General features: G+C 40.1%; 1 protein-coding gene and 1 long non-coding RNA gene across 13 annotated transcripts; both read right to left on the reverse strand.

The window, feature by feature from the left end:
- Positions 1-12888: 12888 nt before the first annotated feature.
- On the reverse strand, positions 12889-40012 carry spag9a (sperm associated antigen 9a). Of its 11 annotated transcripts, none has more exons than XM_046029363.1 (32): positions 39498-40012; positions 35952-36072; positions 31926-31996; positions 31742-31830; positions 30979-31129; positions 28396-28482; positions 26985-27120; positions 26663-26756; positions 26438-26559; positions 25259-25270; positions 24776-24790; positions 24435-24492; positions 24155-24307; positions 23993-24044; positions 23624-23754; positions 23129-23185; positions 21698-21862; positions 21277-21415; positions 20287-20376; positions 20047-20163; positions 19696-19882; positions 19360-19575; positions 18587-18797; positions 18291-18407; positions 17931-18011; positions 17748-17815; positions 17456-17607; positions 17107-17281; positions 16660-16773; positions 15981-16157; positions 15553-15690; positions 12889-15169 (listed from the first exon to the last, which is right to left on the reverse strand). In XM_046029363.1, the coding sequence occupies exons 1-32, from the start codon at positions 39795-39797 to the stop codon at positions 15051-15053; spliced, it is 3915 nt and encodes a 1304-aa protein (XP_045885319.1). In that variant the 5' UTR covers positions 39798-40012; the 3' UTR covers positions 12889-15050. The 11 variants fall into 11 exon arrangements, with proteins under 11 accessions (XP_045885319.1, XP_045885333.1, XP_045885312.1 ...); XM_046029377.1 differs by having other exon boundaries at positions 17456-17604; positions 28396-28485; XM_046029356.1 differs by having other exon boundaries at positions 28396-28485.
- A 794-nt stretch (positions 40013-40806) lies between these two features.
- LOC123956910 lies at positions 40807-44833 on the reverse strand. 2 transcript variants are annotated; one of them, XR_006821668.1, is made up of 3 exons: positions 44155-44778; positions 43607-43817; positions 40807-42649 (listed from the first exon to the last, which is right to left on the reverse strand). It is a non-coding gene; the product is annotated as an uncharacterized LOC123956910 (long non-coding RNA). The 2 variants fall into 2 exon arrangements; XR_006821667.1 differs by lacking the exon at positions 40807-42649 and adding an exon at positions 44786-44833 and having other exon boundaries at positions 43349-43817; positions 44155-44681.
- Between the last annotated feature and the right edge of the window lie 19084 nt (positions 44834-63917).

Below are 63917 nucleotides of genomic sequence, written 5' to 3' on the forward strand. Positions count from 1 at the left end.
CTTTAGGATCCATAAGGATAACACCTGAGTGACATCAAAACAGACCTCTCCATATGTAATATGTACACACACACACACACACACACACACACACACACACACTTCTGTAGATCAAGGACAAAGCGAGGGTAAAAAAAAAATGGCAGTATAAACAAAGACATAAACACATTCACAACACTACAAGCCAACAAGGAACACATGAATGTACTTCAATCACACACACATACTGCACAGAGAAAGCTGTCAGCTGCTTTTGATGATAGGAAATGTCAATATTTCCTCTCTCCAGGGTTCTTCAGATGAGCGTGACATGGAAAGGCCCCTGGGAAAGGTCAGCACAGCTCAGAACCCCTGTGGGGGCCACATTAGATACAACACTGAAGGATCAAAAGCTAGGATGTAGCCCACCTGTGAGACCTCACAGTGGGGCTTCAAGAAGGACTGATCCTGGAGAGGTGGAGGAGATGGAGGATGAGGATGATAGGGAGATGAGAAAAAAGGGAGGGTGTGGTAGAAGAGCCTGAAAGAGAATGAAGAGGAGATGGGTGTGCGAGGGAGAATAGACGTGAAAGTCGTTCAGGAAGCAGCAGCCTTGCACTGGTAGGCACACTGTGAGTCACCGGTACGTCAGCAGCTTAATTATCTGGCCTAGTTTAGAACCATCATGTACCTCCTCTGTGTAGGCAAATTGTGTTTAACACAAGGTGAAGCAAAATCATAACCCGTGTTTGCCATTTCTATTTCACAGCAAATTCTCTGAAATGAATGTGTGTCGATTTCTCAGTGACCATTATTTGGAGATGATTAGATAATTGTGTGTCCAGTCAGAACTGATGCAGCTTCACTGAGGATGTTGTAATTACCACATGTGTGAAATTAACTCTGAAAGGTGTAGACTAAAGTTTCACACTATCTTATCCAAAGCTCAGACACATGCACTTGGAACTACTGAAGCTACACCAACATGTGCACACTAACTCACACACAGACACAGTTAGATTGTGATAGGTGATTACACTCAGGAAAAGACAGAGTTAAGTGTAATTTATACTTCTGTGTCGATTCGACAGCGTAGGTGACAGTGTAGACTATGGGGCTACGCAGAGGTTACGCCGTCACCTGACATGCACCTCCTCAAAAATGTAACTACACGTCGAGTCGACGCGGACCGTAAGCTCTGTGATTGGTCGGCTGGGTAGCCTTGCAAGGCTAACCTTTCCCAGGGGCCCTTCCATGTCACGTTCATCTGAAGAACCCTGGAGAGAGGAAATATTGACATTTCCTATCATCAAAAGCAGCTGACAGCTTTCTCTGTGCAGTATGTGTGTGTGATTGAAGTACATTCATGTGTTCCTTGTTGGCTTGTAGTGTTGTGAATGTGTTTATGTCTTTGTTTATACTGCCATTTTTTTTTACCCTCGCTTTGTCCTTGATCTACAGAAGTGTGTGTGTGTGTGTGTGTGTGTGTGTGTGTACATATTACATATGGAGAGGTCTGTTTTGATGTCACTCAGGTGTTATCCTTATGGATCCTAAAGGTCTCAACTCTGGTTGGTTCATCAGCTTTCAGGGTGGGAAGTCATATTGAATATTGTGACTAACCTATGTAGGGCTAAGTGTTCTAGGTGCCTCAGCTCACTTTTTCACCAGGATACAGCATGCAATGGTCTCCTTGAATCTATTAACCTCAGTACTTATACAGTCCATGTTTGTCCTGCTGATGAGAATTCAAATAACAATGTGCAAACTATCATCTCCTCCTTCTCCTTTGCACTCAGGCTTCTCTGTGCTGGACCATCAGCTGCCCTGGGACCTCTCTCTCTCCTGGCTGCTGATGCCTCATCCAGTCATTAAGCTGGATCTTCATCCCCCAGGAAATTCAGCCTCTCCCCTTCTCTCCCCCTCTCTCTATCTACTTTGCATGTTATCATGCCTCACTCTCCCTCTTTTGTGTTAGTTTGTTTCTCCTCTCTGTGGCTATGTAAATAAAATTGACTTGACATGACATGCAAAGTCAGTTCATACACACAGGAGAACTAGAAGAATCAATAAGCAATGCAAATGTTTGTAAGCCTATTTCATGTTCTCCAATAAACAGTGAATTCAAATCTAGTGTAAAAAAAACTGCACGCTCAGTCACTGATGGAAATAATTAAGTGAACATAAATGTGAAGATATACAATAGAATTTCCTCTTCTTCTATGAAATGTCATGCACGGGTGCTTCAATGAGCTCTTCTGTGCTATTTGTTAGACATCAGATCGCACGCAGGTGGTGGTGATACATAGGCATTACACTGATTAGTCAACAAGATACTTGAGGCATAACAACGATAAGACCAGGAAAACAAGATACTTTTTTTCCGCCCCTTTATTTAGGATACAACATACAAACAAATCAGGCATGTTATCACATCTATTCTTACATTGTTTACATCAGGTTAAGCAAAGAACAGAGCGGACATCAAATGATAAAGCAAATAATACAGTAAATAAATAACAGCTAAAAAAAATATATATATAATAATAATAAATAAATAAAATAAAGGTAGGGCTATCTCAAATTAACCTAAATCTGCTTAATAATGAAACCAATTTTAGTGCTTTCTTGTTTTTTACAAGTTTCAGTGACTTATACAAACCTTTTATCTCATTCTTCCAATGGTTCAAGAAGGGTTTAGTCTTAAGGAACCTACATTTATGTATAAAGGATTTCCCCAATAGCATCACAACGTTAAGGACAAAATCCAAATCCTTGTTTCCCACAAACAAACCAAATTTAACTAACTCTACTGTCAATGGTGAAAACACAATCTCCTTGGACTGTAGCCAGCTCCACATATCACACCAGAAGGACTGCACAAATTCACAATAAAAAAACAGGTGTTCCAAGCTCTCAATTTCCTTTTCGCAAAAAACACAGTTATTTACATCAAAATTAAATCTCACTCTCAAAAATTCGTTAGTTGGGTATATCTCATTTAAAAAGTTCACTTTTTTTACTTTGGGAGGAAGTGGAAATGAAATATAATATTTTCTTATTTTTTTTACCTCTTCAACTCTGAATTCCCTGAAGACATATGTCCTTCTTACTGGGTTGGGATAACATTCCTTAAGCAGAAGGTTTCTAATAACTGTGTTGGTACATTTATCAACACAAAAGTCAATTCCATCAAAACAAAGCTTCCTCAGCCCAGGAGGAGCGTTTGAGTACAGAAGACTTTCTTTAATCAGTAATCTGAAAGGGATTGGTATGGCTTTGATCACTCTATTGTAGTGTTTGGCAGAACACTGAAGTTGAAATTTTGTGCAAAACTCTTCATGCCTTAACACATTTCCATTGTCATCCATAAAATGAGCAATTGCCCAAACCCCTTTAGACCTCCATTCCTCAATGTACAGAGATTTTCTATTAACCAAAATGCATCTGTTATTCCACACTGGTGTGTTGTGGGGTGTAAAATTGTGTTTATATATTAACTTCCAGTAAAGGAGGACTTGCTGATGGAAAGCAGAGAGTTTAACGGGTATTGACCTGCAATCATAATCACACCGGAGAAAAAAATCGATTCCACCCATCTTTTGAAAAACGGCATTGGAGACAGTAAACCAAAACGACTGTCTATTTTCAAGGAAAGAGTTTAACCATTTCAATTTCAAAACACCATTCATAATATCAAAATCAATCACATTCATACCGCCATCTTCATAGCTTTTAACCGTGTCAGTTTTCCTTATATAATGGCATCTATTTCTCCATATGAAATTAAAATTAATTTTATTCACTGTTTTGATCCTACTCGCTGATATGGGTAAAGAAAAGGCAGGGTAAGTGAGCCTGGACATGCTATCCATTTTAGACAGTAGAACCCTTCCAAAGATTGTGATATCTCTCTGCAGCCACCTATTTAGAATTAACTTACATTTATCTATCTGATTCCACATATTCATATTGTCAGTTGTTGTTCTCTCTTTGGAGATAACAATTCCCAAGTATTTGTCAAAAAGATACTTGAGGAATAACAACGATAAGACCAGGAAAATCCCCTGGCAATGGCAGAGCAAAGAAATGAACAATCGATACTACAGTGACGTGCACCTCCTCAAAAATGTAACTACACGTCGAGTCAACACGGACCGTAAGCTCTGTGATTGGTCGGCTGGGTAGCCTTGCAATGCCTCCGAGCAGACCGGAAGTACCCCGCGCTTTGAAGTAACATTTACTAGTGGTCAAAATAGAGGCTGTAACACAGTGAATCAATATATTTGACCGTCGCAACCCGAGCAAAATGTCTCGTTTCGCTATCAGAATGTGATCCATTCGTTCGGTAACATTTGAAAAGGCTACACCAGCCGCATGTTTAAAAATTTTACCCCCATTTATGTTAGCGGAGCGCTAAACCGGAAGTTAGCCTGCTCGGCTGGCAAAAGTCAACACAGTGGACACTGTAGCGCTACTGCTGACTAGCATTTGGGGGTGTAATTGCAGAATGACAGTATAAAAAGTATAAATGCATGTATAAATGCATGGGTACGCACATAGACCCTATGCAGGAGTATAAATGGGCCTTTAGGCTAGCAGTCTTTGTGCTAAGCTAAGTTAACCGGCTCCTGGCTGAAGTGTCTATATATATTTGGGAATGGTAATATCCTTTTTCAGCTTTGAAGAAACATTTTGGGTAAAAAAAACCTTTGCGGAAAAGAGTCCACGGTCATGCCACAGTAGGCTAGTGGCTCTGGGAATCTGTAGGAACAATGCTGCTAAATGCTAACGTCGGCATGCTCACTAACAGTGCTACATGCTACATGCTGGTGTTTAGCAGGTATAATGATGTTGTATAATGTTCAGCCTCTTAGGTTAGCGGGTAAGCATGATAATGACAATGCTGATTAGAACTAAAAACTAAGTACAGAGAAATATTAGATAAAACTGATATTTTGACCGGATGATTGTTTTAGATGAAAAGTTAATGTATAATCAAAGTGATTACAATTCATGGACATAAATATGTGCATCCTATTTCATGGCAATCCCTCCAATAGTTGTTACATTTTAATTTGGAACAAAATAATGGACTGACCAACCAACATTGCTATCTTAGAGCCATGCTGCTAGCATGGCTAAGGGACCATCCACACTGCTACATTTTCATTTTAAAACAAAGTCATTTTGCTACATTTGCAACTCCTGTCCAGACCAAAATGGCGAAGATGAAGACCTAAAACGGAGAAGTTTGAAAATGATCCTGACCCCTTTTTTTTGGTTTTTAGCATTTTAGTGTGGACGGGCAAAAACTATTTTCTGCCGCCACAGTCGCTTTTAACTTACTTGCAGTGACAGTTCCAACTCATTGTTGGTCCTTACAAAATAAATATCTAGTGTGGTTCTTCGTCTGTAGTACTTTATTCTTTCGCCATTTCTTCTGCAGTTGCGGAGCAGACCATCTGCTTCATGTTTACACCGGCACGCACACGCCCAATGTACGTGAATAGCCACTCGATATGCGTTTTCAGTCGTTTTAATATAGACGCCAATCACTTCTGATATGCAGCTAAAACACTGGTGTGGATGGAGATCATATTCGTTTTTAAACAAAAACGTAGTAGTGTGGATGGGGGCTAAAACTACATTGAAGAAAAAAAGTCTAGTGGAACAAACGTACCAAATAAACCAGTACATTACTGAATCCTTAACAGGACCAGATTAACCCACAAATCCCATGCCAAGTCTGGTTGCTTTCCCCTGCGATGGACTGGCGACCTGTCCAGGGTGTACCCCGCCTTTCGCCCGATGTCAGCTGGGATTGGCTCCAGCCCCCCACAACCCTGTACGCAGGATAAGCGGTTGACAATGGATGGATGGATGGTTGCTTTCCTTTTGGTTTAGGTAATGCTCAGTTAAACTGTATGTGTGGTGACGTATTCTTTTTTAAATTTGAATTATGCTTTGTTAAATTAGCTAACATGGTATCAAAAGCAATCACAGCACGCGCATATTCCTACATAGCATTTAGGAATGAAAATCTTAAAATGCGTGATTCATGACACATACAGACATTTCAGACATACACAGCTCTCATATTTACATGTGTGCATGATTACAGAAGATATAAAGCTGAATCACATAAGTAGAATGATTGTCAGAAAGACTACAGAGCGCCTGACAGCTTAAAGTGCCTCTTCAGAGAGAAAACCACTGCCAGCTCCATGAATCATACAATACAAAAGGGAAAAGAGGTGACTCATAAGGCTAAAATCATCCAGTTGCCTGCCTGCATGCAAAACCAACAACAACAAAAAACGGGAGAAAGAGAGCGATAACAGCAGTATGTCTACGTCATCGATGAAAGACTAGCCAGACCCTTGGGGTGGAGGGGATAAATAAAGCAATCAGGAGTGTGGGTAGTATTACACACATCTCTCTGCCGCTTGTGGCCTTGTGGCCTGTCATGCTCTGCTGGGCAGTGATGTCACTCAGTTGGCAGAGACATACACAAACACACAAAGAGTATGCGCGCACACACACATACCGAAGATGCTTGATTAGTGAACACACCACATATATATTTTTACACACACAAACACACGATTCCTCATCGATATCTAGCCGATCAATAATTCAGAGCGCACTGCAACGACTGCCTTTCACTGCCCCCCTTGTATGTTTTGCTTCTAATATTGCATCTGGGGCTGCACTGTCATCCACAAATGCTGTGAACAATAACCTGTTTCTAACATTTAGACTTCAGCATGTACAGAAAGAGAAAGGGGGTAGCAGGGTGGAGACAAGACTCAGGTTTCTGGTTGATTTGTGTACTTCACAAAGCTCTCCCCAGATATGACAGGAGAGAGGAGAGAAAGAGTAAGAGGATCTGCCTGCATTGAATGCACCCATATATAGTGTGTGTGTGTGTGTGTGTGTGTGTGTGTGTGTGGGTGGGTGGGTGTTGTGTGTGTGTGTGTGTGTGTGTTAAAAAAAATATATATTAAAAATAAAATAAAACAGTAAGTGTGTGTGTGTGTGTGTGTGGCACTAGGTGGTGTCACTCCAAACTGTGTCCCTGCTTTCAACCCAAGTTCAGTCCCCTCAGCTCTTTAGTCATTTGCTATAAATAGGCGCACACGCACGCTCACACACACACACACACACACACACACACACACACACACACACACCACAGCCACCAGACCATTTTGTCTACTTTTATTATTTAGCTAAAGAGATTTCACCTGTGATGAGGCGGCCTCACTCATAGTCTTTGATTGTTGTGTTCATGGTGTGCACAGCGCGCTCTAAGAATGTTGTGTTGCTTTGGTGCTCTGGCTCAGAAAATGCTTAGCCAGCCCATCACAGTGAAATACTGCACACCTCCACAGGAGGCCTAAGGCACCCTCACCAGAGCCCAATGAGGTTTTTAAATCACATGCAATCATACAGCAGGTGCACACACACATAGGTCTACACACACACACAGGATGCAAGTAGACAGGGACAGAGAGAGGCACATACTGTTTGTGATTACTATTGTGTGAGTAAGGGAACACACACGGATCACTCTTCTTCAACAATATTAACAGTTCAGGACAGTATTCAAGGAAGCAGCTATCTTAAGACATATGGAAGGGTTTATTTCTTGAAGACTGAATCTTTTTTAAACTCCCCTTCTGCTTGTTTTCTCTCTCCATATCAAAGATTTTTATTGCCTGATATACTTCTGCGATTAAAAAACTTTGCTCTGTTGATGGAACAGTGGCTGTGTAGTGTTGAACCTGCTGTATCCACAACAAACAGCAGAGGGCTGCCTGGGAATGAACACACAGGAGAAAAAGCCTACTGTGATGAAAAAGTGTGTCAGTTTATGTGTGGGATGTGTGTGTTCTCATGTAGCCAACACATGAACAAGCAACCGCATGTGTATTTAGTAGTAGCATTTAGTAGTTCTCTCATTTTGTTGCTCGAGGTCTTTCCTCATCCTGTGAAGAACAGGTCCGTCAGGTCAGTTTCTACTGAGAGAATTTATCTGGCAGAGAGTAAGAGATTGATTTAACATTTCTGGCAGCAGCATCAGGTGTTGCTTGGAATGAACGGAAGAGGATCCTGTAGTTAAACCAACACGCGCTCAAATGCAAAATCCAGGCAGATGTCACAGCCCTGACGATAGTAGAGGAACCTCAAAGCATTGCCTGCTGATGATCAAATGTTTGAGTGCTGTCTCACTCCACAGAAAGAAATATGAAAAAACTCTCCCACACACACACTACAAGTGTTCTGATGCAGACACATACACACACATCTCATCTTGTTTATATAGCCTTTCAGTTGAACTCCGTACAGGGTGGGAGTGCTGATAGTGTGTAGCAGATGCATCGCTTCCCCTCTCTCCTCGCCACTGCCATATTTTTCCCTCCAGTGTCATCTGTTGAGCCTCTCCTCTTTCCTGTCTCTCTCTGTTGACTTCCTCCCTTCTCTCTCCCCTGATTTTATAGACTTCTTGGATTTCTCACCTTCCTCACTTTGCTTTCGCCTGGCCCTCTTCACCACAAGCCAAGAACGACTCTAATTTTGAAATGTCTCCCAAATAAATCAACACTCCGCTCCACCGCTATGTTGACATACCACAGGCACCTACAGCTATCACACCTATGGACTGCGCCTCAGGAAAGCTTTCATAAGGATGCATTTCATGAGGATACAACGTGTTATGAAGGTGTTACGCAGAGGAGAAAATTGTGTTTTAAAAGCAGTGACTTTGTCCATCTTCTCTTCCTTTCTTTCCGCTGAAAATGTTTCATGAATCTAAGGAAGAACACAAAAAGGGACCTCCTGGCTTTTGGTGAAGATTTTCAGAGATCACTGATAAATAACAGAGAACAAAGCACGTCAAGAGATGGCCTTGACGCGGTAATGACTTCCATTAGTCAGTCCCAGAGGAACCGATTACTCTATCCCACTGTCAATTAGCATATCAACAGCAAAATGAGCTATCTTGCTTTCTTGTAACCCCTCCCTGTGTGTTATTATGATAATCCAGCCAACATGTGAGCAACAAAGTTTAATTGTGTCCCATTCTACTTAATGGTAGAGGAGGCTATAAAGAGCTCTCTGAAAAGTTTATTAACGCAACCAGGTGTAAGGATTTATTGTTTCCTTAATAAATTTATACGGTTAGGTGAACCCAGGATGCTCAGTTACAATACCATTATCCTAAATGCATCTTAAAGGAAACTGACACCATACTACACAAATGACCTTGTTAAAAATGTTGCATTCCCACCAACATGCCCCCAGACACGCATGGCGCTCTACTGAGTGCACTCTTCTATCTGCTTAAGCCTGCCAGTTTCACCAAAAACCTGCCACGGATCAGTTGGATAACTGTTCAGTAATAAGCACTGATATATTTCTGAATTCTGATGTAATGCATTTTGTAACAATTTATTCTGGGCAAACCTAAATTCTACTCGTAAAAATCCATCATAAATCTTGAATGTAATTATTGACATCAAATATATCTTCATATTGAAATAGTCCTGGTTGTTGTGAAAAAGGAAATTTATAATACATCCATATTTTAAGCTAATAAGAGTCTTTGAGAGGCTGAGAAATGGATGTAGTACAAAAAAACAGTTTTTGCCTTGGGCAGAAAGAGTTTTTAATGTATTTTAACATTTTAAATGTTTGAAATGCAGTTGTAAAGCACGCTGACCTGCATTTTGTGTATGAAAAGTACTATAAAGGTAATGTTTTTCATTATAATTATTATTGTGCTCAATGAAGTTTATCCAGTGCAGTTTAGACAGCATTTAGCATTTTTTTTGTCACCATGAAATGAGTCAAAATCTCACTCAATGAGTCAAATCTCACTCAACATCATGACTAAACATTTATTTATCTGATTCTTGAGACTGTGACTTGATACAGCAGCTTTGACACAGACGGTTATCACTTTTGCAGCATTTTAGCTGTAATGCAGCACAAATCTGGCAAGTCACAGTCTCAAGAATCCCCTGTCTGGGCAACAATACACTCTGTGACGTCAGAAACCTCTCTGCATGTGTGTGCAGACCTCGCTGTCAGCCCCCTCATGGCTTATAGGGAAGAGGAGTGGATGAGGTGGGCACAGGGACAAAGAGAGAGATGGAGGTGGGCGGTGGGCTTTACGCTGTGATGTCATTTCATGGAAATCGTTATGTGTGGTGATGCTGCATCCTACAGAAGCATTGAACAGCACAGCCTACTACTGCCTAAATGAAAAGAGCACATGAACAAAAGCACAGATGAGTGTACCTGAGTAGGAAAACATGATGTTTTACCTCATCTTGAGGATATAATTTGAAAACTGAGTGGATCAACAGTTTTTCCATTCTATTTTGTTTGTTTGTTCTTCCGCCTAAAAATCACATGCGGAGTTGACATAAGCTGTGTGCAAGATGATGGAACAAAATGCAGTTTAATAAAAGCTCGGTCTTCAGTGTTGCCGCTGACACGATACAAGTCATCATGTCTTTTGTTACCGGAGATGAAAATCATATTTGAATATGACCGCTGTGGAGCTGAGAGGACACTTATTCTTCATTCTTCATCTTATTTTGGAAATTAAACACATAGCGACATCTGGTGGTAATATGGGTAAAATATTTTAAAGGACTCCATTTTGTGGACATTGAAATGTCATTAACTGCTTAATAAAACTTGAATTCCAAATGAAGTGTTTGTCATTTGACCTTGTTAATGGATGCAATAAGTAGTGGGCTGGATTATAATTTAGTGAATCACTGAAATATTCCTGCAGACAAGCACATGGAGGGCACATTCACGCAGTCAACAGTTACAGAAGATGTAATGAAAAAAGCAAAAGGATAAGTGTTGAAGTTTTGCTTCTTATGTCAGTGTTTGTATGTCAATATTTAAATTCACATTTCATCAGTTTAGGGTCACGGTCTTTGTCACCTAAAGGCCCTGAAAACTTTTATATTTATAGTTTTAATATTTATAGTTTTTTTTCTGAATTAAACAGTTATTCTAGAAAGTGCTATTTCAGTTTGCCAAACTGAATGTGTGTTCTCTGCTTTACACTTTGCAGTTTGTAATTTTATAACACACACTTTGCAAACCTTGAAACACAACTGACTGCTTTAAACAGTTTGCAATTCAATAACACACTTGTATCAAAACTATAAACATTACTATATTTTGCACCACTATGTTTCCAATTGGCATTCCACATTGACACATGTGAAAACACTTAATTATTAGTTTACATACCATTCAGAGCCTGAGCACTACACGTACTGTAAATAGGCCAGCGGTAAACATTTGGTTTGGGTAACAATGGAGGCTTTAGAGGGGTGAGAATAAGAGGAGGAAGAGGAGGACATAGACAAGGAGGTGAAGAAAGAACAGGAGGAGAGGATGAAATAAAGTGGGGGTAGAAGAAATGGACCAGGAAGAGGAAGAGGTAGGGGAGTCAGGAACATAACTGATGAAATGGTTATTTTGAAATGAGTACTGGGTTAGTAATATGTACTGTAATGACAAGGATCTGTCACCACTGAAAAAACAAACGTTTTTTTCACACAATTGCAAGAAAACCCGTATTTTGTGGAACAGGTCGATTGTTCACCCCAGAGCCGGAGACCCACATTGTAAATATGGTCATTGCATCATACTGGCAGATAACAGAAAACATCCAACAGAGTCTCTCTGCGTTGGATGAAGCCGGCAGCCACTGTACAGAGTCCATTTCAAAATAAACTTTATTTGTGTAAAACAAGTGAGGAACACACATCCATACTTCACACATTTGGACACCCATGTGTATGTGGGTTTTACTGTAGTACATGCATGACAAAACTTGAAACACACAGAAAACGCCACAAATGTTCATTCATACTATCAGTGCGTAGTTGCTGCTTCGTGTGTGTTAGGGTTTGTCAGTAGGACTCAGATGCAAGACTCAGCACACGGAGGCAGGAGAGATAAGGAGTAACTTAGTTTAATGACAAATACTTAAAGGTGCAGGGGAGAGGGCAAGGGGACTGTTCAGGGCAGGTCCAGTGAGGGGAAATCCAGTTGGGTGGGGGGAATCTAGAATCCAGACTGAGCAGGAGTGGAGTGAAGACGGGAGTCAGTTTCCAGCGGGCAGCCACAAAAACAGTGTTGGGCAAGGTTCAGTGACGGCCTGACGGCGCAGTTTTAGACTACAATCTGGCAATGAGTTGCAGGGATGACCGGGTATATATAGGTGGGCTAGATGAGATGATGAAGAGCAGCTGGGGCTCGACTCCTGTGCAACTGGCAATCAGACAGACACATACACACACAAGGAGGGGGGAAGAGAGACTCACAGGGCTGCAGACTTAACAGTGTGCTTACATTTGTGACATTTGTGTGTACTGCATTGATGCGAAAACACAACTCTTAAAAGACTTTGAAGACTTTTACAAGAATTGTTTGCTTTTGCAAGAGATGTGTGGATTGTTTTGGGGTTTTTTTGTTGTAAGGTTTTGTGGTTAGTGTGTAGTTTTGCAGAAATAGCCTATAGTTTAAAAAATAGAATGCTCACACAAGTATGTGACTGGATTGCATTTTCATTTTTACCTAAATAACACATACATTTGTGGTATGGTTTGTAATGTTATTGTAGAATTACATTTTCTTTTTCAAGTTTGCATGATAATTTGAAATTAGTCCTCTATACAGTTCCATAATCTTTAATGTGAAATAACCAAAACTGTTCTAACTTTGTCAAAAAATATCGTCTTCATGTAGTACCCCATTACTTATACTAATTTATACTACATTTTTGACATACTTTGCAGCATCCTTCAGTGGGGGAAAAAAAGCATAAATTAATTTAATAAAAATGACACACATGATAACAGAAACTTCTCCATGAAACTGAGTTTAATAGATTGTTAAAAATACTGTAAGGCTATGATGCCATTTTAGCAAACATTGACAAGGACGGACCACCGTCATGTGGTCCGGAGAAGCCCAGTACAACAGGTAAATGTCACTGGGTTATTACAGATGGACATACAGTGAGCACACATACACTGACATTTGCAAAATCAAACACACATTGACAAATGTGTCTTGTGTTCAAACTCTTACATTTACACATGTACTGTACACACAAACACACATATATGCATCCACCCCACCCAAAACGGTGGCAATAAACAGAGATTTAGCTGAAAACATAGCAGTGTTCTCTTAAAAAAACCATGCATAGCTTAGTACATGGATGTGTTGTTCAAAAACAAAGTTATTGTTTTGCACACTTTGATCTCATGGTTTGTCAAAAATCTCCAACATGATTACATCAAGTTCTTTTATTTAACCATTATTAACAATCATGTAAACTCATTGGACTATTTTGTTTTACAATAGCCTCCTATTATATTTTGCACATGTAGAAAGTTACATTCTGAACCAAGATAGGCTCCATAACAAAGGAAATAAATACTGAAATGGCAAAAACACAATATAAAGTTACTGTTTTGAAATGGACTGAAGGCCAGTCTTGGCCCAACTTTTCGGATATAAAAACAAATTAAAACACCTGCCTAATATTGGCATCCTGCTATCGTGTTGCAGTAATCACTGAAATACTTATTTCCTAATAAAAGTGTCTTACACATGAGTACAAAACACACACGATACTCAAAATAATAACATAAAAATGACAATAACTGCCTCCAAATGGATTTGTAACAATAAAACAAAGAATGATTTAGCCATTTAGTCAGATTCCCTTATTCAAGCTTATTTTCCAATAGGACAACACGCTGAAAACACATGCGTATAACCTCAAATGATTAGACTCACAAGACATTTAAAGTTGGAACATATGAAAATAACGAAATGGCCAGTTTCACGGTGCTTCTTCTTCTGTCCTTTGGTTACTGGGGTGACACCTTGCTAGAAATATCTTAACATTTTATTCCCTTCACGCAATTAGCACATAGTACTGCTGTGTACATTACCACGGGTGTTCTTCCAAACCTCAAGCGACTAACATGTAAAATTTTAAAGTGCCAATGAGCTGAAGCAAACAGGAAGCACAGGCAGACTCGCCTCACACAGCAGACAAGGGTTTAACTTTAAAATGTCCGAGCAGGCGCGAGTGCACGCACACACACACACACACACACACACACACACACACACACACACACACACACACACAGGGACGAGGATACAGAATTTCCCCATGCAGGCTAATGCTAACCTACACTACAGTAAGCAAATAGGGTTTGGTGTCATTAATATTAATCCAACCTTCTCGAGCAGTGTTTCATCCTACAGCTTTTCCTGAATAAAAGCACATTTGATTTACCACTAGTGCGTGCAAGCTGCTTTTCCAATAATCAGACAATACAGTGGAGTAATCAGCCTCAGAAACACATTCAAATAACTGAACTATTCTTTATACATTTTGACTTGTAGGTATTATATTTTGACACCTAGCTCCGGTGGTAAAGATAATGAAAATGACCAACACAGACTGCAGTGAATCCCCCCACACACCTGATGCTCACACACGTACAGACATGTGGTTTACAAATGTAAAAGTCTTATGTGTGTAATATAAAATATACTCCAGTTAAACTCAAAAATTCAATTTAATGCTTCAAGCACCTTTCCCTTTTATCTTTTACATCTAAACCCTTTTTAACATTTGGGAGACGTCTACGCACATTACCTGATCAAAATAACACTTTCAGTCGAGTTGACTTGGCCTTTTTCCTCTGCGCACCAGCTTTTCCAACATGCGACCCCGCAGAAGGGAACACTTGGACCCTTGGACGTAATTCTTTAAGTCAGCGTAAACCTCATCTTAACTATTTCAAAATTCATAAAGAATAAACTGTACAAAACATGGACTAAAAATAATTTTTTTTTTTTTTACAAAGTAGTCAACTACTCAGGCATTAAGAACAATCAGTAATATCAAATTAAAATCTTCCAGAATGGCATGCAAGGGCCAGTGGGCGGCCCTGAAGTTGACACAACAGTCTGTGGTGATTTTTTATTTATTTTTTTCAATCATGGGAGGTTGTGACCTGCCAGACGATGAGGTGGCTCTGCTCGCCCTTTGTAGGTGCAGACTGCTGGCTGCCTGTAGGCCCTGATAAACCGTCCAACTCACCGCCTTCATCACCTGGGGAGGAAGACAACGAGTCAACAAACAGCGTACCAGGTGGGTCACAGTGAAGACACTGGGCCTATTTGCACCAGTTTTTATAGTCAGACAGCATTATTATAGTAAAACAGATATTGCACAGAATCTTTATTGTCCACAAATGTAGAAATTATTCTTTGGCAACTTATTATATTTGGTATGAAAGACTTTTTGTAAATGTTCTTAGTTGCTGAGGCTGCTGTACAGCACCTTCCAGAGGGCTATTTAATAAATTCAATATATATAATTGCTTGTCACTAATGGAAAACTTGAACGCTACTTGTTGGCTCCGCCTTAGTGAATACATTTTGCATGACCTCTGTTTTTTTTTGTTAATGGTGCCAGTGTTGTGGTATACTCACCCATTCTGAAGTCAATGTAGCCTTCGCCACCACTCATGACCAGGTAGGTTTTGGGCTCAGAGGTCGCTGTGTCAGAGGATTCAGATGGTGGGTCATCTGAGCCTGAATCTGCACTGCCAGGAGGGGGCATTGCCTGACCTGTGACAAAAAATTTAATGACCAGACATGTTTTTGTTTACAAAGAAACCTTTCATCAACTTATAATTACAATTAATTGACATTCACAAAATGGACCATGGCATTTTTTTTCTAATAGAATAGTTGTTGTAGCTCTACTACTGTCATAAATATAAATGGTGCAGATGCCTGTTTGCTTGTGATATCTTCAGGTGTGAAATAATACTAACATGGATTGATAGCTTCTCATTTTATAGCACTCACTGTTTCTGACACCTGATACCACAGTTTTCCTGCATTTTGTCGCTTACCTGGCACGGTGACAAAGAACTTGACAGCATCTCGATGTCCGTGGAAACACAGCTGGGCGTGGGCCATTGAGCAGTATGGCACAAAGCTGCCTGGCATGGCGCCGTCTGAACTGTCATCACCGTAAACTCGTACAGCACTGCCGGGCCGATTTGGCACTGTTCCCGTTGTCTTGTTGGCTTCAGAATAAGACAGAACCTTTTTTTTTATAAAAGCTAATGTACTACTAATGTAAAAATATGGACATTGTCTTGGGTTTGAACACAAATGTCTCATTTCATTTGTCTATTTTGCTGTGCTGTTTTAAAGCAGGGAAGACAGAGACTTTAAAACAAGTATTGTGAGAAAAATTATCAAGAAAGAAGCAGATGAAAGAATAAGAGATGAGAAACAAACACATTTACAAAACAGGCCAGCTGTGGGTAAAGGAGACTGTAAACAAGTTTAACAAGCTGAGAGCAGGAAATGTATAAAAAAATCATTGTTAATGCTTGTTATTGTTTTTTAACCATCCAGAAAACTATACAAAGCAGGGTTATGAACAGAGACAACGTACACACAGTCTCCCAGACAAATGAGGGTTCTATGCATCCGACCATCAAGTAAAAAAACAAAATGAAATCAAAAGGGAATGTTCGGGAGATTGTTGCATGGGGTAAGCCTGACTGGGTTGTGTGATACCTTCAGACAGCGGGATGGAGATGATGACGCCGTTTCCTGTCCCCACCCACAGTCGGCTGCAGGACACCGTCAGAGCTGTAATTCTCACAAACGAGAAGCCCAGCTTACCCGTACCTGCAACACACACAGAACACACACACTTTAATACTGTTTCAATACATATGCGAAACATCTGGAAGAAGGAGTTCAGTATCTACCCAAAATATATAGATGCTGCTCTCAAAATGTCAGGCTCATGAACATATACATGTACAGAAGCTATACACTATAAATACTCTATGTATGTCACCTTAAACAGCATTTAATCTGCTTTTATACAGCAACTCTAGCTGGTACTCCTGATTATTTTCTAAAATGTAAAAATATTGTAGTCAGGTGAAAGTCAGAGAAGAGATAATGACTTCTGAGAGAAGTGGCTGGTTGGTATACAGAGGAAAGCATGTATACCCAACATCTTGCTGACGTAGGGCTCGATGTCCACATCCTGGAGGTGCTGGTAGGTGTGGGCGTGAAACAAGCGTAGAGTTGAATCCAGTCGGATGGACACCCAGATGCCGTCTCCGACCCAGGCCAGCTGCCGCACCTGACTCTCCTTGCGAGGATGAGCATCAAACGACTTCTGCTGAGACGCGACGAGTTGAGATCATGTGATGTTAGAGTATTGTGGAAATGTTAAATGTAGGATTTTCAAACGTTTGAGATAAAGGTACGGTTGTAGCATTATAACTGCATTCAAGTAAGGTTGAATAGGTTGTGGTTGACTGGAAAGGAAAAGTCATTTAGGAGACAGCTGTACCTCTATCCTCATGGCTTTAGGCTGGATGACGTAGATCTTGTTCCTGTAGCCGCACCACACCTTGTCATGCACTACAGTCATACAGCGGATAGAGTGGTGGGGCCGGCCCAGATCCAACAGGTGGTAGTTGGTTAAATCCCACTGACCGTCTGCTTTGGAGAAACAAAGACACTTGAGAACTGTGGATCTCTGTGGCAGAAAATGGCCATCAGAGGTCAAAATGCACCCAAGAGTGTAGATACTATAAAAAAGTCTTTAATTTTAAATAACTTCTCCTGATTTTCACACTTACCAATGCCTCTGTGGAAAATTGCTAAAGTCCCATCAGCCAAAGCCACCAGCACTCTCCCTTTAACGTGCCTGTAACAAGAGGTTAGCCACTTTTTTTTTGAATATTTTTTCTTTCTAGTAGGTATAAATGTGCGTTTGGTGTGTGTCCTTGAATAACTAATTACACAACCGACTTTGTACTCACACTATGCCAAGGATGGAGTCCTTCAGCTTTATGGCATGGAGACACTTCCTCCATCGAGCCACAGACGAGTGGACATACAGACTGGTGAGGGAGAGACAGAGAGATGAAGGAAGGCTGATCAGGGTGCAGTACTGGCTTATTCAGAGTAGATTTCAAACTAAATGAGAACTCTCACACCAGTGAGACCGCCAAATGACTTAAAGCTAAATCATTATCAGTAAAATGTGTACCAAAAGTTGCACTTTCATCACCTCTCTTTTTATCATTTTATTTGTTGTGCCAGCACCACCCTTTATTACATAAGGCTTATGTGTTGCTGCTGCACTGAAAGCACCCTCTAGTGGCTGTTGTCCTGCTCACCATCCGTTCTGAGCTCCCAGCCACATGGTGGGGAGGGCGCTGCTCATCCTCAGGACTTCCCCCTCCGATGGGTCTGAGTCTTCTGGCAAGGAAGTCAGACCATCCTGCCAAGGTTCCCTGCATCACAGAAGGCAGAATATTCAACAGTTGTGTGTTGTCAACATTTATTAACATTTCCTTTGTAAGATAAATATCCAGATACTCTCATTTTAGACAGACATTTTGTTTTGTATATATAACAGCACACGATTTTTCAGAAGACTTACGAAGTGAAGATCTAGAATATTGTTGCTCACCTTTGTGTGTCTGCAGGAGAGGAGTCAGTGGGTCCCACCCCCAGCGGATCAGTGAACACGTGCTCAGTGTAGATTCCTGGCTGGTTTTGATCCGCTCCCTGGTCCTCCTCCCCTTCTTCGCCCACACCAGCGTTAGCCTCCGTCGCTTCGGTTGCCTCTTCCGCCGTGGGAATGCCATCTTCTGCTGGACTGGTCTCTCTGGACAGCTCAACTGTGGGCATTGTGGATCACAGGGCTAAATGAGTGATACAGGAAATGGTGGGATTTCCTACACAGCAATATACAGTAACTGTGCAAGGAAATGGGTAGATTGTCCCTGATCACTGGGGTTGGAAGGAAGTATCTAACTGAAGGTAAGATTGAGCACGAGAGCAACAGGCAGTCCCAGCAGCATCCTGTTTAAAACTGATTCGACACACTTATAATTATTATGGAAATCAAAGTAATTCTAATGATAGATTTGAAATGTCTCTTTTGCTCTTTATTATTTGTCACTTTGTTGTAAACTCTGTCCCTTCATCCAAGTTGGAATACTGTAGGAAAGTAAATTACATTTTTCGCGCAAGCTGATTGCCAGCTTCGTGATACCAGAAACAAGAGACCTGAGTTAAGTCCAAAGAGCTAGCTAACTCACAAATTTCACTCTGTGATCCAACCCCCGGATGGACCCTTAAGCTGTTGCTAGAAGCCCTCTTTGTGTTCAATGCAAACAGTGTGGCAGTAAAACAAATAAGGACATATTCTATCAAAGCATTTTCTCAGCAGAGAACTACCTGAGCCAGAGTAGCCGCTGTGCTCAGCCGGCTGATCAGTGACACCTGAGCTGGCTGTCTGGGGGATGGCGGTGGTCCCCTCTGCTGCCGTCGCACCATCGCTGCCTGCAGAGCCCACACTGGCCACACTGCCAGCCAGTGAAGCCCTGTCACCTTGGCTAGCCTCCAGGTCTTGAGGTACCTCTTCGCCTGCCGGATAATCAGTCTCCAACACACCTTACAAAACAACAAAAAACACTCAAAATTCAGTGCTTCAAGAATAGAACAGAAATGTATGGATGACAAAGACAAAGAAACCCAACCCACACAAACAAAAACTGTGAGCACTCAGCCTACCTGGCACACTGGCAATGCAGACAACGTGGGTGTTGCAGGCGTAGAAGCTGTCAAGTAGGTCAGAGGGCTGACTGGCATCCAGCACCATAACCTTGGTGGAGGAGTGGGTGCTGGTGCACACCCACACCCTACTGGATGTTTCGTCCTGAAGTACCAACTCCTTCTCCTGCTCTGCTTTCTCCTGATCCTGATGGACAACACAAAATCAACTAACAGTCTCCACAGAATTTAAGCCAAAGAACTTTCTGAACTCACTAAACTTAAAAAGTGCTGTCCAGGTCTAAGCATTATAATTATACAAACAACATGGCAGGATAACCACGGCCTCTTCCTTACATTACTTACTCTTACCTTACTCTCTTGCTCCATCTGGTCCAGGCTATTCTGAGAGCCCTTCGTCTGCTTAGTGAGCTCTGATGTGGGTAATGTCCTCCCTCCAGACAGGTTGACCCCTGCTGCACACCACAGCTGGGGAATAGAGAGAGAACAGGTTATAAATATCACATTTTCTTCAAAGTCTAAGAAAATGTACAATTAGGTAGATGGTATGCTGCTTATATTCAAGTGTTGTCTAGTTGTTGACTCACGTACCTTCATAGAAGCATCTTTCTGATCCAGAGGTCTCAAGTATACTGGCACAGGTAAGTTCATTTTGTTCTCCACCTGTCCACCATTTGCTACCTGTTGGGGTGGACACAGGCTTTAAAGATACATCTACAAATGGGCAACACAATCAACACTTTCTGAAGTCAACATCTCTCTGTAACATTCTGCACACGGATACCATCTGCAGTAGCAGCAGGGTCTACAGACAACATCTGAGCTGCTGTGAAAGGTTCTTTAGAAGGTCAACATCACTTTGACTCAACCATTGCAAAACATTAAAATTGCACAAATGCAAAATTGCTTAGATTTCAGTGTTTTTCTAATCATGCTTAATGTGCTGTTTTATGTGCTTTGTTACACTATCACATTGGACAAAGTAAGTGTTTTTAATTAAAAATCTTTTTACAGTTACTAGGGTTTAAAAATATTGCACAAAGGAACTGCTAATAGCTAATTCAGCATTATTGTAAAAGGTACCAAAACGTAAACAAATATCACTGAATCCTTAGCAACATTAACTTCCTGTTTATATCCCCAGAAGCATCATGGGAACTATAGTTCCAACACTTAGAGGTACAGGTGTCTCAATTTTGTCTGAGTGTGGGGCCACTGTGGCAGATTTTGACTTTCCCCTGGTCTATGTGCAGTGCATTAGAAAATAAATCCCATTTTCTCACAATAACACAGAGCTCATATAGCCACAGTGGAATTTTATGACAGCTACATTAATATGTAAACTAAAACGATACAAAATATTTAGGCATTCCCAGAATGTCAACAACTGCACCTGAACATTTACAATGTTCATTTTCACATTATATCACTGGTACCTTGACTCTGTCTAATCTTATGAAGTCTGTCTAATCTTATGAAGTTGGGCTCCATCTGGTGGATATTTGAAATATTTTCTTTAAAATTGTGTGTAAATTGTTTTATAGTCACCGATGTAATGAAACTTGATCCCTATATTCACACCTTCATTTCCTTGTATTTGCTGGGCAGGCTCCAGCCGTGTGCAGTGACTCGTCCATCCTCCTTCTGCATGTGGGCCTTCACCTGTCTGTACTGGGCTCTCTTCAGCTCTCTACGTGAGGGCGAACTGCACTGGTCCTTTCTACAAGAAGAGCAAAGAGAGAGTAATGTGATCAGCTTACAGATACATTATATACATGTACATTATTGCATGCCACAAATAGCATTCCAATTTATCCAATAACATTCAAGATATATTTGGGATGAGTCACGATGGACATCAAACCCAGATGGATTGTACTGTAATGTTGACATTATTTTAGAAAAATAAATACATAATAATTTTAACATGTACCTTTTTCACATCCTTCACCATGTTAATCTTGATAAAATACACCAAACTCACAGGCACTCCATTACTCACTCTTCATTGAGGAAGTCGAAAGTCTTGGACTTCTCTGTAGGGAATTGGGAGAAGGTGCTACTCCTCTTCACAAGGCTGCCCGGGGCGTTGTACTTCACGTTGGACTGGGACTCCACCTTCTTTATAGCAGGGGCACTTGAGGAGGGGCTAAACAGTCTGCTGAAGCTGCAGGTGGCGAAGTTACAGAAAGCCAAAGGGGAAACAGACCAGACAGGAGTGCAGGGAAAAAGCAAGGTACGGGGTCACCAACCAAGGAACCACCACCAACATTTACAGTGACGTAAAGCATGCTGGGAGCTGAGCACTTCCTATCACATTTAACTGGGACTGGATATTGAACAACAGTACTAATAAAGTATCAACAATATCTTAAGTTTCAAGTTAGATAGTTTTACACTTTTACAAGGTAGTATGTTGCATGGGTGTTAAGAATGATGTGTCATTGCCCCCAGTGTAAAAAAACAAAAACACAACAATACCCAGGCAAAGTCTATCTGCGTAAAAGTTGTATACATCCTTGTATAAATAATGCATAATTAAACCATTTAGTATGTGTGAATAAAGGTTTGAATAAACAGATTAAAATCACAGTTCAAAAAAGAAAATACTATATGTTAATGTCTAACTCATTATTTCAGAATGGTGGTTCAATCACACTTTCCATTTCAACAATATAATAGAATCGTCCATGCAGAAAAGATGGGGAAAACATTGTTAAAATATTTACATATTCCAGGTCCATCCAGTGATTTTGTGTTGACATTTCCCAACACGGAGTTTTGTGCTAAAGCTTTGTACGAGCTTACTGCTTAATTCTTTTGCTCAATATTTTCATGACGTCTAATAAAATAAGCCCGATAAAACAAAGATAACACTTCTACTAAATCTGTTAAGATTCCTTTAAACAAAAAAGCATACTGATCTGTAAGTACAGTCTGACTTGAGACAGAACGTGTACATGTATTTAGGCTCCATCCCTCATTAGCTCCCTAAGAGCAGACAGAGTAGGAAAACATCAAAAAAGGCACACAGCAGGCAGGAGACAGGAAAGCCCGGGGGCACAAGGAGAATCATGTCTGAGCAGTTTGTGATAACAACAACTGACGCACTGCACAGAGAGAAAATATCACGGATAAAAACACATCAAAGTTGGATCCATTTGAAATGGAGGAGCACTTCTGTGTCAGTGGTGGGAAAGAGAAGTGGTCTGGCTGGGGGAAGGTTTATTAAACCATCTTTACCTAATTCTGCCAATTCAATAGCACATCCCGGGAAAGATGAGAAAAAAAACAAATGTATTTGAACATTTGAGAGAAAATGTGGCAGTAGGTAATTTATAGGAATATATTCATCGACGCCAACAGGCCGTCAAAACTAAAGCCCTGACAAAAGGTTGTTTTTATTACAAAAGAAACATTTGGGAGTACTTACAACTGCCAGATGCTGGATTTCTTTTTTTCTGCGAGTGTTGGATTTTCTCTCGAGGCCCTAAGGAGGAGGACAAGATGATGTTGCGGATGTCCTACTGCTTCTTACATTTAGATTGATGAGTGAAACACTAAGAAGTTATCATGGACGGAGGTGGTCTCCATGCTCTGCTACTGAAAAACGTTATCATGTTGCACGAGTGATTGTGACAGCAGCAATACCATCTAACTCCAATTCAGAAAATATTATACTCATGTTATGTCATTGTATCATTTTTGCCAAGTAATGCTTTTACTGCACACCAACAAGATTTCCTCTTTAAGATAGGAAAACAGCAGACATCATTCTCACAGCACAATTTGAAACTGGGACTGAGTTTGTATCTGGTAAATACTGTATTAAGACTACAGCATGGTGTGGTCATTTTCAATACTAACCTTAATGTAAACACAAACATGATTATGTACACGTGTAAATTTGCCACCCTTTCTTATGTACCTGATCATCTCTGTCCACCGCACAGCTTCCTGCAGCTCCATCAGTCTCTCTTTGTACTGGTTCCTTTCCATCAGCACTCTGGCCATTTCCACTCTGGTGAAGCGCTTCCTCTGGGCTGTAGGTACGTCACTCTGCCGTAGCACACAATTAAACCCGCACATGACCACACAGAAATACATTTATTGTTATGGGGATGAGCTGCATCTTGACAGAGACAGGACAAACATGGTATATTTATGTTTTTCCATGCATTTACCAATTACTGCATACATTTATAGACAATACTAACAAATCGGACAACAACAAACATGTTATATACTATATGTGTAGATATATCTGCAATCGCAGACATTGTTGGTAAAGACTCACATCTTCTTCATCTTTAGTTTTATGTTTCACTTCCTCCACCTCAAGTCGTACTCTGGAAAAGACCATGTATTACACTCGCAAGACATACAGGAAATACATTTTAATAAAATATATATAAGCAGGGTAGTGTTAAAACAATACCTGCTACCTGCTATGACTTACTTTTTGAGTTCCTCCTCCAGCTCTCTGGTCTTGTCCTCCAGCTTGGTCTTGGCCTGCAGCAAAGCCTCCAGCTCTCCCTGCAACATCTCATTCTCACAGGTCAACTCGTCTACCTTCAAGATCAAGTCTTTATTCACCACGTTCAGAGCATTCCTGGAGAGCACATTTTAGCATACTTAAAACACTCTTAGCACAATTTGACTGGGACAAAGGATTAAGAAGTGGTGGATATCATATATCCAAGTCATGACACAAAAAAAACATTAAGTTTTGTACTTACTTTGTCTCAAGCAGCTGTGAATTCTCCTGAATGAGATTTTCAACTTCCCGGCCCATACCTAAACAGAAGCGACGATGAAATTAGAATTACATTTTTTTTTAAATGACAACAAGCTGCAGCGGTGACTACATAAGCACTACAGATGGTTAAGATTCAACACTATAGATTATTCTCAATAATGTTAAAATCCAACAAAGCACTACGTAAGACATGAAATATCTGTTAGTGAGATATTTGTTACTGTAGGTTTCACAGTACAAGAAACTGCCACAACACATAAACGCACAGCACATGTCACATGACTGACAGGAGAAGGATGGATAGAGTGGGTGGGGTCTTACCAATCAAACTAAGGTCTGAGAAAACCATGCAATCCAAGTCAGGCGGAAAGAACAAGGCAGAGAGAGAGAGAGAAAGAAATGCGGATATAGTTTGAGACAGTGGAATGACCATAAATGATGAAGGAGCCAGAGCTAAACGTGTAGTTGTTGACTCCACAAGCAAAAGGCGCTGTTGGGTCTCTAAAGCTAGTTAGAAACGGCAATCGCAGCGGTACAGAGAAGGAAAACAGGAAAATACACGGGCAAAAAAATAATAAATTTAAGCTGTAAAAAGAATAGTTAGGCCAACAAAGGAAGCATTGGACTCCATCATTCATGCACCAAACTTAGTCAAAAGTAGTCAAAAGTCAACTGTTTTCAAACTTAACGAAGAACAATCTGTGAGCTAAAATGATGGCGGAAATGAGAGTGACTTATGGGTAGAGATCAAAAGGACATTATTGAAGAATGCTTAGCTAAGGAAAGGTTTGAGGTCATACACACCAGAGTACTCCACTGGGATTATGGACAAAAGCCAGAGGATGAGACACGGGAGAGAGAGAGGTGATGTTAACATGGGTAGATGGCTAAACAGCTGGACCAAAGCAAGTGGTATAGCATTGCAGCAAACAGCAGGTGTTGGGAGTTACAAGGAATCTAAAAGTAGTTGTATCAGTATTACAACAGCTGCTACTCAAACACAGTAGTAAAGTATATCAGTATAAAAGCGATTACAGATGTAAACAAATATATAAAAAAATTTGTATGCAATACGTTTCACTGATACTGATACACATTGTGCTCCACAGAGTCTATTGTTCTCTAAATCAGTACACCTCAAAGTGACCTCTTAAGTGTGTTTTTATGCCATGGCCAAGTGAATAAACTGGGGGGAAAAAAAGAAAGAAAGAACATGCATCCATCTATTTTTAAATGTTACATATCTTCATGTTAATATTATTGTTTGGGTTACCTGTAGTTTAATCAGCAGGGAACAATAAGGACTAAATCTAAAAAACAGAATCAGTAACTCTCATTTTATATTTATATTTATTTACTTTCTCAAATTCAAAAGGTTTCGCTCTGTGATAGGTGGTCCCTCTATAACTGAAAGAAGCTTAATTCTCAAATGACATCATAACTAACCAATCACATTTAACCTCTGAGAGGGAGGTATCGTTTATTTATAAAGTGACGATTTTTACCAAGTAGAAAGCTGATAATAAGAGGGGCTTCTACAACTGAAGTAAGTGGTTATTGATGGTTTTGTTAGTGTCCTTAAGTTGCTTTCTGCTTCTTATTTTTTTTGCTTGTTAGTTACTTTGTGGTCTGTAGGATTTTATTAGACATCTACCAGCCAATTACAAACAAGTATTTTCCATGGCCATGGTCACAAATAACATGTATATGCTTATTTAATATTCACACAACATGCAAATCTCTGGAAACTGAGCTTGTACAGAACTAGTGTGTATTCTAAATACTAAAGTTCCAGGGAAAGTGTCAGTAGGGTTTTTCAGCTAAACAATCATTCAGTCAGTTCATTATTGAAAAGGAGACAATTGATACAGACTTTTCCAACATGATGTAGATGAAATGTATTCACAGGATCTGACAGGATTCCTGCTACATTATTCCATTTCTGTGCTGCATTGTTCCAATGAAGATGACGTTTTTACTCACCCAGCAGGTCGGCCCCTTCATCAACATCCCCTATGAGTCCGGTGCCTGCAGATGACAGCTCTTCAAACAGAGAGTCTGTATTGCGGTCAAATGCCATGTTCTCAATGCCTTTAGTAGGGGTGCTAGAAGAGTAATCACAACAGGAGGTTGATGTGTTGTTACCTGTTGTGCTGATGTTACTACCTTTGTTTAAAACTGGCCTGACAAGCATGTTTTTCGTACTACCTGCAGGGTTTGTATCCAATGAGATCCATGACCAGCTCAGGGGTGGACTCTATGATGTCCTGCACATCTGAGTTGTCCTCATTTTCAGGCAAACCTGCATAAGACAGCATGTGCCAAAATACCAAAAAGAGGAAAGGGTGCTGTGTGTGAGGATAAATCTAGAACATTTTGCATCAAATAGGACTTTTTTAGATTCAAAAAATGTATGCCAAACCCTTTCCCCCACAAAAAAGGAGAAATGCACAAAGACCAACAAGTTTAATACATGACTAATGAATGTGATTCTATGAACTAGTGCTGTTTTACTGATGTTTGACCCTACCCACTGATATGGATCTGGTTCCCGGTGCAGCCTGCACCTCCATGCTCTTACTATTCCCATCTTCCCTCTCCATGTCCGAGGCTGTGGTGGACATCGGAGTAGCTGACTTGGAGCCAGTGAAGTCCGACAGCTCATCCTGTAACGAAAGGGGGCTTACTTACAGCAATATTTAATAATAATTTTTTATTATTTGTTTATGTTATTTACACATAGCCATTGAAAGTCAAGGGTCAACATGACAGGGAGACTTTTAATGAACCAGTGCCGAAATGAAAAAACTAAAAACATACAGAACACATTCGGACCACAAAGAAAACTACAGCATAACACCACAGTTTGCGAGCTAACAGGACAACATGGTTGGGCAGGTTAAAAGTACTAATCACAAGCTAGAGAGTTCACTACACACGACACATGCACTATAACAGAAGACACGAGCTCTTACTTTGTGTAGAGCTAGAGCATCTTCATTGTCTCAAAGAGAAAATCTACCTCTAAATCCATTAACACAACAATTTAGAAGTTTTTTGGGAAAGTATAAATCCTGAAAACATCAGGGAATCTAAAAGAAATACTATGAATTAACACCAAAAAGGAAACAACCCTGAAACACTAAACGATGGATGTGGATGCATTGAGAACAGCTTTCAAATCACAGGGAAATGCACAGGGAAAACATGAGCAACACAGAGCTAGCACATAAAAACACACAAGGAAGTCCACGCACAGCTACACGGATTTGGGGGGTGGGGTGGGGGGCTTCACAGAAACTCAAATTAACCACAGCCACAGTGGGAGCTGCCATTCTACCACTAGAGCACAATACGACACAAACCCACATGATTCAAAAACTAAAAGCCGTTTAGAAGAAACTGAACAATGCAAATCTACTGGACATCAGATCTACACAACTACAGCATTAAAATACAGAATACTATTAAAATGTATGATGCTATTTTTATTGTACAATGAGTGATCAGAAATGTTACTGTTATGTTGAAGATATGCATAAGTGAAGCAAAACTACAAAGAAGCGTATGAAATAAAAAAAACTCATGCATTGTAGAGGCCAGATGCAACCACGCTGTTATTGATTTTAACAGATGAATAATTTACCAGTTCCATCTGTGACACACCTGATTGTTGTGTGCGCCTAGATTTTGAAAGAACCCAATGTAGCCTTCGTTACAGGACATGGTTGCATGTAGCACGATCTAGCACAGGTGGTCTGTAAAGTGAGGGTCTATAAATGCACAAAGTGAGAGGCGACGCCTTTGAAAAGATGAAACAGCATAGTGGAGGAGGCTACTGAAGGCCACACACACGCAAACACAAACACTGCGCTGTCTGCAGCCAATGCAGGCGTGCTGCCGCCGCTGGCACTTCCGCCAGCTGCCACTCATCCAACTACCTTGCAGTCGTCTGCCAGTGAATTCCCCCAAGAAGAGTCCTGCGCACTCTTACCCTCCATTTCCTTTGGGGGGTCGACAAAGTCCAACTGCTTGGGGGGGGAAGAGTAAGAATGAAGCTCACATGTGCAGAAGCAAAAATGCATACACCCCTAAGTGTGCATGTCTGTGTAATTAATGTGTGTGCGCGCACATGCTCTATTGCTTGCAGTCTAGACTAGACAGTCTGCACTGTGAGGTAACCACAACAGATTCATCTTCAATAAAGTTAATTCATCTTTCAAAATATCAAGTTCAGTAATCTTTTCCTGTATGTAATGTACCTGTAGTTTTTTATATAGATACAACTGTAGAGGAAACAATTAGTTTTGACAGACAGTAATCATTAGTCGCTGTCCTGACCAAATGGCGTCCTTAGACAAAATACCTTGGAAGTTGTACTTGGACTGGTAAGTAAATCTTAGGATTTGTAAAATTGCAGCCAAATGTTTGGTGTTTTCACTTAATAAAAGAAGTATTAATCAGTTAAGAAGTACTAATAGTGTTTTTCATCACTACCTAAAATTAAATATTATTCCCATGAATTGTACCAATTACATAGCTACTGTTTAAAACAGTACTCCACCAATTTAGTAATGTTCCCCTTTACATTTGTCAGGCTGATGGGACAGGATAGAAATTGATGCAACAGATCCAGAGATAACGTGTTTTATTCCACACCCTTATCCCATGCCTCAACTGCTGGCAATTTGGGTGTGTTGTGCTAGTAGCAGGTAATGTAGCCTTGAGCCGCCAGTTTTAAGCAGAGATGAGGAGTGGACTGCTGATAAGCTCACTTCTCTCCAACTCCACACTCCACTATTTTTCATTTTAAAACTTCAGCCCCAAATGATATTCCTCAGATTTTATGCCGGAGTCACCAAAGGGTTTGTGCAACTTTTTCACATACGCAGTAGTGCTCCCCTGACCTGTAAACAGAGTTTGATATGTAAAATCGGTGGAGTTCCCCTTAAATGGCATAGCTTTGTCACACTTTTACTGTTTTATTTACTTTATTTAATGAACTGTATGAAATTAATTGTTCTTTTGTAATTTATTTGTAGCTTTGGCAATATTTTTGTTTTACATTCATGCTAATAAAGCTGAATTGAATTGAATTGTCAAGGTCCATTTGAATGAAACAAAAAGTAATGATTTAGAAAATATAATTATTCCAGTTTAAAAGGCAATGGGATGGTCTTGCTTATATGACTCATATCGTGCATGGAGATAAGATCATGACTGGCATATGTTCTTAAACTGTTGTTCCTTTTCACTTGAAACGTCACACACTCCCATAAATAAATATGACATCTCCGTTAAACTCTAAGAGCGTGTCTGCATATCAAAGCCGCTCGTGTTCAAAAGCTCAACAATAACCGTCCCGTAGCACTGATTACGTAAGAACCAATCACATTCCAGCAAGCCCTTTTCTCCCTCAGTGACTGGCTGCGAGCCATACAGCGGCATCACTCCCATCATGCATCACGCCACAGAGCTGATGTCCCAGTTTTAACAAAAACGCAGCAGTGGGATGAATTAACATTGTCACCCTCCAGGTCCGAACTGCCACAGATAGCCCACGCAGCAAACACAGTTTTCAAGAGTACCAATCACTGTTAAAGAAAACAGCTTATTTTTAGCTGAGAAAACATAACCATTATAATGTCTATGTTAGAACAATGTTTTGTATTCCCAGTAGTATTTAAAGCAGTTTAACATGAATTGAAATGACTCAAAACACACTTCACATAATAAAATTCAACGTCATAATTTGCATCAAAAAGAAGAATTGCTGCTGCTGCTATTATAATATTCATGTGATACATTTAATGATCTCCCCTGACTGATGCACCACGGGAACAGACACGTTTGCATTTTCATCTATGGCTAAAGAGGAGGATGTCTGAAAACAGAGGTGGCCTTGTCAAATGCCTGCTAAGATTTGCCTACACGCTCGAGCCTCATCAAAGGCTCTCTATTTTTAAATAGATCCAAAGCCAAAACTACTGTCTTCTAGCACTGGCAGGAGGGCTGGAAATACTCAGCCAGGAAATGGGATTAAAGCCATCATATCATTCTGCATATTTTATGCATTTCTTTGGGCATGTTTGTATGCTGTTGACACTCATTTTGACCAAACAGCTAAAACAGTAAGAGTGTTCAGGTGTAAACCATTTAGTGGGACTAAATATATATAATATAAAATACTAAATATGTCTTAATCATTTAAGATTGTTGCTATTCAGACTGGACAATAACCAGATGCACAACTGACACTGATGAAATAAGGAGGAAACAATGAGGACACAGTCTCAAAGGCAAAAAATAAATTCTGTCTTGTGTTTTTGTGTCTGGACTATAAAGACATAACACTTGTTTCTCACCACGCTGCACTGCATGTCCGGCGTTCATTTCCATTGTAAACTCCCAATGTTAGTTAACAGGCTGATTTCATGTAGTCTGGACCAGACATGAGTTCATTCTCTGAAGAAAAATCACCCTGGAATCATGGAGTCATTATTTCCCACCAACACGACACATACCTTGAGGCTGGTATTGGACCGTGGTTGTGATGGGTCGGTAAACCTCCAGCCCTCTGTGCTCAGTGTCTCTGCCTTGGTCTGGGGGTCTGGGGTTAGCAGGGACACCCCACCAGACGATGGAAAGATCCCCAAAGAAAGAGGCCGCTCTCTCCTGGAGTGACAAGAAAAGACTGGTTCTCATCATGCTTTGTCAAAGGCAAATCATGGATCTTGTCTCAGTCCTTGTTGTTAACTGAAGTGTTTGCTGTGGCAGTGTTTTGATTTGCAGTTACTTGTTTTTACAGTTTCTAAGATAAACTACGCCATTTGAAGTTCACATAATCCTGTTCACAGGTTTGTCTATAGTGTTGTATGCCATGGAAAAATAGGGTTCTTCCTGAGGAGCCTCAGAAGTGTTTCTCATTCATATCACATTGGAGTTTTTTTATTAGTTTCTGATTTTGATTACCATTCTTGTTGACATTTAAATAGTAATTACGACTAGAAAATGTTTGAAATTTCTGATTTGTTGGTCTTGGCACTTGCTAATTCAAAAGGCCTCACATCTCTCACAAGTCTGTGTAATTAAACCCAAATGTAATGGAGATGTTGTATTGTCAATGCACAGTACTTCAGTCCTAACACGACGAACTCTGAATCACACAACCTTCTTGATAACTTGAAGGCTCAAAAGTCATTAACATGGGAATCTTTCCCATCTGTACCATCCATGCCATGTGACATGAGCACAGCATTTCTACAAACTTATCTGTAGTGGTCTTACCTGACTCGGCCGGCCGTGCTCGACTCTGAGGTCTCACTAATCTGCTGCATTTTGATCCTCTCTACGTGCTCCATATAATTATGGATCATCTGCAGAAGTCAAACCAAAGAGGAAGCTAGTCATGAACGTTGTTAATGCCTGTCTCGACAACAGTTTACTTTTCTTCCTTCCCCCTCCTCCTTACCTCTGTGTGTCGCTGATGGAGAGAGTTGTATTCCTTCTTGAGCTCCAATTCACGTTCTTCTAATCTGCCAACTAAAACAGAACACAACACTGCTCAGTTTGAGGTAGTCCAGGATCACATAGATAAAAATAATTTTAACAATTCAAAATCTAGCAGGCAGGATCAGGACCACAAAATCCTTACCAATAAAACACTACATATGCAGTGTTTCCCCTAGGATGGAGTTGTAGCAGTGGAGGTTAAGCAAAGTTTTGTCAGAATATGAAACCCCAACACAACATGTGTCAGCAGCATTGCTCTTGTGTCCATGAGCATGCGATGCACATTAGAATAGCTTGAAATTTCAGTGTTCTCCCATAGTTTTATGTGAGCTTTAGATGAATGTTTCCCCAAGAAAATTTTATGTTTCCAGTGACAAATATGAACAAATAGTTGGAAAAGCTAGAGCAGATAATAAAGATTTGGGGAAAGTAATTTGGTTGGTTATGATGCTCTCCACAGTGATTTTACATCTATGGCACAGCATGTTTTGGGCGTCACCCCCTAAAACCCTGTTAGTATGACCTCAGAATCATTATAGAGTGTTCATGTTTGCCTTTTGTGTCTTCATTTTACAGCTCTTGACATTTATCTGTTTAGATATCAATATAAAAAAATAGGCAACATGAAAAACCTCCTCCCTTCTGAGATGCATTTTATTTGCACATTAAAATCCAATAAGAAACGTCTCCTCATTAGCTTAAAAGGACTAGTTTGTATCACTTTTGCTTTGCTAACCTCAGCTCAGCTTTTCCAACAACCACTTTTCAGACTCATCTGAAAACTGAAAAATAATTTAATCAGTCTGTACAGGACAGAGCTTTAGGCAACACCTGTTTAGTCTAAGTTTGTATCTGATGTTCTCAACATTGGACAAGTAGGTAGTAATAAAATACAGCTACCAGTTACTTTCTATAAATTGAGCTAATCTTACATAGAGCCATAAAACGTAGCCTACTGTAATGTTATAAGCTTTCCTGCTCAGCGCCGCAGTCTGAAGGGGAGGGGAGATGTTAGCTAGCGCAAACCGGTGTTGTGCCGAATTCTGCCTGCCTGCCGAGAATTGCATGCACCTCACGGGTGGTAACGCTCATTTATGCTGAGAAAAGAAGTGGATGCAAATCTCGGCAGGTAGCCTACAAAATTTGATCTGCCGAATTATGCATCCACCTCTTTGGGTCCTTCTCAGACACTTTGCAGTGCTCATTGATCAAACAGCATTATCACCACATATATTTACTGAATGTCAAGGAATGGTACTTCTAGTGTAGTGTATTAAAATATTAAGACTCTAAACGTTCATAAAATATATACTTCCAATCATTTATCACCATTGATGAAGCCCACAAAGAATATTACAGCATTTAAAAGCATTATTTGGAGGTGCATGCAATTCTCGGCAATCAGGCAAAACCCGGCACAACACCAGCTTCACTTTTCCAGCAGGTGAGGAAACAACAGACAGACGTTTCTTGATCTTGAGAAGCTGACACGCTGTAACCGACACATACATTTACTGCCAGAATATTTTCTTCCGCTCGCGGTCACCGTCACTTTCTGCCGCTCGGACAATCAAACTCTCGCTACGCACGTCCCGAGCATATACAGTCTATGGTCCCCAGTGACAAAATTTGTAGCGCATAGTTTAATTATCGTGGGAAATTTTAGTAGTGGCGGTTATAATTCAGCAGCGGCGCTTCTGAATGCATATAGGGAAAACACTGATTTGTATATAAGATATTAACTGTATTAAGATTGGAAACATTGGGGAAACAGCTCTGTCCAAAGGTAATAAACTCCACCTCCCAGCATCTGTAATGCTCAGTAATTAACACTTTTTGTTTGTACAACCACCAAAGTTTCACAGGTATTACGTTCCATATTATTTCTTTCCTATTTATTTCCTTGTCTCCGCTGGTTGCAATTGCTCAGAGACAAGAAATAGTCCAGCATAACACCGCCTAAGACACCGCTTCACACTTTGATTCTGCAGATAAAACAAGATATAACCCCTGTATACAGTATATCAGATGGTGAGCTTTAGAGTTGCTAGTTTCCCTGGTTCCACTCTTGATGCTAACCTAAGTTACTTACTGCTGGCAGTAGCTTCACATTTACTGCACAACCATAAGAGTAGTATCAACCTTCTCGACTCTCCTCAAGGAAGCGAATAATAACATTTCACAAAATGTCAAACAACTTTTAGACCTTTATTGTACCACATTGTACTACAACCTTGTACATAGAGTGCATGTCCCTCTTACATTGTATTGCTCTAGCAGGCAGTACACTGGGACAAGGCAGAGGGTGTAATCTCACTCAAATGAGTTTTAAAGTGACAAAAACACCTAATCCCCTATTACCCTGTCAGCTCTATCTTAAGCCACGCAGAGAGTGACTGCGGTAGACAGTGTAAACCCTGGATGCTATCAATTACAGCAGCTAAAGCTTCTGCATGTTGTGTGACCATGTCTTGCCTATGTGTGTATTTTGACATCACCGTGGGAATTCATTCTGCTGTCATGAGTCATCGAATTCATGGAGACATGTAATGAACAGCTGAAGTGACAGCTGAAGATGAATGTGCAGCTGAATATTGAGGCATTTATATTGATGAAATTCCTAATTTATTTACCTAAAAAGCTGTTTAACCACTGACAAAACAAGACCTTTCTCTCTGTACTATCCAATCTAACATGATATGGAACACAAAACTGGGAAGTCTAGAGGGTGAGATGTGTGTCTGTGTAAAAATATTCATCATCAGATTGTTGGATGCCTTTTGCTCGTCCAATGCAGTATATCAAGCTGAGGCCCTTACAAAAAACATTATCCTAAAATAGAGAATTTATTTAAGAGGAAAGGGCATCACTGAGATTATAAATATCAGTCTGATGGTATTGTGAATGAATAGAAATGACCCTCAAATGTCCCTACTGGAAGTGAACAACAAAAAACAAAACTAAATGAGTTTTTCTCTTCAGTGCCAGGCAAGTGAAAATAAAGCCTACGCAAAAGTAGGAGAGTGGATTCCAAAATATGAGCTATACTGCTGCTGCTTCTATCATCTGCTACTAACTGTGGCCTTATTAACTCACTCTACAGTGGCTGTGGACTCTGTCCTAGATGCCTCAGGACACAATCATCTCAGGTGCTGCATATGCAGTAATGAATGAACGATTTACACTGGGAGTGGCAGAAAGGGTGGACTGAATACACTGACTATTTGTGTGGAGCACGTACACTAATTTTATCCAAACAGGGGAATGGTTAATTATGAAATTACAAAATAATTTCTCTGAGCTTCTTATTAAAATAAAATCCCTGAGCTTCTTATGTTTGCCTCGTTAATGCTTCTGCTAACAGTGAGATATGGAAGAATTTCATGTTGGCATTTTCTTCCCTCACACAGCTTTGTGTGAATGAGTGTTTCACTTTAACCAGCTGTGTTGCTTTGCCACGAGATACTGGAGCAGTTACTATGTGAATCCACTAGTTCCAACGAGATAGATGCAAAGAGCCAATCATCACTTTCCCTCCATTCCTTAATCCACCAATAAGATGGGGGGTAATGCACTGCCACATTAGGAGGATGGGAATAACAGAAATCCTATAATCCCATTACTGTTACTCCCGCAAAGAGGGAGAAAGAGAATGCGAATGTCTGAGGTTACACACACACACATACGTGTGTGTGTGTGTGTGTGTGTGCAGAGAGAGAAAGTAGCCATAACAAGCCGTGAGAGAGCCATCAAACAAGTAAGGTAGACTATATAGAGGGAGTAGAAAACGACAAGAGGAAGAAGGGACTGGCTTTATACATGGGAACAGACATATAAATAAAAATTCATGCTAAGACATAATCACATTTTCAATGAATGGATGTTTCTCCATAACACAATAAAGCACAGTGAGTGTGAGGAAAAAAATACATGGTGTAATGAATTATCACAGAACAGGTGTGTATGCGTGTAATTTTGTGCTTACTCTGGTCTACGTAGTTCTTGATCTTGAGCTCCAGTTGCCTGGAGTGGGACTCCATTCTGTCCACATGGTTCTGCAGGTCCTTCTTATCCTGTTCATGAGTGTCCTCAAACTCAATGAACTTCTACTCAAGGACACACACAAACACACACACACACACACACAGTTTGGTCAGACTCACAGGCACTTAAAGGTACTTAATCCAACACCCATCAAAACTGTTACTAATAGTCCGATGCTTTTTAAAGTAACAATCACAGTTTTTCTCATTTTCTAACAGTAATGTCTCACCATGGTTACTAAGATGCTGTATCTAAACATTAGTGTTGCAGCTTCTCAAATGAGAGGACGGACTGTTGGGTAAAAACAAGACATCTGAAGATGTTGCTTTGGAACTTGGAGTAGCATTTTTTTTAGACATTTCATAGAATCAATTAATAGATTAAAATGATAAGCATATTCAACAATACTGAAATTCAGTAGCTGCAGCCCTATACACACACGTACAGTGTGTTACATAATAGCAGAGACCACATGTGCCACTGTGACGGCATAACTTTCCACAACATGTACCATGACGATAAAAATATGTCTGAATGGGGATTAGAGGGACAGGATCTTGATTTTATTGGTTCATCCGGGAATTCCAGTTCCTTCCAGTTTCCTTCTAGGCGGAGACCACTGAGTGGGAAAGTGTACGTGTGTGTGTGTGTGTGTGTGTGTGTGTGTGTGTGTGTGTGTGTGTGTGTGTGTGTGTGTGTGTGTGTGTGTGTGTGTGTGTGTGTGTGTGTGTCAACCACATCCTGTCCAGATGAGTAAGCCAAGGTCTAATGTGGCCCTTCCTCTTCTGGACGCATGAGTTTTACTCTACACTTTGATGCACAAAGACTTGCTACAAGCTGCTAAATGACTGAAAAATGAACACTGTATTTTGTCTCTCTCAGGAATAAATAAATATTTTGCATCTGTAGCATTACGTTTGTTGCAGATTTGAAGTGGCCGCTACAGTGTTTTCATTCAGGTTTGCCCAGTACATATGTTCAGTATTAATTGTGCTAATCTATTACATAATTATTACATACTATATCATTTTTTTTAAAGCAAAAGTACCCAAAATTCACTGATTTCAGCTTCCTAAATGTGAATATTTGTTGGTTTTCTTAGTCTTTTATGATAGTGAGCTGAATATCATTGGGTTTTACACTGTTGGTCAGACAAAACAAGACATCTGAAGAGGTCGTATTGAACATGATGAGCATGTTTCGCTATTCTCTGACATTTATGGACTAAACCATTAATCAATCACTTGAAAAAATAATCACCTGATTCATTAATCATGAAAATAATTGTTTGTTACTTACAGCCCAAAAATAATGCATCATGAGAAAAAATATGTAAGAAAACCCATAAAGAGCAATGACTAAAACAGCAACCACAGTGCAGAAACTGGAGAATAAGTTTCACCAACTGAACAGCTGGCAAGATGCCTCATACTTGATCACCATCAATGATTTTCACACAGTCATCAATTTCATAAGTAATTTGTACTTTTAATTTTATGTCTTTGTCTTCAGATTATATTAGAGATTAGAAGAAACAAGGTTGCAGTTATAACTGAGCAGGGAGGATGATGGTCAATCCAGGCAGAAAGCGTGAGCTGTTCATCTCATGTGGAAGCAGCCAACAAAAAAGAAATGTGACACCTTTTACTACTCTGGAAAGATGGGTGTATTGACACCAGAATTTGACACGTCTACCCCCCCCCCCAAAAAAAAGGAAAGGGGAATAAATGCAAGAATGCAAGCTGGCTGACGTTCCCTTTCTGCTTGTTTCTGACAAAGGATCACATGACCTGGAAGTAATACCTTGCCTCTCCAACAGGCTCAGCTCACTCCTCCTCAGGGGTGTGGACAAAGACTCTTGCCCTAGACAATCCCCGTAAACAGTGGTGCATTTATATTTGACATAATATGTCTCTACAACAATGAACGATACACTTGTATTGTCAATGTGCACGTCCATGAGTGTTTGCGCGCCTGGCTTGTCACACAGCTTCAGTGTCACTGTGTGAACGGAGGGGTCTGTGTCCACAACTTACTGGGCCAGCGTCCCCGCTGTTCTGATGCCCCGAGTCAAATAAGCAAGCTGGGACAGACGGTCTAAGTCACATCTCATTGCCCTTCATTCAAAAAGCTCAGGACCAGGAGGGAAGCAGATTCACACATCTTAACCACACACATCTCAGGCATCACCTCAGCCAAAACAACATCCCTGACACACACACACACACAATGTCTGATCAAATTATGAATGAGAGTTACAAAATGCACCCATTTGGTTGCTATTTGTTCCACATCCTAAACTTTGTGTAGCAGCAGGTGCCGAGTTGTCAAGAGCACCTGCTCAGCCTGTTTAAACAGTTGTACTGTCTTCTGTGGCTCTGAGGGGGCTTCCCAGAGACTGAAAGAAATAACTACCTATAACTCTCGCAGCTTGGGTTTACAAACTACAAATTTATAACTGAGAGAGAGTGTTATAAAGTAATGGTATGGCGTTTAAAAGATGTGGGCATTTACCGGCCACAGAGAGTCTAATGAGAAAAGCAGCATTACGACAAACATAGGATTCAGCGTGTTTGCAGCTTGAAACATACAAATAACTAAAAGTCTGGATATCTCTGCCTCTTCTGCATCAATTTATCAATTTCAACTTTTTTTTTTTTTTTTTTTTTAAATCTGTCCCTGAACTTGTTGGAAGTACACTACTGAAGTAATCCTTCAAGTGAGAGACTGAAAAGGCTGCTATCTTGATTTCTAAAATGTTTGACACAGCTTTCTATAATTAAGGCTTTGTGTGCATATTAATGTTGTTTATTGGCTATCTTGGATACAGTGTGCAGTGCACAGACATATCTGATTTAGTGAGTAACTGATTATGTGGGTGATGATATTGTTGAAGTGTGTAGCACAGGGATGAAGGGTGGAAATAATGACCTCCTAGCAGTGCAGGGGGTGTGTGTGTGTGTGTGTGTGTGTGTGTGTGTGTGTGTGTGTGTGTGTGTGTGTGTGTGTGTGTGTGTGTGTGTGTGTGTGTGTCTTTATGTATGTTACAGTGATGGCTCAAAATGCTGAGTCACTTCACCTGCTGCTTCTTCAGTCAGGGTCCCACAGGGCTCAGACGTGACTCCAATATCTGATGCAATAGGAGCTGTTAAGATTATATGTGTGTTTGATTTAGAGGCGGTCATGTTTCAGCCTTTGTTGAGGTAGTGAGTAAGAACTCCCATCCTTGAATAAGAGATCCACAGTTATGTCACTAAGCAGACACAGATAATACAAAGAGAAGGGCCATTTCAGCCTGAGGCACGATGACACTGCCTTGTTTACATCCCTATTAAGCACCATGGCAGTGCGGCTGGGACGCTGCCGGGCCACGTGTATAGGTTATTTCACAAAAACACCTGAGGCAGCCTTCATTGCCCTCACAAAAAGGATGCTGGCTACCCTCCCAGTGCTCCTTTTTTTCTTTCCCCGGCTCCATTCAACTCACCTCTTCTGCGTGTTTCCTCAGCGCTTTCTCCCGCTCGTACTGGGTGATGAGCTGCTCGTTGTCCTCCTTCAGCAGCTCCAGCTCCACTTCGTGCTCCTGGTTTTCCGCGAACACCGAGTCCAGGTTCTCCAGCACGGCCACGACCAGCGGCATCAGCTCCTTCACCACGTCCTCGTCGTATTTACCAATGAGCCGCTCGAACTCGCGGTAGATGGAGTTGGCCAGGCCCGACACCCGCTCAGACATCATCGCTGATGTCCCCGGGTCGTCCTGGTACACAACTCCGTCTTCCAGCTCCATTTTAGCCCTCTCCCTTTCAGCAAACAAGGACCAACGCGGGCTTTTCCGCCTTACCCCGCCACTATGAGCACTGTTATCCGCTTAATTGAAAGCAGCGTTTCTTCAAATAAACGTACACATTGAGGACATTACAGGGCTGGACTATTACGACGCAAGACAGGCTACGTGGATATCTTCCTCCTTTTCCCTCACTTGTCCCATGCTGCCTTCAAGTGCTCTTCCAAAACTGCTACTTTCCAGTTTCACTACGGTTTATTAAGTCAGGTTATTTAGGTTTTTTTAATTAAATATAACATTTTACTCCCCTAAGTAAAAAAATAAGATAATTACGGCGGCGTACAACATGGCATTTTGCTCAGGAAGATTCACGAGCTGACATGTCCCATTGGTCACCGTTTCTTTTCATCCAGGTGGCCTTGATTCCTACATTTACGGCGGTACATGGAGGCACCATCACAACAGCTGAGTTTCTGACCAGATCACGTGGTGACGTCACATCATGCGAACAACGTAAGATTATTTGCAGAGAAACACTGTATTGTACACTCATTGTACAGTCTGAATTATTTTCAAGCGCAGTAAGAGTAAAAATAAATAATTTCCTGAGATGAATTATGCCAAGAACCGGAAAACATTTTCACATTTGGTGAATGAAAATACTTTGATTTCATACGTCGTTCTTTCTAATATATGAGACAGGGAACCCCCTTACCGTGAAGTTTATTATAGCTTTATTACACATTTCATTGTTATTAGCAAGCGCCTCCAATTACGCTCTGCCACGCCCTCTGATGGACAGAGATGAAATTACTGCTGCAAACACTTCAAGCCTCAGCTCAGTTTGGGGATTTTTTTTTGAAAAAGTGTATATTATATATAGTGTAATATTTGTAAAAACCACAAGACTGTTTTGAAAAATATAGCAAAGTGAAGGAAAATACCTCAACACGGGATTTAACTGGACAGCAGTGCTGTAGCACAATGATTCACTATGTACCAGGTCCAAATATTCAAATAATAAATACTACAGGAACAACATGTAGGCTATTTGTAACCAGAAGTCTAAAAGGTTTTAATGTTCAACCACATTCAGTACAGTTTTAGCCATTTAACTAAACATCATGTATGTGTTTTGATATACTGTTAATCACCAGATTCATGGCTACAGAGAGACTACAACAGCAGAATTTACCACCTGATTCAACAAGCTAACAATATAATGATTCAAAAATTCAAAGTGCACAGTGAGAGGGATACAAGCCTGCTTCATGCCCATGTAGATTTTTATTGCATCTGATGTACAGCCTATTCATACTTTATTCAGCAAGGTAACAGGTAATAAGATATGTTCTAGCAGTATATTGCATTATAGCTAGCACATAAAACCCAAAAGTCGAAATTGCCACTTTATAGCATTAGCATGCACATTACTGTTTGCTACGGAACATCTATATGGAACATCCAAAGTGTCAGAACTGAATGAAAGAATAAATAAATGGGGAAATATATGTAAGAAAGAATGAATGAATAAAAGAATAAATAAAAAAAGCGGAAATATATCAAAGAATGAATGAATAAAAATAATACATACATTTGCTTTTGCCTTTCCCCAAGGAGACCTATTGTCATTGCTTTTCCCTTAGAGACCTTTTTTCATTGCTTTTTCCTTCCTCTTCCTTAACTGTCAATCAACGTGTTGTGGCCCGCCCACTAAGTCCAACTAATCACTCAGAAGTATTTCTCTCCATGATCAGGGATGTATAAAGGTGTGATCCACACTCCATACCAGTTGGTGGCGGTAACGCACCAATTCGTTGTTTGCCAACTGACAATAAAATCACAAGGAAGAAGAAGCAGCTAACATTAGACAGAACCAGCACATGTCAATGTGATCTAAATGCAGAAGTACATTTACCGGCGATAACTGTAAGAGAGGCAGAGGTGTTGGAGGTGCAGTCAGGGCAAGGAGAGGCAGAGGACATACCTGGAGTGATGGCTCAATAGAGGACGAAGAAAGAGTGGAAGCCCTCCAAAGGAACCCGATGGCTGTTACTGAGGTTTGTATTTATAAGGTTGTTGTAACGTTATATTCTGACCTGTTTGCACTTTATGACAAACCCCAGCACACAGTGATAACGTTATTTACATAGCAGCTCTGTGCACATGTACCCCTGGTACTGTAACGTTAGTAACATGTCATTTACTGGGCAGCAATGATTATATGAAGCCATATTATACAAGTTGAGCAAACACTGGGCAGCCTGCAAACCCTAATATGCAGTACCATGTTGCCAACATAATGTCATGCAACTTATAAAGCCTGATTTTATCAGACTTAAATTTTTTGATACCCAAGGGGAAATTCTTGGTCACAATTGCTAAGCTTGCATGTCAGTTAAATATAAAATCTAAATAAAGGTAATGTGGACATGTAAAGTAATTTACAGCATCAACAGAAGTGTAATGATAAATAGTGCATTAAATAATAATGAGTACTGGTATATTTCATTTGGAACGGATACAATCTTAAAAACAACATTGAGACAGAGTAACCAGAGTATTGAAGCAGAGAATATTGCACATTGAGTATTTTTCCCTGTGTCCTCTTTCTTCAGACTTCAGGAGATGACCCTTGAAGAACAGCTCTCCACCCTTCTGCTAGAGAGGCAGCCAGGCCTGGTCTTTGATGCCTTGATGATGCATCAGCGCAGACATGGTGCCCCACCTTCTGCTGGAGTGCCAGGAGTACCTTGGTGTACTTGTGGTAACTGTAGGGAAATGCTGTGGCCAGGAGCAAGTGAACTGTGTGAGCCTACTGCCACACTTCTCCCAGTATTGCCTTGAAGTACCTACTGAAAATAATGTGCTGTCACAGTGTACTTAGAATAAGATGAAATGTGTATAAATTGGAAAAACATGAAATAGCCACTGGAGGAGGGTAGGAACAAAATTTAATGTAAATAAAAATTTTTTTGAAAAGTAAAAAGCTATGACTTTGTCAGTGAACTGAAGTTCTTTCCCTTGTGATGCTGCCTGACAAGTACCAGGAAACATGCAAGGTTCCTGATCCCATCCCAACCTCATCCCATTATTGCATGTTACTAACACAACTTCTCCCCTTTCTGGTAGTCTTGTGCTTTCTCGTCTCTCTCCTCTCACTTCCTGCAGGTTTTCTGGCTCTGGAGCTGTGGAGCCTGGATCTGTGGCTGCGGGTCACCTGCTGCCCCCGTGTTCCTGCTCGACACCCTCTACTGCAATGACTATTGTTGCTAGTCTTATTGTTATAATCATTAACATTACGATGGTCACCATTAACACTATTATAAATATCTGTACCATTTTTCATTTAGTCTATAGCAACATTACCTTCACTGTCTGTACCTCTGTGTGTATATTGTGTAGTCTCTCTCTCTCACCCCAACCGGTCGAGGCAGATGGCCGCCCACCCTGAGCCATGGTTCTGCTCGAGGTTTCTGCCTCTTAAAAGGAAGTTTTTCCTTGCCTCTGTCGCCTAGTGCTTGCTCTTGGTGGGAACTGTTGGGCTTCTGTAAATAACATCACAGAGTGCGGTCTAGACCTGCTCTTTTATGAAAAGCGCTTTGAGATAACTGTTGTTGTGATTTGGCGCTATATAAATAAAATTGAATTGAAGGTGATCGCCTATGGGGGTCCTTCCACATCAGATGCTGGTTGGAATAACGGTCCTATTGAAGACCGTGCCATCAAACATAGTTAGACTATATTGTAATGTAAATATCGTTCAGGGACATGTAATATGGTACAACATAGGTAACAAATGTGTAACTTACCTAGACCTCTTCTGACTGATGTGGCTGGTGCAGGGGGCACCAAACCAAGCTGTCTGGGGTCATCTGGGAGAAGGCTCCTCCTTCTAGGCATCCCCACTCCACTTGTGAGTGTTCTTCACAATCCTTTGCAACTCGGAAATGTATCGTAGGTTTTTTCATATTTCAAGGCATATACGCTGCATCTTCTACCGTCTTATACAATCTTTTGAAACTGAAATTACACAAATTACAACCATTTAATATCAGTTTGTAAGTAGAACGAGAAAACCTTGTGTAAAGACAATCAATTGCATATAAATCTCTGTGTGTAGAGGTGAAAATGTAAATGTTCAACCCCCCCAAAAAAGAAAACACTAAATGACTTCACCAAATGTCTAGAATGAGTAACACATCTTCTGGCAGAGGAAAGTAAACAAAATCTGTCTTTGAGTGCAATGAAACCTTCCATACTGTCATCCATCAACTGCACATAGTTCAATAACTCTTATGTACAGAATAGTAACTTTATGGTTAAATGTTTCACAACATTAGCCAGTTATTACACTTACTGCTGCTATTTTTGTGTAAAGGTTCTTCGCACCATGCCATGTCCAGACTGATGAATTCCAAGGGCCTTGTATTTGCCTTTTTCTGGGTCTATGAAGTGGTAAATAATGTCATGTAACTATATTTATATTTGTTACGGGTGGTGTGGGGACAGAACCCAAATGCAGCACTCAGAGCAAAGGAGGTTTGAGGGAAAAGGGGTTGAGGGACCTGCGATGGACTGGCAACCTGTCCAGGGTGTACCCCGCCTTGCGCCCGATGTCAGCTGGGATTGGCTCCAGCCCCCCCGTGACCCTGTACGCATTATAAGCGGTTGACGATGGATGGGTGGGTTGAGGGACTGGAGGGAGAGGTGGATGCTAGGGAAACACTGGCACAGGAAAACCGACGAGACCGGGACCAGGGAGCCAGGGAACACTGGGGCCGAGGAAGCGAGGGGGGAACTGGGAGGACGCCGTGGGGAAGTCCGGGGAGGAGAGGACCAGAGGATGAACCCAGCCGACTGAACGGAGGACGAGGGTGAGTAAACCTGGGAGGGAAACAGACAAAGAGACAAGGTTAGTGACAGCAAAGAAAGCACAAGAAAATTGGTAGAAAACAGAATACATGTGAGCTTGAATGTAGAGGTGGCACCGGGTAAGGAGCAATGATGATCAAGCAAGAATGGTGTGGAGAACCGGGGTTAAAATACAGGCAGGAATGAGGTTAACTACTGGCAGGTGTGGCAGGCTGACGAGGTGGCTGATGAGGTGCAGGTGCAGGTTGTAAGCTGGGCTCAGGAGCAGAGAGAGAGAGAGAGAGAGCACACAAAGGGGAGGAGACACAGGGAGGCAGGCAGAGAACAGAGAAAACCAAGGAAAAAGCAGAATAACTGATGAAAAGGAGAAAAACAAGGACACTCACATTCAGTGGGGCTGCCACCACAACAATATTGCTGTTATACACATGCATTCATACAATATATCACATGAATACTTACTCATAAGGGCATAAGCTTGTCCAGTCTGGATGAAACCCTCCTTCTCCAAGACAACAGAGTTCCATGATGTTTGCCACTTGTCTATTGTAGCAACATGAATGATCTCCTTGGTGTAATTCTCCATGGTGGTGTAGCTGCAGTATTGTGCACAGTGACCAGGAGAGATCATTTCTGCCATCCGTTGAAATTTTTAACAATATAATTCAACAGAAAAACAGTTATTAGTTGTTTCCATTACTGCTTAGTGTATTCAATAGATATGTTATATAATACAGTATCAACTACACACCTAGGACAACAACATCTTTCCCTTGAAGAAGACAAAGAACCTCTGTCCTTCTCTCTTCCCAGAAGTCCTTTATTGTATTGACGCAGTAAGTGTCCTGAATGGAGAAGGTGTTCCTGTTCACCATCCCCATGTTCATGAATTTGAACTTTGCGTAGTTGGCGGACAAGAGAAAATCTCCAGCTTTCATCCCAAACTTCATCAAAGGCTGGGAATTCCACCTCCACAAGCTGTGTCCATTATATCTAAAAGTTCCACAGAAGAAACATTTGCTTTTGTCATGTCAAGGGCTTTTGTTATAACATTTATTTTTTATACTAATTTAAATTTGTGATATTCTGTGATTGTCTGGACTTACCCATTCGATTGTAGCTGCTGTACCCTTGGTGGTGATGTTGATCTCAAAGGGTGCAACAGAGTTGCACGGCGCACCAGTCCTCAGAAGGCCAGTGCATTTATCCACAGGCAGGATCAGAAATGTAGCCAGTTGTCTTAAGCAGTTATCGTGCACCATGGAGGCTCTGACACCTATGATGTCATCTTCACATAGGACATTCTGTGGTTCTACGAAAAAAGGGTCATGATCACAGGGAGAAGGCTCATCAGAAGGGTCTTCATGTGCAGGCAAGGAAGTCCATCGATAGAGTTTGTTTTTTTCAGTGCTCCATCCATTCTATTGAGGCACAAAAATCTGTAGTAAACAGACACCACAAAACAATTACAAATTGAGACTGACAAATAACACACCGTATAGAAATCGATGGAAGATCCTCTTCTTCAGAGCTGAAACCATTCTGTCCATCATCTCTTTCAAGGGAGTAAGATGAAGCTTTATCTACCCAATCAATTTTATACATAATGACAACTTTCAGATAAAAACAAGTTCTCAAATAATATCACTGAAAAATAATACGTGTAATTAGACAATGCTGGAGCTGGGACTTGCAAAGGTTTTCTCTTCAAGGGAGTTGATGTTGCAGGACCTGTCTCGTAGCTGGAGAAACAACAGCAGCCTCAATAAATGAAGTGCTACATGACTGTAATATATTACTGTACTGTAATCCACAATTTGTTACATCTTTGTAGGGTTTGCTCATCTGGCCTAATAAATTGAACATCCCAAAAACTATCACATCTTGTGCAAGTATGATCACCGACAGACAACATGGAAAACGTAAGCCAAGAGTGTGTAAAAATGTCACTGTTTCACATTTCTGTTCACTAAATGAAGCCGAAGCGCTGGAGAACAACCTTCGAAATAACAATCCAACAAATGTTACATATTTTTTCTAATAGGGTAGTAAAACTTTAGCTGGCTAAAATGAGCTGTTATGCTGTAGGCTAACGTTACTGCTTTGCGGTCAATAATACTAATCAGCTGATTGTCTCACGGACGCACATTTATCCCCACATAGCAAAGCCATAACACAGCGAGGGAGAAGAACCACATGAAACTATCCAACTACATATTTTACACCACTGACAAGGGAAAAGTCACTTCTCACGGTGTCTATGGATAGCTTCTCACTAATGCTAACATTATCAAACAACAGTTTTCAGAATCAGAATCAGAATCAGTTTTATTGCCATGTATGTGTACACATACGAGGACGACGATTTGACTCAGGATTGTACATTGCTCATGATGTGCTTACTTATACAATAATAAAATAAAATCTGACACAAACTACAGAATAGACAACACTAATAAACACACTATGAACAAAACAATATAGACATATTGACAAATAGTGCAGTAATCAGAGTGCAAAGGATGCAAGAGTAAACTATTCTCATTCATTTGCAATGCTAAAGTTGGAATACCTTACCTGTCCAGCAGAAAACTGGCAACTTCGGCGTCGCTTTGAAAACATTTTTCCCTCATTAGACCATTCTATCTGGGAAAAGCCACACCGATGTTTACCCATGATTTCTGCCTGCGTCGCTCCCGTTATAAGTCTGGCTTCATCATGCTTTCGCTTCTTCGATGCAGATTCACCCTCCGTCGGTTCTTGTGCGAAATAATAGCTGTGGTCCTCCATTTGTCCAAAATTCCACTACTAATAAAGGAGAGCTTCTACTACTACCTAGTAGTTAGAAAAGTACAACTTCTTCTTGCTCTTGCTCCTACTTCTTCTGCTGCTACTTCTTCTGTTACTTCTCTTTCAGGTTAGAGACAAAACGCACTCTGTAGTGCTGTTTGTTCGCTGTAGGCTACGGTAGAAACATGATGACACAATATAACCTCCGCAGCAGGGGGTGCCTCCTGTATGTAGATATAAATAGCTCATTCTAAGGTAATAAAAACATAAGGGTTCATTATGCAATGTCTTTATACACCACTGAAAACATAGTTATGGATATTTTATTGCATTCCTGTCAATAGATCCTCATAAATATTACATGCTGAACCTTTAACTAGTAACTATAGGCTATTTATGTTGTATTAAGTTGTTGCAGTTAAACTACCATCCTTTAATTAACACCTAAAACACTGCTGAGGGTGCAACTGTGTGTACACATTGTCACAGTTAGCCATGGTTTTTGTTCACTTTAGGTGTCATGCAACACCATGCACCTGGAACACTTCGGTGTGGGAAGTCTGAAGTTTCAACTGGGGAATATCCCAGTTCCGACCGGTCTTGAACGCAGCATAACTCCTTCTAAACTTTCTATCAATCATAACACTCTTCCAGGGACAGCATATCCACACTGAAGATAGTATCGGTCATTGGCTGCTCGACCTGACTTAGTGGGCGGGCCACAAAACGTTGATTGACAGTTAAGGAAGAGGAAGTAAAAAGCAATACACATAGGTCTCTAAGGAAAAAGCAATGACAATAGGTCTCCTTGGGGAAAGGCTAAAGCAAATGTATGTATTTATTCTTTTATTCATTCATTCTTTCTTTGATATATTTCTGCATTTATTTATTTATTATTTTATTCATTCATTCTTTGATATATTTCTGCATTTATTTATTTATTTATTCTTTTATTCATTCATTCTTTACTTGATATATTTCCCCATTTATTTACCTATTATTTTATTCATTCATTCTTTCTTTGATATATTTCCCCATTTATTTATTTATTTATATATTCTTTCATTCAGTTCTGACACTCTGATGTTCCATACATGATGTCAGAGAAAGCAAAAGGGTGAACTTTCTCTGGTCCTTGTTTTTGGATTTTGTAAGTTTGGTACTGTAAAACAGAAAGGGACATTTATTATGACAACAGTGTCACCTGTTGCAGTTTGTCTCTTACTCACTAGTTCCATCACCAGAAATTGCTCTACACTGCTGCGAGCCCAATGTGTGTACTGCAACAGTCATTACAGGTGCACATAAAACATTAAATACACGGTGAAAGAGTTGTTAAATGTCTTGAAGTTTTACAGTGTGTGACCTTGGTAAACTTCACTCAAAAATTATTCATACTTTTTTGGTGAAGCTGTCCTGAGAAGTTGCATCTGCCAAAGCTCGACCAGTCATTCTGCCTTGTAAGATACTGTTGACAGAGTTGATGAAACTGGACTTGCCAGAACCAACGGGTCCATAAAGCAGGACTCTGAGATGTTGGAGCTCAACATTGTTGGGCTGATAATCCCTCACAAGTTGCAGGTGGTTCTCTTTGTCACTATTCAAAGAAGAACATTTTAAATTAGGTTAAAAAAAACCAAATACATTTTTGCAGTCAGTGGTGCAGATCTTTTGTGGTATTTTGTGGTGGCTGCACGGACAGTGGTGAAATTAACCAAAATGTTTCTGAGAGCCACAAAAACAAAAATGAAACCAGCTGCAGTCTCAACAAATTATTTGTGGTGATCAGGTGCAATGTTCTGTATGTTTTTATTGTATTACTTACTGGAGAAGGTTTGGGTCTCACTGGGGAGAGTGGTTGAGACCTCCCATTGCTACAAAGGAAGATATTCAGACAACACATATCATTGGTTACATCTCTCTCTCAGTAGATGATTTCTTTAGGGATTTACTTTCATGATTTGAGAGGCTTCTTTCGGACATTAAAACGTTTGTATGCGCAGTGAAGTCACAACAGATATCGAGGGACATTTAAGCAGCAAAACTAAAAACCATACTTGACAGGGCTGAACTCTCCAGAAGAAACAGAATTAAACTTTTATCTAGATTCAAATAATCAGTTAAGTTACCCTGCTGTGCCTCGTGCGTAAATGCGCACAGAGATAACTAAACACAAAAGTGCAAAACATGGCATGGCAGACAGGCAGAGTGTGACAATTTAGTCGATGAACGGCAACTCCTTGCGCACAGCCTTTTTAGAACATGACAGAGCTTTAGATGGTCACATTGGATAACTGCCTTCACTTGTCTCAGTGTTAAGTTCCTTGTGTTGACAGTAGCATGGATGCCTCTTTCCCTTAATTAAGCCTCAAACACTTCTTTGAATCCAAAGCTTGTGTGCAGCAGTTAGTCATTACTTTTGTTTCTTTTAAGCCATCTCACACCACCAGCTGGAGAGTGTGGGCAAAACACTGCAAGCGCTGTCATTTTGCAATAGCAGTATCCACTGTTTTCTGGTCTTCCAAGGTTAGGTCATTCCAGAGCCCTGGGTCTTCAAGTTAATTTTCAGCATGTACTTCACATTATTGTCAATAGGCAACCACAACATGAATGATTTTCTCAAGTTGGCAGCATTGTCACAAACCATACAGTCCAATTTATCTTTAATGCTGCACTCATCACATATGGCCTCAAATTGCTCACAGATTATTTCAGCTGGGTGTTGGCCTTTGATACAGTCGCAGGCCAAGAGATTGGACTGTGCTTACTGTCAACCACTGACAGAAAGTGATGAAAACTCTTGTTTTCCAAAATAGGCAGGGGCAGGTTGTATCCTGACACTAGGGCATTAGGCTATTGTCATTCAACAAAACCACCCCTGTCACAATGACAGTAAACTCTCTTGAGTAGAATAAAGTGATTTAACACAAGGCTCAACACCTGTGAAAGTAACAACAATAAACTTATTGCAGAGACATAATAATCGGCGGTCGCCAGTCGTTATGTGTGAACTACTAATGACGCGTCACAACGGCTTCCTGACACATTTCTGACACATTGCCGACGTCTGCCAGATATCTAGCATGCCAAATATCTGGCGGAGTCGGCCGACTCAACATCCACATCCAGCCAATGAGAGCAGGCTGCTGGCCGAGCAGGCAGCTACTTTTTCACTGCAAAACACATTTCACTCACCTCCAGCTCTCTCTGTAGACAATCCCTGCTACTTGCGTGTGCTAATCCATTCTTTCACCCATATTCTTTGTCTTTATAATTGCTATCTATATAATAACAAACAACAGCCGTTTTGTCTGTACGTTTGCGTCATTTCACGTTTCACATTTCACGTTTTCTTGACCAAATGTATTTTGGAGACCAGCGTTGTTGTCAGCTCGTGTAGTGTGTGACCCCCTGTCACCGATCAGTCACGTAGTGTGAACGCCACAACGACTTCAAGACTCCCGTCACAAGACAGCAAGTTGTGTAGTGTGAACGGCACGGCCATCGGCCGATGCTGAAAGACGTGTAGTCTGCACAGGCCTTTAGGGCGCTTTTACACCTTTAGTTCGGTTCATATGGTCCGGACCAAGTGAAAAAAATTATACACTGTTGCATTTTAGTTCTTGTCCGGTTCATGTTCACACTGCAGTTTTACAAACAAACCAAGAGAAGTAACCAAGACATTATGCAGACTTACAGGTAACTTGTTGATTGGAATAATGTTAGACTGCAGATCGACCACATAGCCTGTTATGAATAATAACGTAGAAAGAGGACATGTACAGTAATAATTCGGGGGGACCGGCGGCAGGGTGGTGGAACTAGCTGGGCTGGAGACCATGGACTGGGCACAGAGAGCAGGACTCGCTCGGACCATGGACTGGACTCGGGAACAGGCGTCTGCTAGGCTGCCAACTGGACTCAGGGCTGGATGGAGGTCACCCATGAAGCACCGGACTCGGCTCCACTTGACAGCTTCGTCTCTGAGGGACGGAAGGCTGGCTGGTGTGGTAGTCTGGCAGGGCCAGCATCAAAACCATCATAAGGAAGCTTATAATGCAACTGAATATCTTCTAATACACCTAGAATGCAATTGTAACTGTAAATCTGATGAAAATAAATAAAAATACAACAGTTATCATACAACATTTTCAAAATATACCAGGCGAATGTCCATATTTTGGCAAAATATACTGTTAAAATGTTGAATTTTATTGGTATCTATCTTTAAAACACTTTTTCTGTCCATACAACCAAGTTCAAATGACAAAACATTGTAATATTGATAAAAACAGTGAGTATTCATCAACATTCCTGCCACCAAAAGCACACCCATGCTTTACAGGCCTGTAGATTGAGAACAGAACATCCCACAGTGATGGGCATCAATCGATCCGGCTTGAGCAGACCTTTCATTTGGTACCCTGCATGTCTATGTATCTCCAACGGGTCGGACACAAAATGGCGAAAAACACTGCGTTCTCAAGTGGCACATTTCCTCTCTGCAGAAATACTGAGAGCAGGCAGGCAGCTCGCAGGTATTGCACAATAATGAAGATGGTGCCCGCTGAGACTCGAAGCAACAACCGGATGGGTTTTGGACTTAAAACTTAAACTTAAACTTAAAACGAAATTTTTTTTTCAGTCAGTAATTTCGTTGTTCGCTGTTTTCAACAGGTTAAGACCAAACAGACAGGACGGAAAAGCAACTTTTTTCCACGTCATAAAGGAAACCCAGCACAGATGCGTGCTTCAGTGAATTTAATCAGTTACAGTTACTTTAAAGTAAGCCAAATTATGAATTGTACTCAATTAAAGGTATGGGGTATGAACATTAGTGGTTTCAGTAGTGTCAGGGGAGGATGATGGCAGATTTGTTTCTTCTGTATTTACACGCATATTTTCATATTGTGCAAATAGACCTTTCTCATAGCATTTCCATTTGTTATTTAACATTTCCTGTTGCTATTTTTCAGAAAACTTTTAACAAATGCTGGTGGGGACATGTTCCCACTGGCAGAAATTATTGAAAGATAGATGTGTTTATTTTTGTGATGTTTGCTTTATGTTCACAGGTGACTGAACACTGTAATCAATAGTTGTTGTTTTTTGTTCTTTTTGGACTTTTGCATTATATACGCCTACTTACTTTCATTGTTGTAGGTTATGTTCAAGTTCAGTGAACATGGGTGTGTTATGTTTTTGGATACTTTTTAAATGATTAATACTTGAATATAAAGATAAAATTTCAACATTTGAGCAAACTTGGTATATCTCATTGTATAGGCCTATTTTAGTGTAGTGTAGCCTAGGCTTATTTGTTGTGTCTTGCCTTGACCATTGGTATGTGCTATCGTTAGTGCAGCTAGCCTAGGCTATACCTTGAAAAATCACATAGTTTACACACTTTAATGATCAATCCCAAATGTCTGTAGATGAACGTAGTGGCATAAACTATACCTGGTTTGGTACCCGTTACATCAACAAATGGGGTTACAAAAATTCACAATTCACAAAAATTAGAAGTCTGGTGCTTTGTGTGAACAGGGTGGCCCGGGATGGAGTCAAATTTCCGGCCTGAATTATAGTGCCAGTCCGCCCCTGATTGGAAACGATAGGGTGGCCATTAGCTAGCTAAAATCAGATAGCTCATTTCTTAAATAAGCTAGATATCTAACTACTGACATTAACCTTCAGTGTCTTTATTAGCATGTGATGCACTGGACTGGAGCAGCTGCGAGTGATGCAAGCAGACAAGACGTTCAACCATAGACTATATTCAACATCACGGTCAGACCCCCCAATCCCCCTCGTAATTTGAACCATGTATGTAGGGCTTGCATTTAAAATAGCAAGCTTGTCCTTGAAGTCTTTACCTGGTCATATTCTAAGTGACAGTTTTTCTTGCTAAAGGGCTGAACTGTCATTGTGACCTCCTTTTCTCTGTTCTCTGCAAAATTACATCCAAGAATATTTATTAAGTCTACAATTGATAAGTAGAAATAAGCCCTACTTAGATGAATCAAAGAATAATACTAAACCCCATATCTTGACTTGTGACATCACCACTAGCTGTGCCCCGTTTTCTCTCAGACGTTAGTGAGTACAACGTTACCAATGACTGTAATTTCTAAAACCAACAACAAAAAGGCTGTGAAAACTGTCAACAGGTCCTTTAACTACCCAGCTGTTAAATGTGTCTGTCAGATTTTTTGATTGCTTTTATTGTCAAGTTGGAACATAACCATTGCCTCAGAACTGTATGTTACATTAGCGACAATAAATCTTGCTCGCATAGCATAACGAAATTTATGTTAATGTGAAACATTTCAGACATGACCTGTAACTGAATCTTTCAAAAACCAATGACACAAAGCAGTGCTTGAAGTGGGGCAGTATGCTCCAGTACGCAGTACCGGTACCTCAACATTTTACTATTCAGCGTACCGGGACATTTTCTTGCATACCGGGACTTCTCATAAGCTGCCGGTACTCTCCTCTGCCTTCTCCATATCAGGTTCTCTGGGTGCTACCTGGCTCACCTGTTCCCATGCGGCGAGAGCCTGCCTGCTAAACTCTGTCAGCGGAGAGAGAGGAGGGGGAAGAGAAGCTTGGGTGCCTTTCAAGCAGCCGTGTGCTGAATGTAGCTTGTAAGTGTTTGTTTTTGGTGAACCAACCAATCACAGCCTGGATTTAAAAATATTGACAGATAGGTGTAATTTTCATTGGGGTCGCTGGGATCAGTGTCAGAATGTCTCCATCACTTTTTGAAAGCTTTTGTTTAAAATGTTCTGAAAAACTGCAATAAGAAAAATTTAATTACAAATGAAACAATGCACAATAAGAAAACCCAATTAAAATATAGAAGAAACAAATACTAGTACTAGCACCTATTTTTTACACTTCATATTATTACCGAAGTGCCATTATTTGGGCTTGTCTGCACCTTCTTTTTCTTCTTCTTCTTGTTCTTGGTTAGTGTTAGTTGGCGGTTAGGTTTGTTGACATAACTGCCTTCCTGTAATTCCAAGCATCGGCATCACATGATCAATAGAGCGTTACTTTACTGGCTGGATGTTTGTTAGAGCGTAAACAGAATTGATTTCTTATCCTTTGTATTTCAGATGCTGAATGTTTTACCTCGAATTTTGGGATCCGAATTTGGACTGAATCTGAAGAACTAAAATATATATTATTGGAATTTTTTTGATACTTGAAACTTTGAAACTTCTCAATTTGTGAACATTGAAAAAAACTAAGTTAAAATGAGTAACGGCACATGTGAATTCAGAGCAAAACAATCATTGCCAGAAATTTGCTTTTAAATTTCAAAATCTGGTGAGACAGATTTTCTTCCATGGGTAACCCACATTAAGACTGAATGCAAGGCAACTTAAGCAAGAGAATAATATACTGTACACTGCCTGCTTTGTCCTGTTAGCCTATATATCTTGAACAAAGTGTCTCTCTCCCTTTTTTGCCCATTAAGGACTTTAGGGTGGGGAGTGGGAGGAACTGGTGTTTTGACCATTTGTCCCGATTGTATTTTGTACTTTTTTATAGGGAAAAATAATAATTTCAGTATATACATTATATAAAAAATAACGTTTTAATCATCAGTGTATTTTATAACTGAACTGAAATGCAGTATTCCTGAGCAAAGTCCAAAATTAGCACCATCTACCAGCCAAAAGTCTGGTAGATTTCCTTCACTTGCCAGCCAAAAAACAATGACAATCTAAAGTGTGGCTGGTAGACTTTGAGCATTTACTAGCTATTGGCAGGTGGACAAAAAAGTTGATTTTGTACCCTGTTCCTGAGTGAGCTTTATTGAATACAAAAAGATTGACAAACTGGTGATGGCTAACCAACCAGACATCGTGTTGATCAACAAACAGCAGAAGAAGGCTGCAGTGATAGATGTGGCAATCCCATGCGACAGCAACATCAAGAAGAAGGAAGACGAGAAGCTTGAGAAATACCAAGGGCTGAAAGAGGAGCTACAAAAGATGTGAAGATGAAGGCACTATCACAACAGCAGTGTGGTGGACCAGATTGCACCATGCAAACAACATAAGATTTTAGGAGAGCATATAAAGATTTTCACATTAGGTGAGTGGAAATTCATGGATTTCATAAGTAATTCATTTGAGCATCCCAGACTCATATGAAGCACCTTTACTCTGAAGCCTATTATAGCTTAATTATTTTACTTTAATTCACCACACCATCTGAGATGAAATTACTCCTGCAACTTGTCTTGTCAAGGGGGCAGTCTCATTGTAGTTTTGGAGTTCCCTGTGATTTTCTTGGGTTAGCATTGTATCACATAATACTTGTAATATTTACAAGACAGCAAATTCAGGAGAAGGCCTCACTAAAGCATGCATTACCAAAGTCCACTGTATGGACTAGAAAAAATTAAATAAGGGGAAACCGATAATAAATTGTAATTATTTTATTATTTTACCTGATCAGCAGGACTACAGCACAATGATTCAGTATGTAACAGGTCTTAACATTGAAACAGCAAATGTTGTTGGAACAACAGGTAAAGTATAATGTAACCAGAAGTTTAAAAATGTTCAACTTTCAACCACATTTAGCCCAGTTTTAGGGTTAGGCTGCTAATCGTCACATTCATGGTTAGTGGGAGACCTTATTTTGCCTGATGAAGGTCTAGTACAGAAACATTGTATATTTTTATATATATATATATATATGCAAAAAATATATTTTTTGCAAGTTAGACAGTTTTCTTTGCAACTTTTAAACCTACTTGTCCTCCTCCAACGCACCCGTCTCTCGTTATAGAGGTGCAAAGTAATCAACTGTTCTGCACTGGGGGACTACAACACCAGAAATGACCACCCGAATCCACAAAGCATAGCTAATAATATATTAATGTCAATACTCATCACACGGTGAGAGTGATACAAGCCTGCTTTATTCCCATCTAGGTTTTAATAACATTAGGCTGGTGCACAGCCTATTCATACTTAATTCTGCAATTCTTCACAGGAAAGATGCAGTACAGTGGAATACCCAGCGCCACACTCAATTCCTCTATCTAAATTTCAACCATAACATTTATTAAATGACCGGTTTATATAGTTGTCCAATGCAAACATCTATTAACATTGTAAATAGTCTTTTATATCTATTTTTATGTGAATACAATTGTTAATGCAAAACTGATCACAAAGATGGATTTATTACTGAAATATACCCAACACAGTTTAATTTATTAACTAATTGTACCATGTAACCATCTTTTACGTGCCTCATCATGGCCAGTTTGATGTCTCTAGAGGCTTCCTTCTCAAGGCCCATGATGTCACAAAAAGCAAAAGGGTAAAATGTCCCTGGTTCTCCTTTTTGGATTTTGTAAGTTTGGTACTGTAAAACAGAAAGGAGGGTATATTATGACAAGCATGTCGCCTGTTGAATGAAGGAAACAGTTTGCAGTTTGTCTCTTACTCACTAGTTTTATCACCACTAATTACACTGCTGCGAGCCTGATCTGTGTACTGCCGTGGTCATTACAGCTGCACTGCATATACAGGTTTGAAATAGAGGTAAAGAGTTGTTAAATAACATGAACATTACATGACCTTAGTTAAGACATACTCAAAAATGATTCATACTTTTTTGGTGAGGCTGTTCTGAGAAGTTGCATCTGCCAAAGCTCGACCAGTCATTCTGCCTTGTAAGACACTGTCGACAGAGTTGATGAAACTGGACTTGCCAGAAGCAACGGGTCCATAAAGCAGGACTCTGGGATGTTGGAGCTCAACATTATGGGGCTGATAATCCCTCACAAGCTTCAGATAGTTCTCTTTCTCACTATTCAAAGAAGAACATTTTAGATTACGTAAAAAAAACAAATACATTTTTGCAGTCAGTGGTGCAGATCTGTGGTGGCTGCACAGACAGAGCCACAGACAGAGCCACAAAAACAAAAATGAAACCAGCTGCAGTCTCAACAAATAATTTGATGCAGTTTTAGTTTGTATTAGCAAAAACAGCAAGTAGGATAAAAAAAAAAAAACATACTCACCTCCATTACATTTTCCTCCAATCGTTCACTAAAAGCTGAAGGCAAATTGCACATAAATTAACAAAACAATGCAAAGCATGGATTTTAAGCTATTTTTTAAATGTCTTGCTTACTGGAGAAGGTTTGGGTCTCACCGGGGAGGGTGGAGGTAGAGATGGTTTTCCTCCCATTGCTACCAAACAAGATATTCAGACAACTCAGATGTGAACAAATTGTAATATTTACATAAAAATGCATTGACTTGCAACCTATCATTGATGAACCACACAATGTGTGCAGCAACAGCATACCATCTACTGTATATCCCAATTAATGTTTATTTTTAATGTCAATACAAAGCATAAACTAAAAGTAAAATATTCGGTTTTCTTTTAAGTGGAATAAACCTAAAATAGCTGAAAATAATACTTAATCTATCTTATACACAGCAGTAAAACACCCAGGCCATTACTAACCCTAAAAACACGGGGAGACACCCCACCCATTTAAAATAACAGAACTAAATAAATTCAAAATTAAATTCAAAATTAAACTGAATAGAATAGAAAACACTTTATTAATCCCAATGGGGGAACTCAATTGCCACCATCTTACATCACACAACATACAGTATAAACATAAAGGACAACCAACATGTACAGACAAGACAAAAAACAATGCACCCATTTTAAGCCTTTAGAACCATGATTATAGCTGGCAGGTTTTTAAAAATGTGACCAGCTGACAACAAAAATCAGAAATATTCATTAAAAAAATTGAATTGCTGTTGGCATAAAAGACCTTCTGAGCCGTTCAGTAGAACACCAAGGCATCTTAAGTCGTAACCAAATCAAAACAGCAATACGATAAGTTCCAAGCTACTGTACTAAAAGTCAAGTATTGTAAAAGTCTTACAAAGCTTATTCATCCATTACTGCAGTAAAAATGTTCAGTTTCACAATGCCACAATTTACTACTGCATAAAAAAATCTTACCTTTATTGCTGTAGGACTGTAACAATGTAATACAAGCAATGCTTTTGATATTATGTTTAATGTTGGATCCTCCTATTGATTTTCTGTTTCCATCAAACACTTGAGTCCAGAAAAGGCAATGTCTGTTGTGTGATGCTGCAGGTCTTCAAACCTACTAATGTCCTTTCAGTTTCCTTTGGGTCATGTAAGTAGGAGATTTTCTTCTTTGATGGCAGTCTGGTCTTACAATTAATGCTAAAAGTGTTGTCATATTTATGTCCTAATCGTTGAGTAACTGATTACTTTAAATTTAAACTAATCTAAAATTACATTATCATTATTAATACAGTTATCTGGCAGTATTTTCTCCTGTGGTTGTCTGAGTGTGATGCAGTTATTTGCAATGACCATATTTACAATGGGGATCTCCTGCTCTGGGGTGAACAGTCGACCTATTCCACCAGATACTGGTTTTCTTGCAATTCTGTAAATAACATTTGATTGGTTTTATAGAGGTGACAGATCCTTGTCATTATAGTGCATATTACTGAACCAGCACCAGTGCTTCACAGCACTTACAGTTGGGGCTGCATGATTTGGAGAAAAATTCATATTGCCATTATTGTGGACAATATTGCGATTCGATTATAATAGAACAAATGGTCCTATAAATGTGAATTTCTGAACAAAGTTAACACACAATAACTGGTAAAACAGAACAAGGGGAGCGTGTTGCATTACGGAGGAGGCGACTAGAAGGAGCAAATATTGGCACACTGACATCCTGGCTCTGGCTAAATCTACATCTGTCTACACTTGTCTGAGACACTATCCACAACCTGTAGGAGGAATTCATATACATTAAATTACAACATTAAATAAAGAATATAATGTTCAGTTAATAGTATACTGTTGGTATAATGTTAATATATTAATTACTATATTCATTATAATTTCATACTATTTTACCAATAGTTGAATATTAAATCCAGTTACAGCAGTTTCATTTCTGTGGGTTGTTTTTACTCATTAAATCCTTGTGTAAGCAAAAGGCTCTACATTAGTCTCTAATGTGTTAATGCTAAGTACTAACTTCAATATTTGAAAGTTTGCTGAAGCATGTCAAACTTATTTTAATGTCATGCCCCATTCAGGCTGTGATTGGTCGGTTGACGAATAGTGAGGTTGGCTTTGTGAAAAGTTGAAAATGTTGAACAACAAAAGGCATCGATACAGCGAAAGTTAAATGGTCAGCAAGACAAACCCAAATCCTTCCTTAACTTCTTCCAGTTTTCTTCTTTCTTACTGCTTTAGCTGCTGATAACTCTGTCACAGAGCGACCGAAGCACCGGCATTTCTCTTGGTGCTGCGAGGGAATGCAAAGTATTGTGAGGAAATGCAAAACATTTTGCGAACGACCGCAAAAATAGTCCTCTAAAAAATTCCTCTCATGATCCCTCGGAGACACCATACTCAGGCATTCTTTATAGCTTTTAAATATGTTTCTCCTGTAGATCACCTTATTTTATATCATCCCTACTGAGTCAACACACATGATTTAGTCTTCCCTCCTATTTTGTGTCTTATGTTTGGGGAAGTAACCTCTTTAAATGTGTTTGTGGCACCTTTTCACCAAAATGAAACTAACCGACCACACCTTTGATCAGGCAGAAATCTCACCACAAACACACACACTTTAACTTCAGTAGCTCTAAAGTGCAGCTCACAGTGCCAAACAGAGCACATTTGCACCTCAGCTTTTGACATTATATTTTTATATTGAAACTCTCATCTCATCTTGGCAGCGCGTCACCGTGCGTCACTCCTGGATAACCATAAATGGACAAAGAAGCAGGTTGTGGGTGGAGCTGAGGTGACGTGTTGCTGAAACCACTCCCGCCTCGCTCGACCAAGTAAGCTCAGGCTAAGGAGCTAATGGTATATGCTACTCTGCGTTAGCAGAGGTAGCTTCTAAACCCACGCTGTTATATGATCAGTTTTACAAAGTATTCCTAATACACAAGCAATAGCTTAAAAACAAATTAAATTAAACTCTTGTCTTGCATTCATTAAAACATCAATATTAAAAGGTTACAAATGTAAAAGTATTTTGAAATAATGTGTTGTAAGAGTTATTATAATGATAGAATCTGTTGATAAGAACCCAGTGTCAAAATTTCACATCAGTAGTGTTTAGCTGTTGTGAGTAAAAAGAAAAGGCTGAGCAAAGCAGGAGCTGGAGAGCTGGAAGCTGGAGCTGTTCTCTCCTGAAGAGCTGGACACAGCAAATCACATCTGGAGGGTTCTGCAATCAGCTCTTCTGGCACCTGTAAAGACAATAATGGGTAGATAGTTAAGCAGCTTCTTCCCAACTGCCATAAAGCTACTGAACTCTGAGATCGCCTCAGCATGATAACCTCTCTGGCGTGTGACAGTAATTAGGGGTGGCAATGTTAAATACACTGTTTAGTAATATACGGTTTGCTGCTGGACACTGTGCAATAATAATCCATTCTGCTAGACACCTCCTGACTACTCAAATCAGATCTTATTGAAATTTTATTGTTTGGCTAAGCCTTTGCTTTACAACTTCACACAAGCCTTTTCTTCAAAGCATTATCATCCTAATGTCTAACACTAAGGTTAATCTAATACATTTTGGCTTCTCTTTTCCTACTGACTTGTCTTTGACTCCTTAAAAGCTGCGGTTAGAACACAGTAACTCCCGTTAACATATCTCTCGTATCTGGTTTATTAGTGTAACAAGCTAAGCTAAGAAGCTATATGCCAACAGCAATACCTGTTAAATATAATTTACATATACATTTACATTAATAAAATACAGGAATTTCACTCACCAACTGGAACACGGACTACCAGGAGGTTCTCTCTCCAATAAACTGCACCGCCTGCCATTATTTTCATCAGATTTACAGTTACAATTGCATTCTAGGTGTATTAGAAGATATTCTGTTGCATTAAAAGCTTCCTCGTGATGGTTTTGATGGTTTATTGCATTAAAATATAGCTTTTTTTATCAGGCGAAGATTAAAATATCAGATTTTTTCTTTATTGCATCTCCATGTAGTCTGTAAAATTAAAATAAATATATTAATATACAATGGATTTATATTCCTTAGATTATGACTTTTCAAAGGAGACCAGCATTATGCATCTAGGCCAAATGGTTGAGGATTTATTCCTGATTCATTTTGGGTATGTTATTTTAGGCGTTTTTTGGGGGAAAAGGTGCCTGTTTTCTTAAGAATTAATATAATTTAAACAGGTGAGTTATAAAAACAAAACCTCACAGTTGTCATGAAGGGCAAAATTAGCTATATACACTAAAACCATTTTTTGAACCAGGCTGTAAACATATTTTATTCTGCTGTAAAGTTGGGCATTTTAACATGGAGATTGAGTCCCTTCTGCAGCCAGCCTCAAGTGGCCACTTGATGAATTGCAGTTTTAGCTATTTCCTGTATGTTGTCACCGATGAAACCAGAAGTTTGCAGCTTGATGAGAAAGCATCCAGGAACTGCTACCTCTACTGTACACACACACAGACAGACACACAGTATCTAACTTATCTCTCCCCTTCTCCCGCAGTCATTGATCCACCACACTAACGTTAGTGAATTTAGCGAGTTCTATATACAATTTGATACACCAACAATCCCATTAGGTTATTTCAAACTTGCGCAGAGAATGACTGCCAAGCAAGGGCGTCACTTTGTGTTGAAAAGTGGTCGGGACATAAGGGCTCAGATTAGGAGCATGATGATACCGTTAGGTCACGAGACATGACAATGCATACAAGTTCAAGTTTATTTATATAGCACATTTAAAAACAAAACTAGTTGACCAAAGTGCTTTCCACAATAGACAACAAATATACATGACAAAAGTAGAAAAAGTAAAAAATTAAATAAATGTCACTACTCAACTCTGTTTGAAGGCCAATGAATAAAGATAGGTCTTTAGCAAGGTTTTGAAAGTGTCAGGAGTCGTGGCATTTCTTATTTGAACAGGTAAAGTATTCCAAAGATTAGGAGCAGCTACTGAGAAGGCTCGGCCACCTTTAGTTTTTAACCTGGATCTGGGGACATCACGGAGCATCTGATTGGATGACCTCAGTGCTTTGACTGAAGTGTGTACATGTAAAAGTTCTGATTAATAAGAAGGTGCCAACAAGCAATAAAATCTTAAAATCAATCCTAAAGCGGACAGGAAGCCAGTGGAGCGAGGCTAAAACAGGGGTAATGTGCTCATGCTTTTTAGTTCCTGTTAGACGTCGGGCTGCTGCATTCTGAACTAACTGTAACCGATAGAGAGATGACTGATCCACTCCAACATACAAACAGTTACAGTAGTCGGGACGAGACGAGACGTTATAAATGCATGGATTACTTTTTCAAAGTCTTTGCGTGGTAGGTAGGGCTTGACTTTGGCCAACACTTAATTTTCTGCATTCTGGAGAAATGTTCTGCTCCAATATATGGTGGAAATGTCTTTATATATATAAAGAGCAACAAAAAATTTAGCTGGAAGAAGACAATTCATAAATATAAAAATATAACAGAATATAATGCAGTAATCAGCTGCTTGTTTTTTTTTTTTTTTGTTTACCTTAAGTTACTTTTTTGGATAATGCACATTTGTTTCTTCTATATTTAAATTTCATTGCATGTTTTCTTATTGTGCAAATAAAGCATTTTTATTATTTTTATTATTACATTTTATTATGTTAGTTTCTTGTCACAAGCTATTTTTCAGAACATCTTTAACAAATTCATTCAAAAAGTGATGGGGACAAAATCAGCCATTTCAAACTGTGGTGGGGACATGTCCCCAGCATCCCCAATGTAAATGACACCTATGCTGCCAAGCAACTGTGTTCTTGTTACTTGGTAGGTGAGGGCAGATCCAGGTCACAGGCCATGGAAGCCCCAATTGTCCAAAAGTCAGTGCTTTGCAACACATTTTCCAACGAAGGTTAAAATCAAGGGCAACTGGACTTGGTTGAAGATACTGGAAGACGTTTCGTCCCTCATCCAAAGGACTTCTTCAGTTCTGACTGACTGGCAGGGAAACTCAGCTATTTAACCTCAGTGGGGTCGTTATCCCGGGTCATCGATACCGCTGGTTCGTTAGTGTTCCTGGTTGCTGTGACGACAGTCGTTACAGTCGTTATGACTACCTGTGGCCAAGACTGAACGACCATCGTTGGTATCTTCACCTGAGGCCAATAGGTTACGTTTGTTGAGTTTCCTGGGAAGTGATGAAAGGACAGCATTGTAAGTGGGGGATAAGTGGTGGCGTAGACCCCCTGCTCTGTTCAATGACGGCTTCTCAACCCTGGTGTAGATGGCTTCCTTGACACCTCTTTCAAACCATCCATCTTCTCTGTCTAAAATGTGCACCCTGGCCAACGACCCCACTGAG

Source organism: Micropterus dolomieu, linkage group LG02 (assembly GCF_021292245.1).
Source record: "Micropterus dolomieu isolate WLL.071019.BEF.003 ecotype Adirondacks linkage group LG02, ASM2129224v1, whole genome shotgun sequence".
Taxonomy (NCBI): Eukaryota; Metazoa; Chordata; class Actinopteri; order Centrarchiformes; family Centrarchidae; genus Micropterus; species Micropterus dolomieu.

What these genes read in the sequence shown, in the direction of transcription:
- spag9a (XM_046029356.1), bottom strand. Translation starts at nt 39,797, where the DNA reads ATGGAGCTGGAAGACGGAGTTGTGTACCAGGACGACCCGGGGACATCA. An exon ending in ATTGGATACAAACCCTGCAG is followed by an intron (nt 26,560 to 26,662) that starts GTAGTACGAAAA and finishes TTACTCTTCTAG; the next exon opens with CACCCCTACTAAAGGCATTG. An exon ending in AAACTAAAGATGAAGAAGAT is followed by an intron (nt 23,755 to 23,992) that starts GTGAGTCTTTAC and finishes GTGCTACGGCAG; the next exon opens with AGTGACGTACCTACAGCCCA.